Genomic DNA, 72,089 nt, shown 5'->3' on the forward strand with positions numbered 1-72,089 from the left:
TGGTCTAGTAACTCTGAAAACTCTGGTTTCCTGTTGAATAATGTCATAAAGGCTACTGCAATGAGCGCATAAGATCTGGCAGACTCAGTTCTTGTATTCCGAAAAACACAGCATGTTTGTGAGTGCACTTCAGACCAGCTGGTGAAAACAGGAAGTGATTGTGCAGAAGAGAAACTTTTGGCCAGAGCTGCAGATAGAAAGTATGAACCTGCTTCCCACCCTTCAACCCTGAACAGTCAGAGAACTATTTTCAACTGTGTTCCAGAAAAACCCCATCTATAAAAAAGGTACAGAATTTAACCTTTTGCCAGTTGTGTCTGACAAGAAGTGCAACTGCTTTGGATTGGAACTCAGACGTGAACCCCAATACTGTACTTTATACATAAAGGGTTACAGAGTTTAGGTTATTTCTGCTGGGATTTGAATGAACTGCAGGTATAACTCTAGTAATGAAAGCATAGCTAAAGGTTTAACTTGAAACAAGCTGCTTTTTTAAAAACCACACAGCAACATAGCCATCACCATAATCACTGACCACAGAAAACATACTTATACTTTGGTCATGTGACATTGAGATGTAGGACCTGTTTACTGTCTGCGGGCTTACCCGCAGTTGTGTGTGTGTGTGTGTGTGTGTGTGTGTGTGTGTGTGGGGGGGTCAAGAAGGGCGTCTTGTCTTCCTGGACAATTGTTATGTTTGTGCTTCTTTTTTTTGTTGTTGTGCTTTTTCTTCTTTTTAATGCATATTATTATTTCTGTTTTCCTGTCCCATCCTCTGGATTGTGTAACAATGGTCTTGTCATTATGACAAAAATTCTCAAGAAAAAGAGATACTGATCTCAAGGGGACGTCTGAGTTGAAAAGTAGAGTAAAAAAACAAAAAAAAAAAAAAAAGGTATGATTAACAAATAAAAACAATGGCAAAAGCTATGCTTGGAAATGATGCATGCAACAACAACAAAACACTCATAAGGGTAAATGAAAATTGCATCTTGTAATTTTTAAACTATGGTTTTGTATGGATTAAACAAACCAGATATAATTTGTTACTTAGTGAGTTTTAGATGCTAGCTGTTTCCCCATTTCCAGTCTTTAAGCTAAGGTAAGATAACCGGCTGCTGATTTCAGCTTCATATTGGACATATATGAGACCATGGAATTGATCTCACGTCTCTCTGCAAGACTCCAGCCAAGCTTATTTTCCAAAGTGTCCAACTATTCCTTTAAGCTTTGAATACGTTTCTTCAGATCATGATATAAAAGACTGAGATACTGATTTTGGTTTGAGAGGGAGATATAACAGCGTGACAGCAGTATTAACAGTCCAAAGAAATGCATGCTTTTCTTCTGAAAGATTTGACAAAGAGAAAGTGTACTGTAAAGAGAGAGAAGGATGGATGGGACTAAGATGGATCCTCGAGGGTTTACTTCCTTAAATCCACACTAAAATGTACCAAAAATATTACTATGACTTAAATAGAGTCCGGGTGAAAAGTCTTCAGAGAGACTTCCTCCAAAAAATTATTTAAAAACTGTCAGGTCAAAGGTGGCTTTTTGGCCATCCTACCAATGTGGCTCCAAGAATGACAATATAGGTAAATTAGTCCACCATTTCGGTCCAGAATTAAATATCTCAAATATCCTGGATGGATTGTCATGAAATTTTGTACTGAAATTAGTGTTTCTCAGAGAGACAGTCCTAATGACTTTGGTGATCCCCTGAGATTTCCTCAATTGCCAAGAGGAGGCTGACACTTTTGGTTCAGGGTGAAATATCTTGACAGCTTTTGGATGGATTGTCATGGAATTTGTCACAAACATTCATGTTGCCCTCAGGATGAACAACAACAACAACAATAATAGTAGTAGTAATACCACCAACTGTGGTGATCCAAAGTAACGTAACATAAAATGTAGTGACGTTCTTGTCAGCCTCAGCCGAACTTTGGGCTAGTTAGCAACTGTTAGTATGCTTACACACTAAAATAAGATGTTGACAATGGTAAACATTATACCCCCTAAACATCAGCATGTTAATGTCATTGTGAAAGTGTAAGCATGTCAGCATTTAGGTCAAACCACTGCTGTCCCTAAGTGCAGCATTACAGAGCCACTGGCATGGCTGGATGTCCAGTCTTGTTAAGTACTGGTGGCCCCACTAATTATTTTAGACCGAGTAAGAGTAGAATAACACAACACCTGTTGACAAGACCAAGTATACTGGAGACCACCATGTCCAAGGACTAAATAATGTGAAAGGCAAAATATCCAGAAAGCAAGTTTTCCGTTTAATAGAAATTAGTGCTAAAGACAGACACTGGTTTAGTGTTAAATTCCTCGTCTTTCACACGACAGTCAAGGACACAACCAAAATGATAATGCTAAAAAGGATCCCTGGTGTATGGTAGTTATATGAGATAACTACAGAAATTATTTAGTATTCCCTGGTAAATATCAAGTTTTATCATAAAAGATTTATAATTTATTCTCTTTTCCAGAATTACTCAGCTTTCCCACGTTCTTTTTGTACAGGCTTAGTGGTATTGAGCCAAGGTTGAATGTTAGGTTTGGGCTCTCTCCTTTTGAGAGGGGCAGTGTGGTTAAGACTGATGAAACAATTGGACTTGTACAGAGCAAAGATAACAGAAGGGGAGGCTCTAATCAAAAAAGCAAAAAGGGAAACAGCACAAGTAACTGAAAGTTGACGTAGAATGGAAGAGGAAACAAAGTGAGTGCATAAAAACCCAGATGTCAACTTAGGGTAAGGAACAGGACAAGGAATTAAACACAATTGACCTGTGATGATATAGAGAGGATAGCTTTTTCAGAATTAAGTTCAGAGTATGACCTTTTTCATGTATAGATCCATTAACAAAAGTCTGACTGATTTAGGTCAATTTGTAAACTCGTGAACAAGAAATTTAAAAAGGCAGAAGATATGACTGCCCTGAAGTCACCAAAAATTGAAATTCAGTCAGATCTAGGTATAACAACCGACGAAAAAACAGGAAGTGGTTAATGTTTTAGTTTTTCACCTACTTTATATAATGAATGAGATTGAAATCAAGGTATAGTTTGGACCACTTATAATTACTTTATGATAATGTACCTGTACACATACATCAGACTGCAGGGGTGTAAAATAATACTACTTCAAGATGCACTGCTGATAAGAGAATCAATTTATAACAATGAAAAAATTGGTTAAGTGGCTATGAGCAGTCACGTGACCACTCTCATAACCTGCACAGGGAATTGTGTTCAGTTAAAAAAAAAAAGTTATATATTTCATATTTAAAATTCTTTTTAGAGCAGCTAAACACAAACATTTCCCTCACCTCCTTACCTTGTTGAGAGTTTATAACAGCTGTGACTGTGTTGAGTTTGGAAACATCAGTGTTGTGGGGGAGTAAATTTGTGGACACAAACCTGAGAATAATTGTGTTTTCTTTGTCCTTGACTGCTTGGTCAGTAATGCACTTACAGTTGCTCCTTCATCAACTGTGTCAAATTCAGTCTCTCATCACTATGGCAACATTTTCAGTGATGAGTACATTCAGCTTACAAAGTCTGCCGTCGGACTGAAATGTTCAAAGAAAATCATCATCATCAGAATAAACACAGATCTAAAGAGGGAAAGAGGCTGCAGGTGAATTGAAGGTTCAACGAGCTGTAAGTGCCAGAAGGGGGCGAGTTTAGAAAAGCTTGCAAAGCATTATCTTTTTCCTATGTATCACCTAGAAATAACACATTTTTGTACCTGGACAGGGAGTAAACGCATTACCCAAAAAAGTTAGGAGGAAAAAAAAAAAAAAAAAAAAAAACCACAAACCCAAAACACTTTATTCAAAAAGTATTGGTCCAGATGAAACAAGCCAATGTTGTTCCATACAATCACAGACCAAACAGTTGTTTGCAGACAAACATTTGCATTGCTGAACACGGTAATATCAACCTTTCAAACCATTAGTGAAAATATTAACAGAGAACAAATTCATACATCTTGTCAAAGACTCTGAAATGGAAAACTGATTTAACATAATGGTGATGTGAAGAAGCATAATAGTTTATTACACTTTAAAATATAAATTTAAAAATAAATACAAATCCAAAAATAAATTAATTTTATCTTGAACTGAACAACGATAAGGTTTGTCTCATTCAGTAAAGTTCAGCATGGCTGAAAGAACATGTACATTTCAATATGTACATGATCTTTCAGCTACTGACATTTCTTCAGAGAAAAAATAAACATACGCCAGGTTACACATCACATACAAATGCACAATTTTTGTATCCAGTATGTTGAAAGTTTATAATAGCTTTCAAAAACTATTGTAAGGTTGTCTAATGATAGTTTTCTAGACAATTCCCAGTCATTTAGATGTCTTTCAGTAGCAAGCTTTAATTCTCAAACTTAAGTTGTATATTTGTTTCACTAATTATTACTTTGGCTCAAAATAGCAACGTCAAACAAACGGACAAGTGCACTTTAAAATTACCACAAATTACGATTAGCATTAAGTGAGAAAAACTACATACCCAGTAATCACTCAAGGAAAACATACGTATTACTCTCTAAATAATCAGGTGCATGGTCATTCAACAATAAAAAACTGAAAATAAACACCCAGAAGCCTAACAACATGATTTTTTTTACATGAGAAACAAGCTAAGTGTAACCTAATGTACCAAATGTACAACTTTCTGTAAATCATATGTTCAGCATTGACACAAACAATAAATCAAACATCTGTGCTCTTCATCTCTAATAGAACAGAATTAAAATCATATGATTATATTTATTAAAAATACAACAAAACCAAGCACAAAAAAAAATTGCAAACAAAATTCAGAAAAACTGCAAAAATCTTTCCAATTTAACGCATAAGTTTTAAAGTTACATGAAAAGTCTGTATAAATTTTACAGATCAGTTAACTTCTCTCTGAATCTCTGCCTTCTTTTATGCAAACGTCATGTAAATGTGAACACAATTTCTTTTTATAGATTAGAGATTAAATTTTTTTTATATTGCACTTGACATTAGGAGTTTTGCCCCTTACAAACTAGCCTGTGAATAGGACACTAATAAGAGATAACAGAAAATTAAATGGGTCTGTGCAAGAACTATGTCTGTAGTAACTGTGACGTGTCACTTTGGTATGAGATATAAATGACCATGATATTAAAAACACTGACTGTAAACTGTATAATAAATTAACATAACAGGATAGAGTTTGACACACCAATCTTTCCAAGCTGAATATACAGACAGGTGACAAATTCAAGGAAAAACCTGAATAAACGAGTGGAGAAACATAATGAACGCAGATGCTTCCACACAGGTTCACTGCATTGGTACAATTAAGCAGTTAATATTCAGTCATGCTCTGTGGCAGGTATAATAAATAAGCATAATAAAATGCTGAGCAAGCCCAGTAGATTCTGATTTTGTATCAAGATGGCAAGAGGAAAAGATCGAAGCCACTTCGTTGGGGCACGGAGCTTCACTCACTAAGACTGCTCAGTTGGCCTCTGTTTCAATATGAACAGTGACTAAAGTGACATCTGCAGTTGAATCTATGGGAAAGACGTCAGTGAATGAGGCTGAAAACTGGTCGACAGCGCACATTTGATGACCGTGATGCTGGTTCATTAGTGCAATATGTAAGAAAACCAGAGCAATGATGATGTTCATATCATATGCTATGGCACGCAAGGCCTCATTTATATATTAAAAAAAAAGCATAGGATCCATACTAAAAGAGTACACCAAGCACACAAAAGCCAAAAATGGCATATGCAAAAAAGTAATCAGACCTCTAAAACTGTGCGAACACATGCCTCCATGCAATTTCCCTTTATAAACTGTGGGCACATTTATTAGGCAAGTGGTTATTTTGACCAAATCATTTTATCCATAATTTCCAACTCCAAGCTGTATAAACTTGAATGCTTATTGGATTTAATGCATATCAGGTGATGTGTATTTGTGTAATGAGGGAGGGTGTGGCCGTAGGAGATCAACACCCTATATCAAGGTGTGCATAATTATTAGGCAGATTCTTCTCAGGAAAAATGGGACAAAAAAAAAAAAAAAAAAAAAAAAAAAAAAAAAAAAGATTTAACTGACTGAGAAGTCAAAACTTGTAAAAAAAAAAAAATTTTCTTCAAGCAGTGGTACAGGAAAAAGTCTGCATCTTTCAAGAAGACTTTGATTTTTATGCAAGACAACACTCCATCACATTCAACAAAGTACTCCACTGCGTGGCTGGCCAGTAAAAGCCTTAAATATGAAAAACTAATGACAAGGCCCACTTCTTAACCTGACTTAAACCCTATTGAGAACTTTTGGGCCCTTCTTAAGCAGGAAATTTACAGTGAAGGTAAACAGTACACCTCTCTGAACAGTGTCTGGGAGGCTGTGGTTGCAGCTGCACAAAAAGTTGATTCTGACCAGATCAAGAAACTGACTGACTCCGGGAATGGAAGGCTTGTGACTTATCAAAAAGAACGGTGACTATATTGGTCACGGAGGGTTTTTTTTTTAAATTTCAGAAACCTTTATTTGTAAATTTTGAGGTATTAGACTCACTTTAACAGGTGACAAAACAAACAAGTGAGATGGGAAAATCTTTGTTTTTCATTTAGTTGCATAATAATTCTGCACATATAGATATTCTCTTAAGAAAGCCAAAACTTAACTTTTACTACTTAAATGTTCAGGTTTGAGGGTTTGTTAACATTTTGGATTGACCAAGAGCACTAGTTGTACAATAACAAATTAATCCTCAAAAATACAACCTGCCTAATAATTGTGCGCGCAGTGCATATCTCAATCACTTGCGCAATTTTGTAAACCTCATGCTCTGCCCAAAACAATCCCACAATTAACTATAAATTGTCAATGCAAATCCCTCCTGAATATTAATTTACATATTGTTCCTGAGGAGAATGGAGGCACTGTTACAAACAAAACAAGTTCTGATGACTGATGGCTGCGGCAGCTTTTACTGCAACAAACAGGACAAAATTCTGAGATTAAAACCAAGTGATCAAACATGGAGGTGGGTGCCTTGAACGCTTTGTCATGCACCATCAGAGTATGGACCTACCAGCGGAGGCACAGTTATGCTCACCTCCTGGTATTTGTTAAGCATCTATGGGCTGTAGACACTTAATAGCTCATGAAATCACACATTAAACATCTAAAAAACACAACAGGAAATGCAATGTGTTTGAGGTTTACACTTGCTGCTGTCGTTTATCAAAAATGCATCTACAAAACAACACAATGGTAATTTTTGGCATTTTTGGACAGTGGATCTGTTTGAAATACTGCAGAGAGTAGTGGAACAAGAAGGAGCAGCCACAGTGAATTGTTACATGAAGAGCTGCATGTGACCGGCTGCACACCTCCAACTTCTCAGCAAGGTATCCAGCTCCTTTCACTGTTCCCTGCTGTTTGCAGATTCACAGAAGGTGCTTATGGAATAGTTATGGCAAACTAGCACAAGCCCAAATAACACTGCTAATTTGAATGTTTAAGAGAAAGTGGATCTATAAGCAACATGTGATATGAAGTGAAATAAGTGTGAGAGGCATCATTATAGGTATAATGATGCGTCTCACATTTAATTTCTAAAATCTGGCTTAAATTCACTGGCTTCAATCCCTCACCACGCCACCATCTACGCTGCCAATTTCCGGTCTCCAAAATGTTCATATGCATGGGTCAGAGTTTCTGTACAGGTGTGCACAGTCTCCCGTCAAGTTTGTTTTTATAGAACCCAACTTTTTTGTGTGAAGTGGCGTACGTCTCCTTCAGGCCCTCTTGTGTGCGTACGCAACAGTTATAAATGAGGCCCCAGATCTCAACCCAATTGAACACCTATGGGAGATTCTGGACTGACATGTTAGACAGCGCTCTCCTCACCACCATCATCATCACGAAAACAAATGAAGGAATATCCTTTGAAAGAATGGTGTTCCATCCCTCCAGTGGAGCTCCAGAGACTTGGAGAATCAATGCCAAGGCACATTGAAGCTGTACTGGCGGCTCAAATTGGCCCAACAACTTAGTAACACACTTTATGTTGGTTTTTCCTTTAATTTGTCACCCGTCTGTATGTAGCAAGGCAATGGTAAACACCAGTGCTGCGAAATTATGACATTACAAAGTGAAAATCTGTACATATTTTCAAAATGCAAAACCAACTACAACACAACAAATATAGCATGCTGCTTAATGCTTTCCAATTTTTGGCTAATGTAGAGTACTGGAAATTCATTTGGGAGAGGAAATGCACTCATCACAGTCAGTATACTGTAAATTCTCAAAATAGTGGCCAAAGCCTTTATTATTTACCTCCATTATTTGAGACAGACTTCTCTAATTTGCCCTTTTTCCCCAGTTAATGCAAACTCTAAACTTGTTCAATATGTGCCTGTTGTATTTAAAAAAATAAATAAATAAATAAATAAAAAAAAATCAAAAAAAAAAAATCAGTATAATGTTCATTTCCACAGGACTAATTCCATCATTACAGCAAGAGTCATGTGAGGCGTTCCACTTTGCCTTTTCATGTTAAGTTGGCTTTTAGTGTGAAAAAACATCAGGTGGTGTTGGTTTTGTTGACATCGATCAGTTGTATGCCAAAGAAGAAATTACTGGAATTAGAGTTAAAAATTACAAAAAACAAAAACAAAAAATAAATATGAATATGACATGATTATGTTTTTGTACTGATGAATTTCTGCTGTGGAAATTATACTGAATTTAACATGTGAGCTGTTTTAAGCTACAAATAACCCCCCCCCCAAAGCAAGTGCTCTTACACTTCGAGTACTTGCTCGCTGCTTTGCCATTATTTGAATACCAGATTTTATATATGAGAATTTACAGTAAGTAGGTAAGACATGACCCTCTGTGTCTGAGCAGCATCGACTGAACATTAAATGTTTATTGCACATTTCACAGCATGGTTTTTAAAAAGCCATCAAGCATCAGTTCCAGAACTGAGCGTTTTAAAATCAAATTACACATGCACCTGTGTTCAAGTAACAGAAGCAGTACATCAACCAATGGATGAAACAAGGCCAGATCACAAAAGCCAAAAATATTTTTAAGCAGTCATGAACCACAAATTTAAAAGCGTAATATCCGTTTTCAGCACAGTATTCTCGTAACTCCAATCAAAAGGGAGATATTGCTGTTGGAAATCCATCAGCTGACATCTGTATTTTTACTAAGCACCAACAAATAACAAGCAACTGCCAGAAAGGTGATGTTTTCTGGCTTTGCTTAATGACCTCCAGGTCTACAGACATGACAGGGTTGTCAATGGCCACAGGCCGACTCACTCTGTGCAGGTCACAAAAAACAACAGCAGAACCCATCGACAGTTCATCTCCAGTAGTGGTACACACAGAGGCAGACGAAGAACAGGTTGGCGGTCAGGCTCACTGTTAAAAGCACCGGCAAGATAAGACGCTTCACAAAACCTGGAGGTGTGACAGAGAAAGCAAATTAATTTCATGAGAATCATCAGCATCATTTTCAAATGTGGCATGAAAGTTTTCCAATTTCTGTACATTTTAGTTATGTTTACTGTCAACCAATATATTTTCCTTCAGAACTGATACAGATGTCAGCTAGTTTAGATTTAGGTACATGGGAATAGGACTATGACGGTGTATTCTGAGACCTGTGTATTTTGAGAATATACAGATTGCATAAAACTGCCTACAAAACTGACAATACTGACCTAATAAAGTAGACTGGGTAACAGACAAATGTAACTGATCTTTACCAAATACACTCACCAAGCACTTCATTAGGAACGCCTGCTTATTCATGCAATTATCGAGCCATTTAAGTGGCAGCAGTGCAATGCATAAAACACTTCAGATACAGGTCAGGAGCTTCAGTAAATGTTCACATCAGACATAAGACTGGGGGGAAAAAAATGTGATCTCAGTGACTTTGACCGTGGCAGATTGCTGGTGGCAGACGGGCTGATCTGAGTACTTCTGAAACTGCTGATGATCTCCTGGGATTTTCACAAGCAACAGTCTCTAGAGTTTTACTCAGATCCAATGAGCGGAAAATCTTCAGACAGAAACACCTTTTCACATGGGGCTGGAAGGACTGTATGAATTTATAAACATTCTCAGTCACTGAGCGTATCAATTTTTCAGCGTATAGAGAATTTGTATTCTCGGATAGTGTATTTTCATATACACTCCACTTTTCTTTGACATCTAATTTTTCTACCAACAACTTCAAATGTTTATTTAAATTTATATTTTCGGATTATTGCAACGGGGTCTCCTTTTGGTTTTCTGTAAAAAGATGTTATCCCTTAACCATCTATAAACCTCTTCTTCGTAGTCTGGTTTGATATAGATGTAGATCTCCTCCATCTGCATTTTTTAAGCAAGAACATAATCATTGGACAGAGCACGCAAGGCATCCCCTCTTGTTTAGATAAACTATTGAATACCTTATTTTTCAGTCTAACAGCTCCTGCATCTCTCTTTCCACTAAACTAATCAAAAGATTCTAAATGGGAGTTCCTACATTTAGGAGAAGCAAAATTTGATTTTCTTTTTAAAGACGGTCTGTTGAAATTTGCCACGGAGTTTACATTCTAACCAGGTCAATTTTTTTGTATCTCACAATCCACAGGGACCAGATGGACAAAAACACAGATAATGCTTTCAACGTATATATAAGCATGTAAGTATAGTTTAAAGACAGACTTGAAAAAATGTTAACCTATACTTTAAAAACTGTACACCAGACTAGGATTACAATTGTATTTCAGAATTCCCAGGACCAAGATGTGGTTATGACACCCATTCAGACAATAGCCATAAAAATCAAAACTGAATATGATTTTTGACTGACTGGACACAGTTTCCATCTCCCTGCCATGTTTGAATCAGATTGCTTACCTTTTGGAGGAGGAGTGCTCTCCAGCCCCTGGGTTGTAGTGCCAACCAGGCATGTGGAGGACCCTGAGGAGCTGCCGGTCTCACTTTTCTCTTCCTTATCAAGCACCATGCTGTCTCTCAAACTCAAATCTGCATCCAGGTAAACCATGAAGCCAAATATAAACCATCTGAGCATGAAGTTACTGAATTTGAATTCTTTCATGGTTACAAAATCTTCTCTCTCTTTAAAGCCACTATGTGTAGGATTTGTGAACGTTTTACTTTGCCATCTGGTGGTAGTATCATGAATGACACTCAGGTAGACAGTAATACATGCTGCTACAACCCCCCCTAAAACAAATATTTTACTTTTAACAGCTTAACCTCAGGTGTACTTACCATTTTGGCTTTGGAAGGGTAATATGTCAGGGGAAAAGCAGCCACTGTAAATGGGAGAGGCCGGCCCTACAGTGGAATATAATGGAGACACAGGTGGGGGTGAGAGCTTGGGTTCTGGGTCTGCTGAGAAAAGCCACAGTTTCTGGCTACAGATGTTGAGGCGAGCAGGGCTGATGAGGGGACGACGATGTCTGGCAGAACCTGAACTGGATGTACATGATCCAGCTATTGAAGGAGTTGGAGAGGGGCTCGGTGATGACGGGCGGCTCCCAGACTGCAGTGAAAAGTAGTCTGTGTGAAAAGAGCAGTGAAAAATGTCAATCAAGGGCTCTTAAAGGGTTAGGAATTGTTTAAGATACAGGGTTGAGCCGAGAACACAAAATCACCAGGAGTTTGAATACCTGAGGGCGGGGAGTCTTTGTATTGTGAGGCTGGTTTGCTTCCACTAAACAGGTAACCAGAATCTGAAAATACATTGAAATATACATCACACCATTCACCACAACCACAAACCGGGGCTTTCCTTAAACCTGCAGTAGCCAGTTGGTCAGTTAGTGTCGGTTGGTCAGAAACAACTCCAAATAAGAGGTTAATCTGTGTCTGATAAACCTATAAGTAGGCAACTTTATGATAACACATTGGGCCATAACAACTATAAACCTGAGTGATAATTAGTAGTGGTTTATCTGTTAGGTTATTTAGATGATTTTCTGTCCCCTAGTGCCCCTGATTTTCTGTCCCCTAATTTTAATTAAAATTAAAATTTAAAAAAAGAAAAATGCTGCTCACAATTTCTTAAAAAGAGAGTCCAAAATTCAGTTTCCTTTGCCATAAAGAAAAGTGGTAAATCCCCACAACTGAAAAGCTGGAATTCAGTATGGTTAAGTCATTTTTGCTTGAAAGATGAAAATCAATTATAAAAAAAGGTTGTTGATTAGCTTTCCGTTTATCAACTAATCATTTCAACTCTAAGTGGAGCTTTAAATTATGAAAGTGATGGGACCATCTATTGTAGAATCCTATTACTTCCATAATATATGTTAAATGCATATTTGTGTGCAGTTTCATCATAATATATACAAAATAAGATTTCAACTGATAAATAGGCCAGGCCGAAATTCTGGCCATTAGCTCAACGCAGATATATCGTTATCTGCGTGTATGTTGACCAATAGGTGAAGAAACTGCACTACAAAAATGCCAAAGATAGGTGTGACGATAGGTAGAAACAGCATCTCCATTACAAAGTTTGTCCTCCAGACAAGTAGTTTTTTTAATTTGTGTTTTAAAACTAAAAATATTAAGTTATGAATTCACTTACAACATGAAAACAAAAGCACCTCAGCATTGGATATAACTAATCTTTGCTATGAAATGCTGAATCCTTCACATATTTTTTTAGAAATCAGTGAGTCTTTCCCATGTTTGGAAACAGTGCCATGACCCAATTATACACCAAGCAGCAGAAACTGACAATATGGCTACTGAATTTTATCAATTATAAATCTTGCCTATGTGCAAGGCAGCACACATTGCAAGAAGCAACTCAAGCTCAAACATGGGAAACCACTGCAATTAGAACTGTAGGCAGAAGTGGGCTGAATATTCCCATCTCACCCCATTGAAGGTAGGGACCAGCTACCTGGAAAACACTACACACTAGTGCCTAAAAATATCTGCAGTGAGTTTTTGGAGTTATTAGACAACAAATAATTAACACTGGACTAAATCCAATAAAAACAAGTCATCTTCAGATTATTCCCAAAAGGCACGGAATAATCTGCCAGTATTAGATGATTTTTTTTTTTTTTGGTCTGTCAACTCAAACTTGGGGAAATAATTTTAATGTTACCTGTCCTTTTGAAGGAGGGGATGGTGCCAAGGGAGAGGGCTCTGCTAAGGCGCCCAGGCAGAGAGGAAGGGGAGTCGTTGCATGTTCGATGTCTCTTATGGCAGCTGATGAGCTTGGAGAGGTTCGGGGGCGGGGTGGGGATGAAGGAGTCTGTTAAGTCCGTAGAGAGCAAAGGAGGCTGGCTGCTGAAGAGGTGGACTGCAGAGCTGCCTGCAAGGTATCTGCAACACAAGAGCAACGTAATGGTCTACCAGACATCAAAATTCTAATGAAACTGTCAAAAAGGTTTCAATACCACAGAAAAAACTAAATATAATTTTGTGCAAAAAAACAGCAGTATGAGATGATAACTCCACAAAGAGCGTTAAAAATAGTGCTGTAAATTCACTGTAATTCAGTTTTTGTTTTTAAACATAAAATCACAAAGTTCAAATTTGATATTGGTTCCACATCAATCTCAATAAAGTGTGAATTACAAGGTACAAGAAGTGTTTGAAATCAAGTCAGTGCACACTTTGCACCAAGCAGCTCTGATATCCATTTAATGGGAGTGCTTTATTAAATGGCAGCAGTCTATGGCAAGGCTGTCATTGAAATGTTGCTGCAGCTGTTGGACACAGCAGCTGAAAGTGTCTAGAGAACAAAAGCTACAGGAGAAATGCTGCCCAGCACTACAGCTCAACTCTCACTCTTCCACAACACACAGTCCATGGCCCATACATGTCATGTCAAAAGTAGTTTCCTTTCAGTGGCAATCGAACTTTGTCTTTCTAGAAAAACAATCACAGCAGTGGCTTACGTTAAGCTGACATTTTACTTTAACTCTAATGCTGTGTAATAACGCTAGTATTTCAAACTACACAAAAACATGCAGAAGTGGACAAGACGGTTGGTTTGTGTTGACGAAAAACAAACAGAAGGCAAATCCTTTCACCAGTTGTTTATTACATTGTACAGCAAGCATTCCTACAAAGTCTTCAAATTGGAGCCTGACAATAAAAACCAAAACACTGGACTTCAGCATTTAAGCACCCAAAACACAATGTTTCTTTGGGCATGTTGCAGGAAGCCTTTCAGCATGGATTAAGCTCCATTTCTGAGGCTGATACAAAATGTATAAATACATAGAATCTCAATTTGATCAGTTACTATTTCATTATCTTATTTGTACTGTAGCTTGGACTTGCAAATTGCTTAATTGTAAAAAGTACTACGATTTGGCACAGTAACCTCAAAAGTTTTTTTTAAAGTATAGAGTCCTTTTGTGTTTCTGCAACACACACACACACACACACACACACACACACACACACACACACAATCACTAAAACATTTAGGTATAACAATCACATTTCCGTTACATAGTGGATCTCTAGAATAACACAGTGCAGTAAAAACATTAACATTCACGGTTCTATTATTGAAAAAAGGTAGTTCTATAGCTTTCACTGTTACAATACCATAAAATAGGTTTGTGGCAATGGTATAATGTAGCTGCATATAGCAACTTAAATTTATGATTAACGTACAAGTTAGAATGTAGTGCTTCTGGAGCTAAATACTTGAAACAAATGAAGGTGAAGTCATAGTTCATCAGGTAAATACAGGAATTGTCTTTTAAAAAACACCCCCACACACAAATAGCCATATACTCAGGCTATATATTATGATTACATCAAAACATGCACACTAGAGGTTTATGGCGATACAAACTTTTTTATAGCACGTAAAACATTGGCAAAGATAATATATTGTAAGTTGTATCTTACATACACAAACAAAAACGTAAAAATATATTATTGAAACATCTTTGAGAATGCACACAGCCAGGTGGCAGACCATTGAGCTGTCCACTGTCAATGTTAAGTCCATCAAAACTAAAACATCATACAACCCTTCTTCAGTACGTCATGCTATATTTTCAGCTATCTTGCCTACATAAGGGCATGTGCTTTAATTTTGAGGATTATCTTTGTCAAGTGTTTAAGATGCAGTTATTCACATGATGGAGAAAGAAGTGACTCTCGGTCATTACCAGTGCTGTATTATAGAGACTAGAGTATTTCAATCTTTGTATTTGATGATTTTTTTTTCTAAAGGCAAAAGTCAAATATAGCTTCCAAACTCAGAAATTACACTGTATGAATAGTTAATACTTTACTCATAACCTACAACTGCATCTGTAGCGTCTTAGATTTGGCAGCACTTTTGTTGCAAAAATTCACAATTTAAAGCTTTGAGACTACTGCACCAAAGGAGCTGGTTTAAGAAAATAAATCCATCTACAAGACAACATGCAATTTATGCCATATTCTACCCACCAAATACAATCTATAGGCACTCTACAGCTATTAGTTTGTAATACCTATTCACATTTTCTGATAAATATCCCCCATCACTCAATACATTCCAACAAAGTAGAAGAACAATGGGTTAATGAAAATACATTGGTGAAGTGAAATGCAACTGGATAAGTTTTGTCTGTCAGTTTTAAATACATCAACAGGTTAGAATGTTGGTAAAGGAAAGATCAGAATTATTTTCAGTTTTCAAAAATGAAACGATTGCAAATTCTTATTCAAACAAAATTTGAAAAAGATGACAACATCTCACTTCCGACTTACTTGAAACTGATAAAATCTTAGGATAAAAGATAACCCTTTCTGGACAAGCGTAAACCAAGCAATACCACTGAGTTTGTAGTGAATTATCTTGTATAAGCACAACATGTGAGATAAACCTTACTTCATACATCACGTCTTACAACTCTTATTGCTTGCTTGCAGATTTCCATGACACTTGAAAGATTCCCTGTCAGTGGCCCTATACAGTTGCAGAGATGAGCACTTCATAATGTTTGCGTGTTCAAGCACTGATACAACAAGGCCATCAGAAACTACTACTCTGACATGACTACCTCAAACAAATGCAAAAGTAAGTACCTGGCAGGTTGTCATCTAGAGGCAATATTTTTAAGAGACCATTTTCGGCACAGCAGGGAGTAAGAAAAACAATGTCCGAATTGAGGGTCTAAAGGACAGAGGGCGTTTGTATGCTATATAGAATGTAAAGCCCACTAAGGCGACTTTGTGATATTGGGCTACATAAATGAGATTGACTTGAATATACAGTAGGAGAAATGTACTAAACAAAAATTATTTGCAGGGATTATGGGCGTACAGTGAAGTTCATGCATCATTTAAATAAAGAAAAAAAAAAAACTGAAGCATAATCCAAATGGGAAATAACAGGGATACAAGAACACAACAACAGGGGCCAGAAAACAGCAGCAAACAGCAAGACGTGTTAACTATTAATGGAATTTAAAAAAAAAAATTGATGAACTAGTGACTGCTTTTCCCCAGCAGCTAAGTGTTTTTCAAAGATTTTCAAATGGCAATAAGCTCATCAACCATTCCTTGCACTACCATGTTAACATTCCCATCATAAGATGGGGAAAAAAAAAACAAAAACAAAAAAAAAACCAAAAGGGTGAAAATGCAATGGCAGTCAATTCACTACAAACATTACCACATATCATATGTGGCAAAACTTTCCAGCTCTGCCTTGAGAACTGATCAGTTGCATCAGCACGGATGTTGTATTCCTACGAAATTCTTTGCAGAGGCCACTAATAAATTATGACTTCAAAGGACTCAAGATGAACCCTTTTGGAAACATCCAAGGCATTCTTTGTTCAGAAATTGTAGATGTGAGGCAATACTGGAGGGATGTGATTATTAAAAAAAAAAATACACATCTTGAGTATGGCCTGCAGTGTCATTACAAATTAGTGTTTCATGCATTGAGCTGTAGTTAGTGAGCAATTTCAACCCACAGCTACACAGGATAGTTAATAAATAAGGACGTTCAAAATGCTTTTAAACATTACAGTACAGTTTAGAATACATAGTTTAGCACTAGTTGTGTACTTGTATGCTAAAATTCCACTGGTTTTAAAAATGAAATTTTTTATTAAAAATTGTTTTTAAAACTCTGAAGGTCAGTCCATCACCAATTTGTTGTAGTTGACAAGGAATTCGCAATGCAAGAAGTCAGATTAATAAACAGGATTAATCTGATAGAAATTGTGGCTCAATTTCCCACAAAACACATTCTGCATACTGTACTTGGTAAGTCTTGAGAGGTGGTATCTAATATTTTATTAGTTTTTGTTTATCAGTACCATTAACTGTAAAATGATTTTACCCTCCAAGATTTTACACAGATCAGGCAACATTAGAAGAACCTGTGTAGTTGAAGGTGAGGTTTTGATGTGATTAAGCAAGTAGCACTAGTCTTTTGTTCCTATCATGGGCCACACACACAATCCTATGCTTTAAGTTTGCCATTCACATATCATAACCTCACAGTCATTCACACACAGCAGAAAAAGAGGGGGGTTGTGGGTAATAAGTGGACAGTTAATTTAAAAAAAAAAACCAAAACACAGCATGTCCCAAACATATAACAAAAAGAATAAATAAAAAGGGAAATTGAAAACACTTCTAGATTAATGTATTTTGATCTGATTCTAAAGAACACAAACCTCTCATGGAAAGAAGATGCTTTACACAATCCCATGTTTCAAACACAATTTGAACGTTACTGCTCAGATTCTGACCTTCGATATTTGCCTCTTCGTAGACCCAGTGGTTTGCGAGTTGACACAGCAGCAGCAAAGCTGACTAGGCAACAGAGAGAGACGCTACTGTGCTTGGCTTTGTCCATCCAGCCCGAGGCACCAGTCAAGTAGCTCTCGGCAAGGTAGAGGCACAGGATGAAGAACCACAGGACAGAGCACGCGGCATCAATTCTCCTCAGCCTGAAAATGCAGATAAACATGAACTTGCAGAGTTGTTTTTTCTTAAATTAAACTTGTCTTGGATGACTTTTCCAAAAGCAAATAAAGAGGGGGCGACTGCTTACCTCACGGGTCCTGCTAAGAAGATAGCAGTGAGGCAAGTCAACAGGCCAACAGAGACTACAGCCAGCTGGTTGTCCCTTCCATATTGCCACACTAGCTTGGCATTTTCTAAGGTCTTGTTTGGGATTAGCTCCAGCAGACCCTGCCATACAGGCGCATCTCCGCTGCTTTCATTTTTGGGGGTGGATTCATTGAAGGTTTTAGGAGTAGTGACCCCACCACTTAATGTCTGTGGGCCACTAGGTGAAAGAGGCTGGTCCGGCAATTCACAGAAAGATGTAGCAACAAGGGAAGCACAAAGCAGGAAGGCAAGTGCCCTTAACAGTGTAACCCCCATGGGAGAAGAGAGAGAATGGGAGCTCTGTAGGAAAGAACATGTTTTCATTGTAAATCCTTACAGTCTTAACATAGTTAATTAATTTTCATTTGTTTTGAAACTAATTTTTTGGATATTATAATAAGAACAAGCAACAATACACAATAGATGGTGAAACTGATTCATGTTTTCACTTCAACCAAAGATTACACCATGTGTGAAAGCCGGGTGAATGAAATAAAACATACCCCTTCCTAACAGAAAGTCTTTTACTTAGTTAACGTCTTAGGCAAATGCAATGGAAATATAACATAAGCTAATTACCAGAATTGAGTTAAACAAAGTGAATGTTTCCAAATGTCGACAGCAAAGTGATTGTTACAAGCGGTGCTAAATGGCAGAGACTACTAATCCAGATCCTACAAATTTAACAGTTGCGTAGCCCATTCCATATGTTGCCATAATACCTGCACATTACACATTAATTACTCAGGGTGGGTGTCTACAGACGATGGTGTACTGAATTACCAACATCTGTAAGGAACACTTCCGAACATTGTTAAAAACATCACATCTCTGAGGTTGTGGCACCCCATGTGATCAGGATTTGAATAAAACCATTTCAAATTTGTTTGTATACACACACACACACACACACACACACACACACTTTTTTTGCTTGAGCCATTTGATGAATTAAGTACTACACTTTTTGCTGCAATCTCATTAATGCCCATATGATTCCAAAGTGGTCTCGTTCATTTTTTACATTTGTGCACATTTGTTCAAGCAAAACAAATATCTGTGCTTCATTATTTCCCAACTTATCAGTTTATTTATCTGACATGTAACGCTCATAACCTGAGAATAGCAAAAATGATGTGCAAACAAATGAGTTCCCACTCTGGAGTAATTTGGACATTAATGGGCTTCTGAGTTCTATGCTTAAGAATGAACAGTGCAAGCAGAAATTTTTATTTTGCATGCACAAACAAATCACGATGGTTTTATTAATATCCTGATCATGTAGGTTGCCAACTTCAAATATGAACAAATTTTATACTATATTTCTATCTATGTTCAATAAAAATATAGTTTCTGTGTTGAGGCATTTCATATAAATAAATAAAAATAACCCTATCTATAAAGATTCTACGGCCGTTTCAAGCTATTTCTTCAGCAACACGTGTAAATACATATCTGGCACCGTGCACTTGTGAAAGAAAGCACAAAAGCACCACTGCTGAAAAAAATATCCCAGGGCAAACACTGAAATGGCTATGTTAATCGCATTTTATCAGTTCAGCTCTGGGCCTGTGCATATAAAAGTAGATTTATTACAAATCTTGCTCATGTACAATAATAATGAAATGTATTATTTTGGTGTTGTAAAATAATTTCAGTAAAGTAATACCATTCAGTATAAATACAAAGCTAAAACAGAATAAGCATAAATCGTGTACATTTTATAATGACCAAATACTAAAAGTAACCACTTGTCAAGTATCTGGTTTTGGATTTGGCTTACACTGACCTTTACAAAGCTCTTGAATGAGTCTCTGGTGCATCGAAGCTGATGACTTAAGAGCACTGTACGTAGCTGGCGGTTTTGATATTTGATGTAGTACTCCACTGCTGTCTGACACGGCTTGCATAACTTATATGTCTGCTCCAAGTGGTGCTTGTAGGCTTCAATTTCCTCATCATAGTTTTCCTACAAAAGAAAAAAAAAACAACAAATTTAGCATCATCATTATAATAATAGGATGTGTTACAGTGAATGTAAAAGAACAGAGTACATACATCATCCCTTGCGATAAATGAGGCCAACTGTTTGATCTTTGCAGACTGGTTGTTATTGCACTTCTTGCACAGCAGCATCTGACAGTTGACCCACTGCTGTGTCTTGGGTGTCTCAGATGAGGGAAGGCTTCCAGATACTCCATGGTTTAGATGTGACTTGTACTGAGCTGGGATGATTTTGTTGTAATCCCCATTCTGACAACAAGACAGACCAACACAATGAAGAATAAAAACAACATCTCACAGCATTGGCAAAAAAAAAAAAAAAAATACTAATTCACAGCAGTTTATTGACATGCTAGGAAAATAATTCACAGGTGTTGTACTTTCCCAACTCACCTCCTGGAAGCCATTGTACTGATCACAATTGGGACAATCCCAGCAGTTCCTGTTCCCATAGGGCACCACTGTGTTCTCATTACAGAACCAGCAGTTCACATTTGAATGGGTCGGCTTCTTTCTGTATGGAACAAGTGGAGTTCTTACATGATCCAGCATGACTTTCTTAATCAAACCTGTTGATGCATTTCTGAGGTTCAAATGTTTCCCACAGTGGGATCCAGACAACACATGGATCGTATCACTTAAATATCACTATTATATACATGAAGTTTTTGCTCTTATATACATATATTTAATAACTGGAGTACGGAATCTAAGATCAATCTTTTTGGAGGTCCTTGGCGTGCAAAACTTTGGGAAGTCCATCATTGGTAATGAATACAAAAATGAAGAGTGAAAACAATCACGTTGAGTCAGTATTTTAAAAAATTATGCACTTAAGTTTTCAGACACCAAAAACTAGAAAATGTGTGCATTCAAATAGTTAAAATAGCCATTTATCTTAATGTTAGTGTCACAAAACTAGCTTATGTTGGTTAGCACAACAGCTAACAAAGTTTAGCGCATGGGCTAGCGTAGATAAATAGACCACTCTCGGGAAACAGTAGATACATTCACGCATCATCTGCAGCCAACATTATATTTGGATCATCGAAATTTTGAACAACCATTGCACATTAAACATGGTTTGCCGAGTTGTTCTAATGGTAACGTTCACCTAGCTAAAAACAAACGCGGCGGTGCAAAATCTTGAAGTTAACTTACCTGGTGGCAATTTTGTATATCAGCGCTCCACCGGCGACAAACGCTGTAATTCCAACTCCCCCATACATTAATTCGGGATATTCCAACATAAATTGGTTAAATGCCTCCATTTCAACTGAAATTAGCAATAAACAAGCCAACAAAACATGAGAAAATTTGTGTTAGAACGGTTTGGCGAAACACGGCGCCAGGGCGCACGCGGGAAGCGATACCCTTTTGTATCCGCCCTGCAACGGAAACGGAACGTGCGTAACCGCCGGGACGCATTCCAATAATTTTAGTCAATCTTTCCTTGTCGACGGTACCACTCACTACAAAACACCCAGATTAAAACTATAACGCAAAGCAAAATATTTTAGCCATAATTTGAGGTCTTTTGGGGTGAGGGTATTTACTGACTGAGATCAATCACACCTTTCTTTGACTGGGCAGTGCGTAGTGTAGTATACAGGGAGTATGATAGTGTTGGAATGAGGGTGGGGGGCACCGTCTTCCTTTCCCTTGCAGGGTTTATGCTGCATCCAGGGAATGTCGACAGAATCGGAAAAACTAGGTTTTAAAAAAATTCCAATGTGTGAGTGTTCATGCATTAGTGCCAACCTTGTAGTCCCACCAGATAAACAGCTTAAATTTGCTACTTTTGTTGTGTAACGTATTTTCAAGTAAAACCACATACAAAAAAATAGTGTATATGGAGATATGGTCATAGTCAGAAACTGCCGATATTTCCGACTCGGAATTACAGGTCAGAAGTTGGCGTGAAGGGTTTTTCCTAATGGGCTACTCGTAATTACGGTTTAAAGGGTATAACGTGAACGCACCAAACCCCGAAAAAGCACTGCACGACTTTTCTTTGATCATTGGAGTGGTGGAAGAGAAACAACGTATTTCTTTTTAAATAATAGCTACATTAATCGGCCTTTCAACTTGTATGCATGATTAATCTCGTAACCATCAGTTAGTGATGCAAGAAATAATCAAAGGAGTGAAAATCCTGCATTCAAAATGTTGCTTCAGTAGTATCATCAAAATATAGTGAAAGTACCGAGAGTAAAAGCACTCATTATGCAGAATGGACCATTTCGGATTAATATACACTGGATTATTGGTTTACAATAACTGATGCATTCATGTGTAGGCGTCACTAATATTGCCGCTGGTCAAGGTGGAGATAGTTTTACTTCATATATCGATGGGCAGTTTAGCCGTCATCATTTACAGTTTACAACAATACTACATACACCCTTGTGCACTATCACTAAATCGTTGAATGATTCAATATTGTACCAACTTACAATAATTGTATTATTTTTAAACTCAAGTGTATGGGACGAGAGCACCAGTACCTACCGGTGGGCTATTTACGACACCTTGCATTGAAAAACGGACGGTTGTGTGTTTCTGAATTGCACAGTGACCATCTATGGAGACTGGTATTTCAGTGACTATCACTCACAAAATGGCACAAACTGCAAGATTAAACTTTGTCTCCCAGTCTCAAGAAGCTTGGCAGGAGAGGAATTTCCCACCATCACAATGATTCCAAAGACACTGCATAAATCACACAAGGGTTTTTAAAAAGGAAAAATACAATAGAACACCTTTGGAGCATTTTATAGCGGGAGGTAGAGCAACAAAAGCCCTCCAGCAAAGAACAGCTGAAAGGGATCATCTGTGAAGAGTTAATAGAGCATCCCTCCACGGATTTGTGCAAGACTGGTCTCATCCAGGTTTTAAATATGGACCTTTCACTATAGTTGAATTGGTCAAATATCAATTTTTTTTCAAATTAGTAGTTTTCATTCTTCTGGGCTGAAAACAAATAAAATTGTATTAAATGGACAGGTTTTGTAATTACTTCATATTTTAGTGATACTGAGTGTACTCAGTTCAACATGTTTTGTATTAATTATTAATCTGAATATGTAAAATAACTAGTAACTAAAGTTATCAAATGTATGTGTAGTAATAAGTACAACAGTTGCCCCGAAAATGTAATGGAGTATTATTATTATTAAGATGGTACCATGAATAAGAATAAGAATAAGAATAAAATATTATTACTACTTTTTTCCGCCATAATAAATAGTAGAGGACTAAGTCAATCAATGAGACAATAAAATGCAAAAATAAAAATTTATTTGAACAAACATGATGTATTTTACATCAATTAACATTCTTAATCGAGTAAGAAAAACTGGCCGGTGCTTCAGTGTCAACAACTGTTGCATAGCAGCTCGAGGGAATTTGATAAAAGCAGAGAAAATAAATAAATAACATAGTTACACATGTATGGCCCGTTCAAAAATGAAAAATAAGAAAGTAATTAAAAAAAACAAGTTTATTGGGTTGCAAAATAAGGCATAAGCTGAGGCTCAGACTTAAATCAACTCTCTTCCTGCAGTTCACACTTGATCGGTGCCTTTCACGAAGCAAAAATGCAATGAGTTGATCGACGACAGTCATTCCTTGTCATTTGAAAGTGGATGCTACCAGAAAAAAAAAAGGTTAACCAAAAACCAAAAACTTATGAAACCGTTTCCCATAGTCAACAAATGTACATCTTGTCAAAGTACCAAACAACGGCGTTAACTTGACAAACGAGAGACAGCCGAACTGAAATGGTGAAACAGGTGAACGTCGAGTCTCTGAACTGGTTGTCAATTGCTAAAATAACTCACAAACCTACTGGTCAAATGAATGCGAAAGCTGCGCCTCCGCTTGCCGAGCATACGAGGTGAACTGCTGGTAGTTGCACGCCACGGAGACGGTGCCTCCGTCGGGGCTCATCGGCTGGGTCACTCCGCCGTAGGGACACCCGTTGTGGGGGACCAGCACGGGCAGGTGGCGGTGGTAAGAGCCGTAGGGAGGGTGGTGGAAGTGCGAGGGAGGGCAGTAGGAGCTCATCGGGCCGCCGGGGGACAAGCTGCGTGTGTGTCCGGTGATCACCTGGGGTGTCGGGTATGCGGTCGGCTGGGACGAGCCGGGCTGGCACAGACCCCAGGAGCCGCTCACGTACGGCGGCAGGTAGAGCGGCTCGGGACATTCCACGTGATTCGCGGTCAGGTAAGGCACGGTCGGGGGTCTGTAAGGTCTCCTCACCCTCCTCCGCCGGCGGTAGTTCCCCCTCTCAAACATGTCCTCAAAGGCGGGGTCCAGCATCCAATAGTTGCCCTTCCTGTCCCCTCGGCTCTCCCTGGGCACCTTGACAAAACACTCATTGAGAGACAAATTGTGCCTTATGCTGTTTTGCCACCCTTTTTTATTTTTCTCATAGTAGGGGAACTTGGAGATGATGAAATCATATATCCCACTCAGGGTTTGCCTCTTGTCGTGGCTGTCCTTAATGGCCATGGCGATGAGAGCCACGTATGAATACGGCGGCTTCTCCCGCTGACCGGGCTCCGCCGCACCTTCGAGCTCGGGAGGGGGCGAGTTGGAGCTGATGTCCAGGAACTGCGCTCCGTGGTCGGCGGGGGATTTCTCCTCCGCATCCATGGCTCAGGTGTCTGCTTCTGCGTCCGGCCGGGGCAAAAAAAGCTGCGACGATTGTGTCCGCAGGTGCACACACTCCTCCCACAGGTAGAGAGCTCAGCTATTATCGCCCTCTTTCATCTCTCCGAGTTTCTCACACTGTTTATGCGTGTATGGGACCACTGTGCAGCTGTTTAGGTTGAAACAGGGGTCACACGACTGTTTTCAAAGTAGCATTATCAAAATATTCACACTTTGGAGGGAGACGATCAAAGACTTGCGTGTCCCAAGTCTCTACGTAGGCTGGGCCTTAACCATCTTTTCGAGTCATTTGCAACAAATGGACACTGCAGTCTTTTGACCGATGGAAAGCTTTTTTTTTTTTTTCTTACACATTTATTTAACGATCATAACAGTGGAATCATTTACAGTGTAGAATAATGCATTTGATGGATAGTTTCATTTCGCAACAACATGAATGCACAGGCACACACACGTACACACTCATGCATTGAAATGTAACCTAGGACACACAGGTGCATTTATTCATCCATTTATTTTTTTTTTTTTTTTTTTACAGCTTTACACACACTGTATCAATTCAGAGGCACATGGAAGTTGGGTATTCCCAGCGCTTGCAGGTATCAGAGCCCAGCAGCATACCACCCACATACAGGGAGGCATGAACAGCAGGCCTGTCTGTCCGCTGAGGATGGCAGATAATGATCACCTGTTCTCACCAGACAGTCTGTCGCCCATGAACTGATAGGGAAACACAGATCTCAGAAATTGAGCAACCAAAGCAACTGCGTCTTTGGCAAGGACTAGAGGGCATTTTGGATTGGCCCAGGGTTACCGCTGGAACTGTATCAATTGGAGTTGCACTGAATAATTTTTTAAAGCAGTACATAGGCGTAGGCAGTTATTCAGATCCAGAGATAATGCCTTTATCATTCATTTTCCGAATAAAGTTAAGTACAATACAAAATGAAGGAGACCATGATTCCATCCAACTCGGTCCCCACAGTAGTCCATCAACTACTCAGACTCAGACCCTCAGAATGAATTTAAACTCCATGAACTCATGGTTTGCAGTGATATGAAACTTATCATGCTGACAGGACAAAGAAATGCGTATAAATTGATGCACAAGGCACCATTTGCTGTTTTCTGTTTCTGCTACTGTTCATATATATGTCAACACATCACTCAACAGTCGTGTCCCCCTCCAATTACATCTGTATACTACTAAATTGTTTTCCCAATCAATTCCTAGGGGTTGCACATCAAACAGATCATAAGACTGATACGGCTACAGTGAAGTGCTAGACTAAGGAGGATAATGCTGTCGGATGGAAAAAAATCTCAAGTTGATGGGACATATAACAATACTTAATTCTTGGACATCAAGGATCAGGGGGTCAAAAATATTATCAACCGATTAGAGTCGATATTAAAAACAAAGGAAAGGAAAGTTTCAGGCCACCCGGAGAGGATTTTCATCCTGATGTTCAGGATTTTGTTTTTAGAAAATTCAGGCTTCCTGTCTAGGGAAAGTCAAAGAGTCACTTGTCCCGACTCTGGAGCAAATTATGTTCACACACTGGGCAAGAACGACTCCTGATAGACTCATACGTTTCATCTTCTCCACCAAACTTCCTTCTCTGAGTTCTCAGTTTTTAAATAACTAATAAAAATGTAAACAGGAAAATGGAGAGGCCAAAGCCCCTTTTTATCACAGAGGAAGCTAGATTTACCTCCTGATGTCATATGAGCGATGCAAGGCGCCAGGCTAAATACAATCTGTGCAGTTTGAGCTATCCGAGACCAAAGAAGAATGCAGCAAAACCGCCAAAAAACAAAGAGCATGAATGCTGGGCTTAGATAGCAGAAAATAAAGAGTTTTCAAATGATAGACAGCCTTCACATCTAAAGTGACTATACTGACTATAAAATGACATTGGTGCGTTCTGTTCAGAACATACTTACATACATGAGATCATTTGCTTTCTTGTTTGGTGTTTGAAAAAAGCTCCGTCTCTGCTGTTTCCTGGCAGAGACGGAAAGGTACTAAGTACATTTACTTGAGTACATTTTCTTTAATATTATGTCACGTCCTGCTCCATTAACTTTAGAAAGAAATACTTCTCTCTCTACATTTATCTGACAGCTTGACTTGAAAAACATATGGTATTATGAGTTTAAAAATGCTGTGTATAAAGTAGCTTACAGCACCACCTAAACTAGCAGTGTAATGCCAGTTATATTTCTGCAGCAATAATTTAACAAATCTGATAGGGGTCATTCTTTTTAATATATACTTTATTGTGTATTTTTAAGTTCAGTTTACTGCTAATATGTCAACACTTTTGTGTCAAGTGAGTCGAACTTTAAGTGTTTTTACTGTAATGGATTATTTTTACATTTTAGTGTTGCTACTTTCCAGAAAACTGCTGCCTGCATGGGTTTTTGTCATGTTTTCATGTTAGTCTGTAGGAGCACTCGAAAGAAAAAAAAACAACTGACTTTTCACCTTGCTACAATCAGGAACTTCCCTGCAGTCATTCCAGGAATACCTTTTATGCACAGATGGTGACTACACAGCCGCACCACTCCAGAACATCAACTCTTCTTAACAGATCAGGTGGTTCAACACCTTTAGTTCTCGTCTTACTGCATGCTGACATGGGTGGCGAGGTTGAAAAGTGTGTGTGTCCAAATGGTCCGATTCTGTTGAGGTTGAGGCAATAGGATACCATGATGTTTGTAAATGAGATGAGTGATGCACAGCTGCAGAGACAGGCTTTAAGATTTTGGCCTCTTAAGACTCTCACTACACAGATCACTGGACTGATTACCGTCCTGGCAGCTCATTGCTTAAAAATTAAGTTGTTTGTTACTCATGCCTGCTTACACGCTTTTACAAATCAATTCTGTGTCAGTATGGCGAAGCAAAAAGCACAGGTGCTTTTAATAACATCAACAATGACCTTGTTGAATTCAATTGTCCCTGCAAGTCATGACAGTGTGACAGTGAGTCGGCATGCACAATACAAGGACCCTGAAACTGAAGCAACTAAATGAAATTCAGTCTTGATTGATTTTTAATATTTACACCTGTGCTTTTTCTACTGTGATGTGTCAAAATCTCTTCAGTGAAAAGGGCTGATTAGCTTGCATCCTCCCTCCAAAAAGACAAAGAATACAAATGAAACTGGGTAAATGATATTCTTCAGAGTTGGCAGGTTACCGGTGAAGAGTGATTTCATTGTGAGGATATGATGTTTAATTACGAGGAAAACTAACAGAAGTATGAGGTAATTTGTCGTCAGTAACTGTAATATTACAGCTCAGAACTACGATTTAAATAGTCATATGTTCCTATTTACTTTGGCATTAATGTAACATGTTACTATTCAGTGTCATGTAAAAATTCATGGATTATAATTTGACTTGACAGAGCAGGAAATGTTACTTTGTTTTTATTCTATGGAATTCAGGTTAGTCTGGTGTCTTTTAAATTGTTTCATCAGGGACTGATAAAGTCTATACGCAGAGAATAGCCATGTGTAGCTTGAATGCAGTGGATGGAGCATGTATGAAATTTGACTCACCACCAGGGCACCTGCAAAGCTGCGATCGGTGATAAAAGGAAATGACAGTATGTGTTGTGGCTTCTGGCTGAACACAAGTGCACGCAGCAGAACACAGCCAACTCCTTGATTTACAGTAGTCATTTTAGGCACCACTCCCACACCTGCCTAATCCATGGATTACAAGACTGACTTCCTTCTGTAAGTGACAGACCAGACAACAAACTTCATCTTATGTGACGGGCACTCACACAGACAAAAAGCCAACATCAGAGTCAAAACAAGAAGGGCTGAGTGAAAAGTTTTGGGACACAAATGTTGCTTGCCACATTTTGCATGTTCTCCGACCACCCTGAACATGACACTCAGTTTAGAAAATGGTTGTAGGTACGCACATTACACATGATAAATGTGACAAATTTCTTTCACCCTTCTGACGTTGCGTGTTGGCCGACCTCCCATGCTAGGTGTGGCTCTCTTTCAGGTTATGAGATACTTGAGTTCCCTGTTCGGTTTCTGATGCCACTGACCCATGCCTCCTCTCACAATGCTTCCTTTTGTAGCATTCTACATGTTCATTTGTCTGTCAGCCTTCTGCACAGTCTGGCCAAGCAGCCCACATCTTAAGTTAACTACTCCTAACTCCCACGTCCACTCCTCTATTGTTTGCATAGTCTGCCTAAACTGAGATTATCGCACTCCCAACTCACCGAAGACGATAAATGTTAGTGTACGTGATTGCCATTTTCTCTGAATCGGTCTCTTAGAAATAGCCATTATCAGTCATGCACTGATTCTTGCCTTCATGGTGACAGCTTCAAAGTAAAAAATAACATTGCTGCACTCTGTTGTCAATTACCAAAAAAAGCTCTGTGCCAAGATAGAGTCAACAGGGATTCCTCAGAGATAAATTGCTCGCTGACAGCTTCTCTAATACTGGAATGACCCTCACTATCCACACAGCCTCATCGTATTGTTTAACAGCCTCACAATGACACAGACAGTTTTATCATCAACTGTTTTTCAGTTTACGCTTTCAGTTTTAGGTAAGTTGTGCTCCTCTATCGAGACTTTTCAGTGTCTTGTCGAATAATTACTGGACAGAATCAAACTGTCAGGCTTCCTGTCTGACTTGTTTCCTCACTCCAGATCTACCTGCTGCCACATGTGCCCTCTGTTTGAAGCTGTCATTCAAAGCTTTGCTACAGTGCACTCTTGCCTCTTTCCACAGAACAGCTGGGAATACAGAAACTGATCCCAGATAGCAGTGAGGTTTGTGACATCTCACTGACAAATGATGTATATCTTACTCAACTGAGCCTCTCCCAGCCGGCATGAGTTATGTGACTGAGTTCAGATCACATTTGTATGATAAAGACACTGCCAAATTCCAACCTTGCCTGAATAACCTCTGTTTCGTGTTCCCACATGAAAATATTTTTTTTATTTTTCACCTTGTATAGCAATCTTTTCAGCACCCTCACGCACATTTACTGAACTATTACAAACAGATGGCTTTTGGTAAAAGGAATTAGGATATTATTTTTCTTACTTGGTTTCCCAGTAGGTAAAACTTCCAGTATTCGAAGGAAAGGGAAATGTTGTCCACACGCAGAAATTTTCAATTTTCCAAAATTTCAGGTCTTTGTCAGGCATGTGAACAAAAGCAGGCTATATACTGTATATACCCGCAAAACTGCCAGCTCGGAGATCACATGATGCAAGATAACACCCATTATCCCCAAACAATTTACTAAACACATAATGTCCTAAAGAAAAAACTGTAGCTCATGCAGGACAGGATGTGATACACCTTTTTCTTATACCATTTTTACATTTTATTATTATTATTATTATTATTATTATTATTATTATTATTATTTGCTATATACATTTTTTCAAAAAGAGAAATATGGCCTACACTTCTTTCTTTATCCAGTTGGGGTTGGACATTATCCACCTTCTTTGCTTTGAAAACATCTTGTTTTTGTCATGTGCTTACAGTATACAGGAAGTAATTGTCCATTTGCTACCCTTCTTTGCCATCTGGTGGAAGTCGAATGAAAAAGACAAATATCATTCAGTTGAAGTAGATTGTCTCTATACTATGGATGAATGGCTGAGGTGGACATTTGATGAGTGATACATCCAATTAGGATCTTTGAATAAATAAAACTGCATCATAAAAATCACATTTGATCGCAATCAAAAAGAAGCAAGTATAGATAAGTAGAAAAAAGTAAGAAAAAAAGAAACTAATGATAATAATAATAATAATAATAATAATAATAATAATAATAGGATGAACTATATAACAGAAATTCAAGTCAAAATTACAAAGAAAACAATATCCATGCAAGACCCATGACCAGCGTTGCACATAAAATTAATAGTGCAGTAAGCAAAGTGACATAGTTATGTGATTAGTAGCAGCAAAGCGTAGCATACGCCATCGTGTGTAGATAAAGAATCACATAGGAGATATTATATTGCATCTATTATACACCTTGATGTAAAAAAAATTTCACTCCAAAATTGAATGCAAAAAGGTCTTAACTCTATACACTGACAACTTAATTTAAATTGATTTAATGTTAATTCAAGGTTAACAAAGGAGTCAGTCTCTGCTTCTGTTGTATTTCTAAATTCTGGCAGCAGAGGGCAGCAGAGTGACGTGCTTCAAGGCTGCTGCATGAACGCATGAATTTTCTCAATTTTTGTAAAATCTGCTGACATTGAATGCGAAAACGTTTTGACACAGCCCTGTTCATATATTTGAGCTATAGAGTAAAATACCTGTTGTACTGTAATAAATTAAGTTCGTTCCTGACCACAGTGTACTCTACCTCCAAAAACATCAAAAAAGATTATCATGAGCAGCAAACTAAAACATTCAGGAGCCTGTTAATAATGCTCATCATAATGCATTTTATTTTTGCAGGTTTGTTCTATCTTGAGGTGTCATACCAGTGAATGCAGCACAACAAACTTACTGCACACAGTGCAGATTTTCATGTGTTTGAAAATTAACTTCTGTACAGAATAGCAGGTTTACGCCAATGTTAACCCCATACCGTGGCCTCAGACATCAAAAACAAGGACTCAAGATGTAGGCAGGATGATCCTTTATGAGTTTATACACTGTGGGGTGTAACCCATGAATTAGATCATCGAAACAAAAGGGGTCTTCTTTTAACTAAAGCAAACGTAGGAAGAATGTTTTGCACATTAAATGGACTCAGGCCTCAATGCTTGAAAAATGTTTTGTGTTATGCCCCGCGGTGACTTCATAGTTTTACCGCTCCTTGACTTGGTGAGAAGGTTGGTAAACAACATCCAGCGTTGGACCTGGTGACCCCTCAGTTTCTTCATTCCGACACGTCCCGTTCCAGATAACTTTGAACTCAAAGACAAAAAGTGGAAAATGTATCCCCGGGGTCTTTGGAATTCATGTGAGGGACCACAAAAACAACACTTCATCAGGGGCACCATTCAGAATGGTGATCAGCAATATATGGGGGAATTCAAATGAGAAGCATTGTGTGAGGGAAAAGCTAAAGAGATTTGTCTCGTCCCTGGCCCCTTCCTCCTTTTTACCATCCTCTCATGAGTGACTTTGATGTGGACAAGATGATTGAAAAACAAAGCGGCGTGGCTCGATTTAATTCCAGTGGAGAATAGATTAGTGGGATGAGTGGGTGGGAAGGGGAGGCGAGGGGCAGAATGCAGTTTCATAAGAGAGACACAAGAAAATCACATTTCAGCCAGTGTATCAATCTGCCAATGAAAGAAGGGGAGGGTGGGGGTGGGGGTGGGGGGATACTGAGTGGGCTAAAGTGAGCGGGGTGTGAGAAAGGAGCTCCAGTTGATCTCTCTTTAGAAAAGGCCCCCCACTCTCCTGCTGGGTTCTGCTCAGCTCTTGTCCTCCTGGTACAATGCTGGTGGAGCAGCTGACCCCCACCACGACCGCCATCACCACCACCACCACCACCACCACCCCAGAACCCACCCCATGTGCCCCCCAACTGCCCTCCATGAGCTGGACCTACGCTGACAGCCTGGACCACAGACCCCAGCATATGGAGCCCAGACCAAGGGGCCTGCTCTCCACTGTGCTCCACAGCTGGGGCTCTGCTGGAGTGGGCAGCGGAGTTTCATGCTACCACATGCTCTCTGCTGCCTCTCTTCAACCACACTGTTAAACTTCTCGACTGGTGTAGGCAAGCTGAAAATTGGAAGACTCATAAGGTCAGTTCACCCAAATTCTCAAAGGAAAAACATATTTTCTCACTTAACTCTCATGATATCAGGCAATGCAGACACTGTTGGTTTCACTTAAACAGGTTTTGAGATATCTGTCTTTCTGGCACCTCCCCCACACAAAAGATCTTTTTTTGTAACAGACATTTCAACTTCTCATAGTGGATCACTGGATGGATTACAGTCCTGGTACTTTCTTTGCTTTCAGTTACTTTAATATAACTTATCATTTCAGTTAAACCTGTACAAAAGCCTCTTTTCGCCGCAGACATTTTGACTTGTCATAGCAGGAAAAGCATTTTACAGTTTGCATTACCAGTATGATGGCTCTGTCTTATCCAAGTGACCCCGTAAGCCACGACAGTGTGACAGTGAACCAGCATGCACAGTACCAGGACCCTGAAAGTGAAGCACCTAAATGTAATTCAGCCATCATTCCTTTTTTTTATTTACACCGGTGCTTTTCCTACTGTGTTAAAATGTCTTCCATAAGAAAGACCTATGGAGGTGAATGGAAGTTCGTTTGTGGTGCCCAAAGCATGGAAAAATTATATTTAAAAGTTCAACATCTACTTCCTGTTACTGTCTACGGAACAATATATTCTTTGACTGAAAGTTGACCTCCATCATAGAGTAATCTGACCTCCGAATAGAGGTTTATTGTTGATAGCACAGTATCATTTGAACCTCTTCCATTCTCAAACTCCAGTTCTCTGTAGCTTTCAATATAGGAACAGAGGAACATTTTTGCAGGACAATACCAAAATAGACGTACAGCTAAACAAGTAGAACAAGCTAAACAAACATTTACTTATTATATAGAACAAGAAATGGACAGCTATACTGTATGCAAATGGATTGCGGTATAGGTAGAGCAAGAATGCATGGGAATGCAACAATTCTGGAGAAAATAGTGCTCCAAGCAACTCAGCAGCTAGGTTTTCAGGTCTCATTGAAATGACAGTATTTTTTCTTTTCAAAGCTGTATGAATAGTGCTTTTTACTTAGCTGAAAACAATTTGTTTCAATGTATAGGCCTTCTTATTAAACATGAACCATGTGTGGCTATGCAAGACCTGCCTGTCACCATCTTATTGCGTCAGGACTTTGTCCGGACAGAACCTGAGACTTGAATGTTCTTGTTTTCAAATCTAATATAAACTTTTTTTTTTTTTCTTATGTCTGATTCGATTCCAAATCTCAAGTCTACAGTTCTGGGGCCCATTTCACAATAGTTTGCAAATTGTAGATCAATTTCTTAAAAAGAGTCCCGCAGGTGAGTCCAAATTTTAGCTTAATACGGCTTTAATAAATGCCTCAATTAGGGACCAGAACAAGCAGAGGCAGAAGAATACACTACAGCATGTGATATGCCCAAAAATGTTAAATTTCCTAATATTAAGTCATATTTGTGTTCAAGAAGTTAAATATGAACAAATACAGATCCATATCTGCCCAAATGGATAATAGTTTTCATGTCAACTTCACTGATACAACCACAAGATCAACCTGTAAACTGAGCTCCAGTTACTACCTTAATTACACGCAACACATTTACCAATCATCTAGCCCCCACAAATCAGACTATGAACCGAGTACACTTGTCAGCAGCTAATAAGTTTGCTCTTACTGCAGCAGTAAGAGCTTTAGTTTTGGGCCTGTCCTTAATTCCGACCTGTACTAATGTTGACTCATGGCAGGAATATGTGGCCATTCTGATGCTAATAGCAGCTTTAACCACCCATTTAACCACATAGCCCTCGCTCTCTATACAGCTCCACTCAACGTGGTCCCAGTGTGTGTGTGTGTGTGTGTGTGTGTGTGTGTGTGTCAGAGAGAGAGAGAGAAGAAGAGAGGGAGATGGATAGAGAGAGAGTAAATGGCAAAGACAAAAAAAGGGAAAAGCGACAACATGAGTATGCCAGGAGGAAGCACTTGTCAACTTTTACTGGGTCACACACAGGATTTTGGGCAGGTTCGAGGCGATTAACGATCAGAGCGATTCTGCTTGTTACCTGTCTGGGTGGCTTTGGTTGTCAGGCTTGTGTTGGTGGAGACAAGGGTCACCAGTTAGCGCTATGACCCTGTAATATCGGGGGGGGGGGGTGTTTGCTGCTTGGCCTGGCATGGCACAATACAGTGCTGGTGCAAGGACAGGTGGTCATTAAAACTGCTGTAATCCCCTCCATGAATAGCTCATGGGCAGGAAGACAGAGAGAGAAAGGGAATGAGAGAGCGATGGGGAGAGGAAGACAAAGAGAAAGAGACAGACAGGGCAACAGGGAGAGAGAGAGAGAGGTGAGGGTGGGGAGCGTTTGATGCTTGGACCGTGGGGCTCTTTAGCACAGTCTGCGGGCCGTGCTTCAGAGCGGATGTGTTAACAGTTTCAGGCTCAATGGAGGGAGAAATCCCCACAAAGGGAGGTGTACAAATATTGTGGGAAATCCGTCCGCTCTTTAATATTTCATGAAGGCCCACAATCTATTCATGGGACTCCATTCCTTTGGAGGGGCCCACATTCAGGCTCACTCCGCAGGCTCAATGGGCAGCCCTTAATTGAGTGCCCGCTCATTCTTCGTCTCCCTGGCAGATTGTTCGCCATGAAAGCCCCTGCCTCTTCATCCTCCTCTTCTTCTCCCTGAGAGTGGCTAAAGAAAAGGGGGCATGCCTTGCTGGTGGTGCATGTGGGAGGGTGAAATAAGTAAGGGGGTGGGGGATGAGGGGGTAGTTGTGGATCAAATATGATAATAGGGCAAGAGGGGATGGTAGTGCTCATAGGGGTGGGGGTAGGGGGCTAATCCTTGGGGTGGGTGATGGAGAGAGGGGGGCTGCATTCCCCTAGATGGCAGGAGTGCGCGTGGTGGTGTCTGTGTTGAGAGGCTATGGGGAACGGTTGAGTGTGTGTTGGGCAGGGCCTGGTTAGGTTAATACAGCTTGGCACAGAAAGGGCAAGTGTGTGTGAATCTACTTGTAATTTTTTTGCCTCTATTTGATCAAAAGATTGGGAGAGACTGTAACCATGAGAGGAAGTAATGATATGTTTGAGCCGAAGCACAAAAGGAGAGTGTGCAGGTAGAGCACAACGTAGATAAACAAAGTTTCTTAACCAGGGGCAACCAGTCACGAACAGAGATCCATAGCATTCACAAATAAGTAGGGTCACACTTACAAAATTTCATCCTTCATTTTCTTTATTAGATTAACAGCACTTGGACACAAAGGTGTCCGGGGAGAGTTCAGTTTACTCAACAGGATGAGTATGACTCAGCCTGTGTAAACAGTTGTATAATGTCCTCTATAGCTCTGGAGGGAGCTCTCCCATGTTTTAGAAACTAATGCCTCTGCTGCTCGACTTTTTTTTTTTTCAACTTTATGGAAGTATAATACCAAATCTCCAGAGTATCCCGGTAAGTGGACTGTTGTTATTAATTTGATAAAATAAAAATGCAGCAACAAAATGTGTGAATGTCTGAGTGCTCACCCCAAGCGTTTGTGATTTCAGGTAATATTTCAAAGCCCAAAATAGTGGAGCTTTCAGCAACTCATGGTCTTCAGTTTAATATCTCATCACTCCAATGCATCCAACTGTCTTGGCACTACCTTCAGGCATGATATCAACAAAAACAAGTTCATCCAAAAGTTTTTCACCAAATCTTGGCCAGAATGTTTGATTTATTGCTGTTGATCTTCCATTTTTCACATTCAAAGGGTAAGTTGAGTTTGGGGCGAAGAAAAACCAATAAAATCCTCATGTGAAAAAGGGTATTTTGGATGTAACACAGAAAAATCAGATCTCTCGTATATCAAATCCCATGTCTATTATTCAGACTGTGTGGATGAAGATCTTCGAGATGAATGTTAAGACTCCATCATAAATGTACACCTCATGCCTGCTCTGAGCGCTTCATCCGGCCTAAGGCTGCCTCACTGTCCTGGCTCAAGGTGGATGGCCAGCTGGGAGGTTGACCTGGGGGCTCGAGCATAATCAAGACTCCTGTGGGCCTCCAGCTGCAGCCCGGGCTCCTGATCCCTGATTAAAGGTCATCCTGTTCCTTCTAAGGGCCTGTAAGACCCTGGGAGCCTGGCTGACTCCCAGTGACTCCCCTTCACCGCTCCGATGTGTGTCCAACAGGCTTATGCTGGCTCATGAGGAACGGAGAAGACCTGCAGAGAGGAGTCCCAGAGAGAGGAAAATCCTCTACATCCACAACACAGACTCACAGTCACACACACAGAAAACACAAGCAAGGGTATACACACACAAACACTAGATGCATAATTTATCCCTGTGGTACTACGCTTGGTATCCAGCCCAAGAACCCCCCTGGTGGAGTGTGGCAGAGCCATGTTAAATGGATTCTGCAGTGGAAGAGATTTAAAGCTTTTATAGCCCTCCGCGGGTTCCAGACGGCCGCACCTCAGGGCTTTGATGGATTGTCCTCAGGTTCATTTCTGGATTTTCTGAGAGATTTTGTAGAGGTGACCTGGTTATGGCTCAGTGCTGCCAGAGTTTACTGGGATTTGTGGGAACATGGGATTCTTCTTTTTTTTTTAAAGTGAACGTCCTGTATGTATTTCTTAAAGGGTCAAAACTAGAGCAACACTTTTAGTTCTGGAGTGCTGATGAGTTTTGGCCCTTTAAGCCTGTTTTCCTTTCTGCATTTACCTTACATGAGGTGTATGGACAAATGTGAGATGAAGTTCTGCCAGAAACAACCACTCTACTGCATGTAATTTTTTAATCAAAATAATGGCAAAATTAATGGCAAGTGGTTGATACGGTCTGTTAAACATACAATTAATCATGAGTCTGAGAAGTTCAGCTCAAATGTGAGTGTCCTGCAAGTCTACCTTCAAAATACGAAGCAAAACATATATTGCTGGTGATCCTGAACCAGAAAGTATAATACCGTGAATTCAGGACAAAGTCTGAAATTCAGTATCGTGCAAATCCCCGGAAAAAAAGAGAGGACTTTGGCTGAATCTTGTTATATGATTGTACTTTGCTTGTTAACCTAACAAGTGCAGATGATTAAATTCACAGACTTAATCCCTGGCGGCACATGGGCTCAGGAGGAAGTGGTTCAGGAACAGTCTAATCCAGCCATCTCCGGATATGGGACACTCTCACCATGCCGCTCCACTGGGCCTTTGTATCAGCAGGTATTAACACCACAAGTGCCGCCTGAGACAGAGATGGGCACATGATTAGGAGAACTACTGACCCGCTTGGTTGAATGCTCAAAGGGGGGAGTTGACCGCGGGCTTCATTCATCAACACATAACTTTGCAAAACTTCTATTTTTGATGACTGCATCTCTAAATACATTAGAACTGATTAAAGTTTTCAGATGATGAATAATTTTATTAATTTTGCCTTTGAAAGACACTATGAATGCTCAGCCTTTTCAATAAAGGCTCCTGTATGTATCCAAATGTTACGTTTAAAAGCTCGACCTGCCGCAGCCCTGGTCTATAAATTAATTCTACCAAGTGGCATACAACCCCAGAATTATTTATATTTTTACTATTGGTCAGGGTGTCACTTAGATAAACACGGTGGAGGTTCATCTCAGCTAGTCCACAAAAAGCCAGAGTGTGCCGTTACCAATAGCTCTGCTGAACTTTGACCCTGATGGGTCACAGAGAGCGTTTGTCCCTTGGTAATTGGACAGAAGGGCCCTTTCGCTCTTCATTTAACCTTTGGGGTCCAAATCTTTCTTCCTCGACTACCATAAAGCCCCTGGTCCTGACCCAGTGTTTTCAGGCCTATCTTTCCACCCCCATCATGGGCCTTTGAAAGCTGGAGAAAAGCTGGAGTGTGCTTGCCCTGTCAGAGACAATACCAGAGTTAGTGACCCCTGACCCTGCAGGCCGATGCCTTTCTTCCTGGATCAGGCACTGCCTTTCGCTACGGTAGGTTATTACTCCACAGCTTGGCAACAGAAAGAGGGTAAACACTTGTTAAGATTCTTCTTCTTTAGGCTCTCCCCCAACTTCTTTTCTCTCTTGGTCGCTCGGCTTATATTTTTTTCTCTTTTGGGGGGTTTTTGGGTCTGTTTAAGGACGGACAGGAGAGAAGGCCGGCCCTTTGTTTGAAATTCAGGCAGCAGCTTCTTAATCCATCATTCTGACAGCTCTTTGTCACTGGTCCAAAGGGGACAGGAGTCACAGTAGTTATGAGCACGGAGGAAAATACACTAGGTAAAGTACTGTAAATGGTTTAGACATGCATCTGCTTGTGTTTAGAAACATTTGGATGTTTCTTGAAAAATGCAGCTTTTTGGACGAAAGCTTTTAGAAAAGTATTTGTGTTGCAGACTATCCACTTTTGAAATGTATGCAAAAATCTTTCAAGGGCAAACCTCCATGAAAAGGCAAAGATCTCTGGAAAGATGTAAAGGCTATTACTAGTTAGTTCGGAGTGTATCTGTCCACAACGTGGAAATTGTCTTTAATTATCAAATATTACAGTGTTATCCTCACATGATATTTCCAGACAGCTTAAATAACAGCAATTTTGTCTCTACTGTTAAAAAACAAACAAACAAACAAACAAACCAACCAACAAAAAACAACCTAAACCTGCATGGAACAAATTCTGGTTTTGGTTCTTAGTGTTCCCAGTTTTCAGTCCTGTGGGGGCATTTATTGTCTGATTTCTGTGACTCTAAAGCCAACAAAATTGGAATTTCATTCCATCCAAAAGTACTTCCTTTTCTTAATCCCTTGAGTGCTGCCCGGAATCCTTGTGTATCACTATAGTGTTGGCAGGGAGACCCTGTTGCCCTCCCCAGTGCTGCAATGGTCACCGAAGAGAGATGGTGGACCTCATGTGTCCAGATGCTGAGCATGCGGCCGCGGTCAGAAGAGCATCCTGTGAGGCGGCCACAACCATATGGGGTGAAAGGGAGGACTCCTCTGGAGCTGCTGGCCTTCTCCTTGGGGACAGAAGCCCATTGTCCTGGCCCTGCCCTCCATGCCACTTAATGGTGCAGAACAGCATTGTACAGTATTGTAAACTGCTCTCTGCTCCTTTTGCCCTGACGGGCCCTCAATAGCAGGGCCCTCTCCCTCTTTCCCTCTCACTCCCTCTAACTCAGTGGGTGTTTTAGTGCCCTCTTCTTTCATCCCTTTCTTCAGCCACCTCCTCCCTTTGCTACTTTTGCTGGGATGCTCAGTGTTCTCTTGAGTGATGGTCTAATTGTCAAGGAACAATTAAGCCATCTGATTTGTCCCCTCTCCTCTTGTCATGTCCACTTTGTTTTAGAATGGGGCCGCCTGAGTACAGGAAAGGGCTGGAGGTCACTTCAATATCTGTCTGGGATTTAATCTAAAGCCCCACTATGTGGTCTTAAATGAGAGAAAACGTCCCAGAAAGAGGTTCATTCATAACATGAGATATTACCACTTAAAAATGTTTCTTGTTATTAACAATTTGCTTATGAATCAGCTACAATTATGATAAGCTTACAACTCATATTCATATCTCTTCTGACCTATCAAGAAGCTTATGGAGAGTCAGACCTCACAAAATAAAGGGAAAAGTGATTTATTGCCCCTTCTCTAATAATCAATCCAATTTAAAGCCGCCTCCTTGTAGGCCCAATAAACCTGTCTCTCCTTCTGTAGATACCAAGAAATATGTTCCCTTTTAATAGACAGGTGAACCAAACAGCTGGGAGACAGCTTTGCCCAAGATGGAATGTCTGCACACTTTTACCCCAGCCACTTCTATTGTTAGTGTAATGTCACATCTGTGACCCTGTCTGCTCCCTTCTCCCGTTTTGTCTTTCATCCTCTTCTCTGCTCATACCTTACGCTCCATTTCATACTGTCTGGGTTCCTCCCTACGTGTGGAGGCAAGGCTCAACAGCGTAGTGCTGCAGTAAGAGGACCATACCCTCATGTCTAATCCTGTTTTAATTTGACCCTCCTCCACAGATGAGGGGCTATTTCCCACATTGAAAAACAGGGAATGTAAACTAAACTGCATGTGCGCGGTCTGGACGACATTTTCGTACCATGTTTTGATCCTTCATTTTCAGTTACACTCAAAGTCACACACTCAAAGTCATAGATTATTTGGGATAGACCGCAGGACTATTGCTTAGACTGAAGTAGGCACAGAAAACACTTTCTGCCAACTTTGCTACTTGACCTCCACACTTCCATTTTGTCTCATATCTTCAGAGCAGTCATTGATAAAAGGCAGCTGAAAAAATTAAAGGAAAAACATTCACACAATTGCTGGAATCATATGTTATAGCCTCTGTGGTCATGAGATCTCAGCTTGATTTAATACCTATTGGACAGCTTGGACTGACGTGTAAGGAAGCGCTCTACACCACCAAGGGAATAACTTTTGGAAGAATGGTGTTCAACTCTCCACTAGAGACCTCCAGAAACTTGATGAATCTATGCCAAGAAGAACTGAGGTTGTTGTGGAAGTTCAGATATCTTACTAAAACTTTTGTGGTGTTTTTTACTTTATATATCACAAAATATGCAAAAAAAAAAACTGTAGCATTAGGAGTTTGGTCCTTGTTGTTCCTGAGTGTAATACTGCATAAAAATTGTACAATTTCTGGTTAACATCACATCTTTAGGCTCAGCTCTATGAATGTTTTATTAGACTTTTGGTTTAGTCTCTTGTGAAAGAACAGCGACCCTTTCCTTATCCACAATATGCTTAACTTACAGTTGACACGTACTGTAGACAACTGTCTATATCTTGGACCTTGAAATTGAGATCAGGAAGGGAATGTATTTAACTTGTCTTTTGGTTCAGACCGGTTGGTAGCCACCTGGTTAGTGAGTCTTTACTTTCACTGAAATGCAGCGGGTGTAGTTTGTTAAAATATCAGCGTATTTGTACCTGCTCAATCTTAATAAAAGTTCTCTGGGTTAGAGCATTAGCTAATTACCTAAAAACATGTTTGTTCTCTGCACAACTTTATTGTTTTAATGGTCAGTATATATATACTAGTCTCAAGTTATTAAAGCAGTCTTGAAACAGCGTCCTAAAACGTGCAGCAGGTAGTAACTTTTTTTGTGTATTATGATGGAATGTAATTCACTGTATGCAAAATACCTACAACCACTACAGACAAATTGTGCAGTTGTAAATAAATGAAGTGAACTTTACTGCCAAAGCAGTTGAGGTGTGTCTTTTATGTTTTATTTCGCATTTTTTAATGTCTCTCTAGTTAAACATATGCATGCATTTCTTCAGCCGCAGTGCAGAATGCTAGTAGCAGCCTTGGGAGGTCAATGCCTTGCTCAGGGGCATTTGAGAAAGACAGAGAGTGATGTGGATGTAATATTGGCCAGGAAGCTAAAGCAAATTCTGTTTCTTATTTCCTTTCCTGCTTGCTTTCCTTTGTATTCGTTGTTTATCACGTATGAAGGCTGTCATCACTCTAAAGGAACATACTTCATGCGCAGTTTGTCACGGTTAAGAAAAAGTCAACCCAACCCTGCTCTACCTTATGTATGTTGTTTCTGAACAGGATACGCAGCACGTCACACTAAAGCCTGATCTTAGTAAAAGTGGCTCAGTCTTAAAATCTTGTTGTGCCCGGTAGCTGATAATACCCATTTTTTTTTATTTGTCAGGCTGAGTATTTTTCACATCCCAGCTAGTGGTTAATGATCTGTCTGTGAGGGCTCGCTGTGTGACAGCAGTGCAGCACACTGTGGTGCTAATGAGAGAAGAGGGCGGCCAGGCCTCCCCTCCCACACATACAGCCCTTTGTCTTTCCCTCTGCCCCCCATCATTACCTTAATGTGGCCCTCTCCCTCAACTAAAAAGACCACTGCCAGTTTGGCAATGTGTTCACAGATGCAAATCCCTGCCCAGTGCTAATGGAGGTAAATGAAAATTAATTGATTCTCATTCAAAGGCCTTTTCAGTTGCCCGTTCTCTCTCCGTGTTTTCTTAATATGCAGACCTTGCCTCTTCAACAATACATGCCTGCCCCGCCACCTCAACAGTTCAAACATATTGCAATGTACTTGCCATTGCTATGCAGAGTGGACGGCACAAAAGCAAGCAAGGGAGCGCATCGTCCGGACACCTAAGGTATGTATGAGATGTGTACCTTTGCTATCTGACCCAAACCATTAGGGGTGTGGCCTGCTTGTTAAACAGTTAGAGGCAGCCATTACTCGGCATTCATGGTACCGTTACTGAAGTTCAGACTTAACTTTTTCATTTACTTTGAAAAGGGAAAGTAAAAAAAACCCTCACAGATCAATCCCCCCTGCCAAATTGAATATAATGTACTGTATGTGGTCCTACCAACTGCAGAGCTACCGGGTAGGTATTATACTGTGTGTTCATTTCAAACGTACTTGCTCACACATTAACAGGGTCATGTTTGTAATCCATCTTAAAATCCATCTGATGAAGCCAAGGCTTTGAAATGTCATTTTCTCAAAAGAGGCAACTTTTACTAAAATTCAGCAAATGAAAAATGTTAAATTCATCTTATAGCTTTTAACATCTTTCAACTTTCATAATGTAGTGTTGAACAATACATGTGACCAAAGAGCATTCAATTCTCTGACTCTTGAACAGGTTGAACAGAGCTTCACACTTGTAGCCACAGGTTTACTTAGATGACTCAAAACACCTGCTACCACGTGACCAAGGAACAGGAATAAATTGAAGGGTCCTTGAGCAAGACATCAAAGGGACACTCCACCGATTTTCACATGTAGTTCAGTTTACAAGTTATGACAAGTACCAAATAGCCTGTGAAAAAAGTTCTTTAATGTCGTTTCCTGGAGATTTCCAAAGTTTGAGAAAATACCCCTGAAGAGATCATCATTTATATCAGCTCAGGCTCAAGAATTTACATTTTAACAGAAAGCCTGAAATTCAAACTAGAGCTGTGGGGTTTGAAAGAAGTGGCTATTTTTGCAAGGATGGCCTAATTAATGATACTATCCAGTTGCATTATGTGAAATGTAGGATCCAGCTTTTTTGGAGCCCTATTATTCCATATTAGAGACTCAACGTCAAGATAATTTGGCTTCTGCTGCTGCACTTTTGACCATTTAAAAAAAAAAAAAAAAAAAAAAAAGAAACTACATGGAAGTACAACACTAAATTGGTGACTACAAAAAACAAAACAGGAAACATAATTCCTCTTGGACCATCCTCTATTTTTGCTGACAAAATTTGTTCTGCAACCCACCGTTGTGACAGGCTAAAAACTTCCTCCTTGTTTTGTAACAGTTTGAGATTTGATAGCAGGCAGGTAATCAGCCCCATCAACACCTCTTGATACAGCCATGATAATAAGCTATGATGGATGGAATTGTCACATGTGGAAGATAAGGAGGCTCCGCTCCTTTTGGTCCCTTCTGCTCTGCCGCTGCCTGTCCAGCCTGTTTGTTTACCAATCAATTGATCACCCTCTGTTCTTCTTTTGTCATTAACCAAACCTCCTCTCCTCCATTTCCTTTCCCCCCATCTCTTGCAGGCTGAGGAGCAAAAAAATAGAGGACGAGTGAAACATTAACCAGACGGAGGACAAGTGACAGTGATGAAATGAGCCCGGAGGGATGATGCTGTTGTTATCTACCAATGGGACGATTGTTCCTGAGCCTGTAAACTGCTACCCAGGGTCAGATGAGGGGTCACAGTGGACTTTCAACCAGGCTTTATCCTATGGATGAGACAGAGGCTCATTATGCTGATATACGAGACCATATTAGACAAATATACGACTTCAGAATTAAAAAGGCAAAAGTAAATGCACGGATTTTGTGCCTATTCTGAACAAACAGGTTTGTATTTGCAGCAGTGACACAGTTTGAGGAATTCTTAAGGATCCTCCAAGTTGAAAAGAATGGATATATAGCCGTGAAAGTCTCATTGCTGTGTATCTGGTTGAATTTATGGAAAGCTGTGAAAATTGCACACAATTTTTTATAGCACTGAGTGAAAAACATCACGACCTCCCAGGAAGTACTATTCATATAAAACTGAATCACATTCACCGTCTTTTGCCAATGACATAGCTTTACATCATTCCAGAGACCATACCGTGAGACCACAGTGCCCATCAATTTAACAAGCAAAAATGTCCAAAAATACCAACCCCCCCACAAACACCACCACCAACACACACACACACACACACTCCCCCACCTATTCCAAAGTTCACACATACAAAATCACACAAAAACCAACACGTTTCAGAATCTCAAACCAATCAAACCCAATAAAACCAACAAAGCTGGGCAAGTTTTTTGAGTAGGGTATGAAAGGAAACGAGAGATGGCTCTACAATGAAAGCCAGTGAAAGGAGGGCCATTTGCTAAGCTATCATTCATGAGGTATGGGTCCCATGCCTGTACAAGCTTGCTCCCAGCTCTACACACTTGTTGCCATTGTGACACACTGGCAGAGAGAAGCCTCTGTAGTCCCGGGGATCAATTCAAACCCTGACAACACCACACTAAACCAGGGTGCCATTTGTTCAGAGTAACCCCCCGAAACCCCTCTCCCCATCTGTCAGGGGGCCTCTGAGGCACTTTGTGCCTATGTGTATGTGTGAATGTGAGTGGGTGGGAAAGGGGGAGTGAGAGAGGAGGTTAATCAAGATTTTGATGCGGACAGGAGTGGGAGGAGGGCCTGTATGGAGAAGGAGTGTGTGTGTGCGTGAGAGAGTGAATGTGTGGTAGGGGAGCACGTCATTATGCTGATTTTCCTTTTTCTTTCAAGACGTTAGAAGAATACTTTCTTTTACGTTCCTTTTCCCTTCAGCCAGGCAGTCTTCTGCCACCTATACTGCCCACTTTTATGCTACGGCAAGGGTGGTCAGAGGAACAGAAATCTGGGAATCAGGTCAATTATAGATGGTGGCTTGCTGATAAGAGTGAAAGAAAGCGAGCGAGAGAAAGAAGGAGCACCCGGGGAAGGGAGCGAGACTGCTGTTTTTTTATACCGCTAGGTCACTGCAGCAAGCCTGGCCTGACCTGACCGCCTGTTTTGTCAGATCTGTTGTGACGCTCCTAACTAGATCTGTTCTCATACAGACCTCCCCCTTGAGTGCCACATACACTTTTTTTTTTTTTTTTGTATGGAGGTGTTTCTTCCAGTAGCTTCACACAAATCCATGCACACCTGCAAATTCTCAAACTACAGCTTTGTTTTCTATTTGTGTTCATGCCATTGATGATGCAGAAAAGACGCGACAAAGCAGCACAACTATTTGTTCTTTACTTAATTAAGAAACCTGAAGAGTCCCTTTCAAATGCTTCCGTGCGGCAAGTCGCCTCAAAGCACAACTCCTGTTCAGTTCACACATCCGTGGCCCTAAAAACCAACCGGCCAGTGTTTCCCGCTGACCGCAGTGTTCGATTGGGGTTCATGTTGGTTCTAGCTCACAATGGGACAAGTGCTGACCTCTGGCCTTGGTACTGACCCCCTCTCTTCCAGGGGTTAGGTGCTGAGACAGATGTGGGTAAACTTCCCCATGTGAACATAAGAATGGGGCCCACTTGTTAAAGGACTCTGTTTTCTCCCTCGTCTTGGAGCAAGTAAACCTCAAAGTGGAAGGTGGGTCTAATTGGGAAAGGTCTGGATACCGGGTTCAAATAGCAGCAGACCAGCTGAAGAGTACAATAGATATCAGTGAGGAAATGGGAGGCTCATGAAAAGGTTTCGATGTGTCCATGCTCCTAATTGGCAGTATGAAAGCAGTTTATGAAGTAATCAGCATCAGAAGAGGTCTTAACTAATTGGTGAAAATAATTACACACCTTTCTAATGAGCAGAAAAGGAGCAACTGAAATTTTCAACTGTAACAAGTATGGAAGCATATAATGTACATACGAGGCGTTCAAAACAATATTTCAAAGAAATGTATATTATAGAATTTTACATTGGTCCAAGAAGTCAAAGAATAAAACTTTAAATTCAAATGAAAGTTAGAATCTTATGTTTAATAGACTAAAATCAAATGCATCTCTTGGATGACCCCACAATTCACAGTTTCCCCCTGCTTTTCTGATGTGCCACCAGTAGGTGGCACTCCAGGTCTGAAGCCTGTAAGATGATTTGCAGGATGAAAGAGCCCAATCAAACGATCCGCTCCGAAGTCAGATAATGAGACTTGTCCACTAGCAAAAACAAATAATAGAAAATAGAAACAATGAAGTACTAAATATCGTTTCTTTCTTGTGTATATATAACATTAGTTTGTAACGCAGTCCATAGACTTCCAAACATCTTTTTGTCAGTCAGTCAGTCTGGTGCCTACTTGATGCATGATTCTCAATATATTTAATAATTTATTGGCATTGATTTGCATGTAACAGTAGACTCAGGAGTTTGAAAGTATGACCTGCAACATATTAATCTCTCCCAAGACTGAGGGAAATGTTCGTGAATGCTGGAACACATCAGTGAATAAAGATACAGTAAAGCCCCAATTGAGCTGTGAGGAGGTCAAAATCTCTAGCAGCTCCCCTGTCTCTATTTTATTTTACACAGCTAGAGTTCAGATGACAAATCTGACAAATTGTATGAGAAACCCTCAGTTAGTTAGTCAAGTTACATATATCTGACCACATGCAGTAGACTATTAAAATCCTATTTATCAAGTTAAATTATCAATGAACACACTGTCATTGACCATTCTTTACTAACCTTTTAGTTTTGATGCACACTTTCATACTAAAAACGCTATGCTTTTAAAAGTTAGTACATTCACTATTACTGTTCATTGCTTAACACCCTTAAAATGTTGACGATTTAGTCTGAAAAGATGTGAACAATATGACAACTACTGAATAATGTAAACAACTTTCCTTAAAATATGTTTCATATTTGTGATCTGTCTGATCCTTAGCTGTCATTCATTTAAATAGTCAGTCATTTATTTTGGAGTAAAACTATAAATTAATGCAAATCAGTGGGAAAAAAAATTCACTCATACACTGATGAGCCCTCTTATTACATCTTTCATCTCCACTTACCAGATTTTATAACAATTTTGTTGCAGTTTATACACAGAATGTGTGACTAAATTTGCATAGCTGAGTACAAGTGAGACCAGATTTCTCATTTTGGTTGCCTGGGTTTTCACTAGTAATTTTTACATGCCAGTGAAATACCAAGCCAGAATTCTGCTGGCTCCTGTCTGGTGAGTGCTGGTGAAACTAATAATTAAAAGCATCATAAGACTCGGATACCAGTAGAGAGACAATGGCTAAGAAAGGTAATAACAGGCCATTTAAATCATCCCAAATGGGACAGCCTGGTTGGTTTCAGGGGAGACCTTTTCTTCAGCCTTTCAGACACGGCCCAAAAATGTCCGGGGTGTCAGCCCAGAGAGGCATCTCTCCCAGTGTGTCAGTGGGAGTACGAGAGCCCCAAGTGTCCTGAGTGTGAACCTCTCATTTTTTCCGTGGCCGAAGAGCCATAAATGTCTTGTTGCTATTGTGTGGGAACTCATCTTGGACATTGTCCCCGTGGCTCTGCCCACCAGTAGCCAATAAGTGGAACATGGTCTCCTATTGAGCAGCAGTCTAGCATTCCTGGCATTTCCAGTCGGCTGTCTGGCATAAGGTCGGAAGAGACACCGTCAAGCCGAGAAACCTTGTTTTGGTCCCTTTTCCTGGTGAGGAGGCTTTGGTTGTCTCCAGATTGGAATGCCATTGTCTTCAGCGTGTTTTTCAGAACAAATACAGATTTGTTTTGATCTGATGCAGAGGCCAAACCTTTGACACAACCAATATCTGAAGAACTTTAACAACCATTGATATGACCACAAAGACTAGTTTGGCATAACCTACTGCTTTATGACAAACTAGTGACTAGTAACAGAAATTAAAAAATTGCATTTGGGGTGTTTGTTTAAATGCCTCTAACACTGTAAAACCCACAGATGCATTCTTGATAACTGTATGTATTGTATAGATTGCATAAGTTACAGGATTTATTAAAGGAATACTTCAACAAATTTGGGGAAATACACTAAAAATACACTAAATGAGTTAAATGAGGAGATCGATACCACTCTCATGTCTGTAAGCTTAATATATAGCTAAAGTCAGGAGACCTTAGTTTAGCATAAAGACTACAAATGGAGAAAAAGCAAGCCTGGCTCCATCCCCAAGTTCGAAAATATGCCTATACCAGCAGCTCTAGAGTTTGTTTAGACCTTAATTTTGCCTCTGGCAAGAGTCAGGCTTGCTGTTTTCCCTTGCTAAGCTAAACTAAAGGCCTCTTGGCTGTAGCTTCATATTTTATGTACAGATGTTTGTATAATGACACCATAACACAGCTTCAATCTCCTCATGTAACTTTCTACAAGAAAGCTAATATGCATTCCTGAAAATGTAATTCTTTTCCTTTAAGAACTAGGGTGAAAGTTAAATCCCTCTCTAAGTCAGTGTTTCCCAAGCTGAGGAAGGGGACCCCACAAAAGGATTGCAAAATGACTGGTTGTGAGATTATTAACAGGTGGGAATCATTTCTTTTACATAAAACTGTTTCTTATAATTCCTTTTCTGTATAAAAAACAGGATAGATAGATAAAAATTATTCAAATTGAACTATTTGAAAGGGGAAACTCACTCTAGTTGACCTGCTCATAATTCACAAACATATTAAACCTGTGACAAGGGATTGTACAAAGACCTTCCTTACTCTTAAGGGGACATGTGCCAAAAAGGTTGGAAACCTGTATGCTAAGTCCAGATGCTACCAGTTCATTCCACATGAAGCAGCTTCAGAAAGGCCTTGATGATTACAAGAAGGCTCAAGACTGATTTTTTACCCTCAGGAGAAACTTGTTTATGTTCAGAACCACTGACAAAACTGCCCATGCGCGATCATATTACATGATCAAATAATGTGCGAGTTCTGTTTTCCGGGTGGATTTCCTATTCAAGGCCGCCCCTCACAGTCTAATATCTTCCATCGCTGGGGTTCCTTCCTGCCTCCACTGCTTCTGCTCCAAATTAAATGAGTAGGGAGAAGAGAGGGTGCAGCATCCCGGGCTGTGTCGGGGTCAGCCATGAATTACAGTGAATGAATGAATTGAGTCCCTGGAGGGCAGGAGACAGGCCTGACGCTTGGTCCTGTAGCTCAGTGAAGGCATCTGCCTAATCAACACTCCAGTGGGAGTCCGTGCTTCATTATGAACTCAACAGTAATTCCCAAGGAAGGTAACCAGGGTCATTCTTGTCCTTATGTCAGTATGAGTTAGGGAATGATAACTTTTACAGTGGTGCCATTTTGCCTTTCACTTCGGATATAAAAGTTACCAAAACTACTTAAGTTAAATGAAAGTTTTTCTATTAGAGTTTATTGGTTTTTTTAAATCAATTTGATTTCCGTCACATGAATAATAGTACATTTTATTTTCTTTTTCTTGGATCATGAAACCAGGAGTACACAAGAGGATACAGGAAAAATATACTGAGATATAGTCTATGTTCTTATTTTAGAAGTGGAGCTTAAAAGCCTAACCTGGAGCTATCTTGTTCATGCTCTATCGTCCATTTATATTTATCGTATTTATGTTTACATTTATGCAAGCAACATAGAGAGAATTCAGTCCAGAAAACTTCTCTGTCAGAGTTAATGAGAGAAGCTTATATTACCATTATACTATATTACCATTTATACGTTCAGTCTTGAGCAATGCAAAGGTACATTGCAAAGATTTTCTCAATCTCAAAGAATGACTCTAGGGTCATATATTCTTAGTTTTGGCCATCAGTCCTACAGATAAAAACGACACGTTTTTAAAAACGACACGTTTTTAACTACTTTACCATCTTTACCATCATGCTTGCAGCTCTGTGAGGCTGTACTTAGGGACAGAGGTCCTTTGAGCTAAATGCTAACATCAGCGTGCTAACATGCTCATAGTGACTATGTTAACATGCTGATATTTAGCAGGTTCACCAACGTAGTCCAGTGTAGTGGCATGCTAACAATTGTAATTACCACTGGTCCAAAAGTACAGCTGAGGCTGATGAGAAAGTCATTACTTTTGCAGATTTTTGGTAATAAACCAAAACGATTGATAAATTAAAAATCTGACTTGATGATGGCGATAGATTAAAAATTGAACGATTAACAAAGTTACCACAGTTCATCCTCCAGGGAACATGAATATCTGAACGAAACTTCATGGCAATCCATGCAGTAGTTATCAAGATACTTCACTCCAAATATGTCAGCCTGTCCAGCCTTTTCAATAACATGGCTATTAACATTAATTGCTGAGGTCTGGGAACACAGTGCGATTGTTAAAGACAATTCAGTTTACAGAGTAACTTTGTGGTTTCACTTACAGTACCTGCCGTAGCTGTATATGCACAATTTTCCTTTGCAACAAGGGGTTGTTACTGACATTTCAGGTGCAACAGCTTTCATTTTTCCTCCAAATTAAGCGGTACAGAAAATGTGGCTAACCTATAGGCTGTTTAATACATATCTGATTGTGTGACCACTAATTTCTTGTCATGTCATAATTTTTTGTAGTGATTTTCCCAAGTCTCAGCAATTACTTGTAAGTGAAATCTTATTGTACCCATCATCAGAAATGAGGGGTAAAACTACAACTTAAATTGCAATATCCTAGAATTTTCTTTTAGTCTCAGACTCTTCTTATTCTGTCATCAGTGTTTTGGTCTTCTAACACGAACATTGAAATGGACTTTCTTGGGATGTCCCACAGATTCAATCCAGGAAACTTGCTTTTGGGGAATCTCTGCCTCCGATCAACAAATCTCCATCTTTGCGCACAGATGAAGAGAAAGTTGATGACTCCCAGTCATAAAATAAAGTGTTAAAGTAAAAACAGCATGCACAGTGTGTTAGTGAACCCCCGGGCCCAATGTTTTACCACTCTGGATTTAAAGTCTCGTTACTGGGAGATTATTAGACTTAATCTAGTAAAGAGGAGCATGAAGTTCTGATCACCCTGAAGGCTTCTGAGAGCCTTTTGAAACAGTGGGGGAATTCATCCGAGCCGGCCATATGCTACCTCCCTCATGCCCCCTCTCTGAGGGGGGAGAGGTGTGGCTAATTCTGAAGTCAAGCCCATTCAATCATCACCTGAGGCACTTAGCTGGCAGGTAGCGCCTCCGCCAGTGTTCAGAGTAGTTCCATGTGTTGTGAATGGGCTGGGACGTTGTTGATGGAGCACCGGGTCACCCACGGTGTGGAGGAGGGTGAGCTTTGCCTCAGGGTAAGTGGTGGCTGGATATAGGGGAGCAGTGAGGTGAAGATTGTGACCATCCTGGGAGCCCTTTGAACTGCAGGCTGCAGGTGGAATGTGCTTAGTCAGCATGTCACTTTTTTTCATCCTGCTTAAGGGGTGAGCCCGGAGAGTCAAGCTAATGCTAATTGTCCTTGATGTGGTGGTCCGTGACTGAGACTTACCAGTCATTATGACCAATCCATTGTCCATATTCACCATCAGCCAGCCAAACTCTTCCTCTTTGATCTCACCAACCCAAAGGCTCACCCTTACCCAGGATATTTTTAGAAGGTTTTCAGTTATCAGAAAGATTGATTGCAGAGAAGAAGAAACATTTAAAGGTGGACAAAGGTCTTAATTACGATTCAAACTCCACAACCAGAATGACCTGGCTCTGTATATCTCTACTCTAGTATTGGATATAATGTGTATGTCCCAGTGATGACCCTCTGGGTTTCTTTCACCTGACACTGTACATGCTCAGGTCCAAAGGTCTGGAGGAGGAGAGCCTTGGGGCCACTGCTGATTTTACTAGCTGAATAAAACCATGATGTCTTCCCCACTGTTTCATTCAGCACAAATTTCAGGGCATGTGATCCTCAGATTTTGCAAAGCAAATGGATAATAGATTTTTGAACAAAACCACCTTGCTTTCATGCATATTTACTATACAGAACCATATATTATAGAGCATAATTAGAAAAAAGAGAAGGCTTCTTGCTCCCATGTAAAGGTATTCTCGAAAAGCAGTGTTTATGTGTTTTCTAGGATCTTGGCATTGTTGAGGACAAAACTCATTGCCTAAAGTGTCTGCTATTTGTTTTGGTTGTTCATAATATGTTGAAGTGACTGTTTAATAAGAAAATTTTTGTTTTGGCAAAAGAGTAAATTTTATCCTTATTTATACGACATTTTTCCTATTTCAAACAGGATCTTTTGAAATTTTTGTAGATGTGGCGTGGACATCATAAACTATTTTGTGACCATCTTGGTGGTTATTCAGTGTCCTGTAAGCCCATAAAAGCTGGGCAATCAAAAATAAATTATAGCTGAGTAAATGTTATACGACGACTGATAATTTACCACGCAATAAAAATGGCTTGAGAAAATACCTTTACAAACAGAAATTTTTGGCTCTCACTTAGAAGGAGTTTGATAATGAATCAGGTAGAGTGTGGCTGTACAGGGCAAGATTGAAAGAAGATTTCTTCTGGATATCTTTTAAAGAAATATTTTCCTGATTAATATGATTTTAAAAATCCTGTCACGTGCTTTGGTTGGATGGTTTTGGAGGTTACTTGTTACATTTGTGCAAATGTTTTCTTTTCAATTAATTGATTCTGTCAATTACATTGTTTAAAAAAACAGAGGTATACAATAAATCAGATCAGGTGGTCCTCAGTAGATTAGCAGAATTCAATTTTCCAATATCGAACAGCATCATGTGACACTATATAAAAAATATATGTACGTAATTCCAAAGCCAAATTCCACTGAAAAGGCTTTCGTTTAGATACTACAATGTCAAACAGCAACGTGAATCCCTGGATTCAGTCTGCATGACTGGAGCCACATGACTCCGGGGACTTGCTACTCCTCCAGTGGAATGCTGGAGGCATCTCACCACAGGGGCTCCAGACCATCTGAGTATTACACATATACGCACCAGCACACCTCAGCATCACCCCCATACCAGCAGCTGACAAGACCATATACTGATTCCCAGCAAACAACTCCCCCCGAACAAAAGGTGAGATATGTTAGTCAGAATGATGAGGGAGAAGCTCCAGTCAGTGGCTGATGAGATGCTGAATTTGCATAAGGTGGCTAGACTTCAAAGAAAGCGTACACAAAAGTTACTTGTTTCCACAATTGTTTTACAGACTGTTTCTACTGCAGTGATACCATCAAAACAAAGAGTTATAACCTTTCTGTCTGACTTTTATGAGAGGGAATTGGAGAAAGGGTTTCTGGTGGGTTGACAGAGAGAGGTGTGCCTCCGCTAAGGAAACAATTAAACAGATTAAGCTTGATCATCTCAGGGCTGTTGGAGCATATACTGTATATCTGATGGTGCTCTGTGCTGTATATTATGCTGCAGCAGCCCTGCCCCTGCTGTGTGTCACACCGCTGCTCGCAGCCATCAGATAAAGGCCTTGGTCCCCATGGTCCCCTGTCAGACCCCAGCCAGCCTCCAGGTGGGCGCTGCTAATGAGCCCCAGTCGTAGCTCCGGCGTGGGCCTCTTCTTCCCAGGGTTGAAGGGGGCCACAGAGGGGGCAGAGGGGGTCTGCTGGCTGGGTCAGCACCAGGCAGGGGGCTGGCGGTGGGACAAGAAAAAGAAATACAAGAGGGAGAGCTGAAAATCACACTTTTCAGACCCTATTAATGGTGAGTTTGTATATGAGTGTGGGAAGATCGAGTGTGTGGGCCTTGTAAGGAAAAAGGTTGTGCCACATGGTGCATCAAGAAACAGAAGTCCATTTTGTGCTCTTTGATCTGTGTATTTTGTAATTGAGTACACAGTAGTCCACTTGTTTCCGTGCTTGTTGAATGGGCCAGGCGGTAGGTTCTCTTTGCCTTTACAGTGTGAGATATTCCAGAGTAATCAGCCCCTCCTTCACGATGTGATACACGTGAAAAGAGAACACAGTGACTAATGGGAGTGTTTGTCTGATGCTGCCAACCTCCGCTTTTGTTTCCTGGGCTTTTGATGTGATTGATACATAGTGTTTTCAAAGACACAAATCGTCTCCTCTGCAATGTTTGGCTCAAAATAAAAGTTAAAGGGAGGGTACGTGCTGTGAAGTGTGTGAATCTCCACATCAGAGGGAAAAGGAAGGGCGGTGGTGTTTGGGGTTTACGGAGGACTTTGATGATGGGATGATGTTCGAGGTGACCACAAGCATGGAAACGCTGTTAGCCCTTGGCCCGTGGTTCAACCATTGTGTATGCAGGTTATTGCTATTATTAGATGATTTTAGCAATGACCAGTATCAACAGTGGTTTTCTTTGCTATTTTACTCTGGATATCAAAAAATCCCAGCACCTTGTCCTGCTAGTCCTTTGTTTTACCTCTGGCCTTGTGCAGGAATGTGCTGAGTTCAGCTTCAACAAGAAAACTGTGGAATAAAGGACCGAGTCAAGGATTGGTATTCCACCAGCGTCTTGCAAAGTTAGCATCTCTTGCTCTCAGAGTGGTGGAACGTGATTTGTCTGATAGTCACGGTCCTGTCTTTTTCATGGTAACGTCTGTTCTTATGTTAATGAGGAAAAGTGGGTTTTAAGACAAGATCTAAATTGACCTGATGCTAAGTGGAGGGCTGTTCCAGAGCACAAGAGCCAGAAGAGTCAAAGCGCCATCACCCTTCATTTTTAACATGGCCTCAGAGGACAGTGTGGTTTTTGAATTTCAATAATTCAAAGACTTTATTTGTCAAATACACAACAATTACAGCCAAGGCAGTCACTGCTGATTATGAATGCCTCAAGCTCTCTCAACAGTGCAAAAGATTTAACAAAATAATATCTAAGAAAGTAACTACTAAAAAATATAAATAAATAATACAATATAGTATAGTGAATAAAATTGTGAAATAAGTTCAGTTTTATACTCTGATGCCAAACCATGGAAGGTGTTAGATTTAAATAATTGTACTTAAAAATGTATTCCAAAAGACATTTGGCAGCTAGGACAAAGACACAAAGATTGGTGTGATCAAACCTAGTATATGGCTGGACTGCCCTTTAGCTTTTTGCTTCTCTCCTACTGTCTGCACTCAAACATACAGTATTTTAATACAGCCGAATTTCCAATAAAACTGCTTCAGTTACACGTTTTTTCTGTTTCTGTTGTCAGACAACGGAACAAGTATGAAAAAGTGACTGAAACGCAGACCATTAGGACTACATGTTAACCAGCAGTCACTTCCGAGCCATTTCCAAGCTGCTGCTCTGCACTGCTGAAATACTGATTTTCTAACCGTGACGTCGTCTGACAAAATCATCATAAGCTAAAGCCGACGGCTGTGCTGTGGGCTACATCACTCAGAGAGAAAGTTAGAAGCTCACTCATGTCTGTGTCAGTCTCCTCGTGGTCAATTGAATGAGACGCATAGAGAGGTGGGCCTAAGGAGGGAAAGCCCAACCTCGCGCTCACAGGGCAAAATTGGTGACTCTCTTCAACAGAAAGTAGCTGTTTGTCCAATAAGTCGCTAGATTTGTTGCTAGGTGCTTTTCTGAAGAAAAGTCGCTAAACGGGTGTGAAAAGTCTGTAAATCCAGCGACAAAGGCGCTAAGTTGGCAACACTGCCTGTAAACACCTCCTGATGGAGGAATAGAAACAGTTTGCGCCGGTTCATTTTGGAAGAGCAGCGGCCAATGGTGAAACTTCGGCATTTAGTCACGTGGCATTTGGCTGACCTATGGTGTCAGTCACAGACATTTGTGTTTATAGGTCTGGCCCCACTGTTGCGGTCCAGCCAAAAATGCTTTGCTTTGGTCAGTAGTCGGGCTGCTGAGTTCTGCACAATTTGAAGCTGAGCAATTGCTTGACTGCTAAAATAACACTTTACTGATTTAACATTGCACTCTTATAACATCATTAGACTCATTGTGGCACTTTTTTTTCTTTAAAAAAAGGATCAAAACTGCTGCGGCAGAACCAGAGATATCGTCTTTTTTATTCCACACATTCTTCTTCCTTGTCAAAACCTGGTGCCTATATTACCCACAATGGGACTTGACTGCAAAATGGCTGGTTCAGAGGTTCAGGTGTGTTAGCAGTAAATATAAGCCACGACCCTCAAGCAGAGATGATGCTAGTGGCTGTGGTAACCGTTTTTGTTTCGAACTCCAAACCCCCACATTTTTTAATTTTCAAACTTGTCTTTAGCTCTGACCATTTGCCAGACTTGGTGCAGCTCCCTCTGGAGCCACAAAAGGCTTTGCGCAACTTTTTTCACATATTCAGTGGTACTCCTCAAGACCTTTAAACAGACTTTGATTCGTAAACCCTGTGAGCTCCCCTTGAAGGGGAGTTAATCATACATTACACTGACCAAGGGACAAGTATATAAATAATGAAAGAATTTACCCACTTTTGGAAATTTTCCTCAGTTACATAAAGTTTATAATGAATCTGTCCGTGTCACCGACAGTCTGCCACACGGCTTGCAGCCTGGCCTCTTCTGCCTGTCACCTTGTCCCTGAGAATATGCCATAAAGAATGAGAAAAGATTATGTTTTTTTTTTTTGGTTCCCTAACCTCCTTTATGAGGGTAAAAAGAGTTGGTTTTACTGGGGCACCACTTTTGCGTGTGTTGGATCTCCCGTGGTGCTGGTCAGTCAGAGTGGAATACCCCTGCTTCATGGGTTCACATCAGCGCCATAAAGGAGTCTTTGTCACCAATGAGTGGGGTCATCTCTCTCTTCCACTGGCCAATAAATGTTCACATTCTCCACCTTTCTTATGATTTTGTTTAGCTCATGGGCCCCAAACAAAAGTGTAAAGACTGAATGAATGAATAAAGGATTAATTTGCATTGATTTTGCTCCTCCACAAAAGGAGTCATTTTTTTGTCCAGACGAACTAGAAAGCAAAGCATTTTTTCAACCAACGAAATTGAACAAAAAGATCATCTACACCTTTTAATATGGTTATCAAGGAGGGAAATCTCAAAATTGGTGCTTTGTGTTATATTAGTTTGAGGGATTTTCCACTTGGTCTGTAGGCATGGATTGACTGTGACTTTTGTGTTGAATTTACGCTTTTAGCCACAAATTGAGAAAAGCATCAGTCTAAATTTGAATAATTTGGCCTGTGAGGGTTTGGAGAGCTTCTTTACAAATCAAAACTGATTGAGGAGCCGGTATGTTAATTCAGCGACAAATGTGTCTTTTTCTGCTCTGTGTTTGTCTGTTTGACTTATTCAAGCTGCATTCACCACAGCCTGTGAAAAATCCTGTTCTGCTTTTACATGTGTTTGGTTTGGCTGGAATGGATTAGACACGAGCTCAATTTAAACCAAAAGAGGAAAAAAAGCTGATTTTCTGCCTGTTTTTGTGTGTGTATGTTGGTTATTTGCAAACACACTGAACCTGGATATGAAGGAAAAACTTGAATAAAGTAAGAAAACCTTATTTAGAAAAACTTTTTTTTTTTTTTTACCTGTTTTTGACAGTTAGTTGTTGTTTTAAGCAATAAAGTTGCAAAGAAAACAATTTAAAAAAAGTTGATTTCAGAAAAATAAAAAGCAAACCATAAAAGATGGACGCAGCATTAATGTCTATGACATATTAGCAATTGTCTTTGTGAGCTTGACTGAAGAAAAAACAGTTAAATCATCAAAAACACTTTGTTAGCTAACATTAGTCTTTATTAAGACTACCTTTTAACAGAAACGGTGAAGTCTGTTGTATGTCATGTGTAAAGTATGCCAGTAAGAAAAATGAACAGGACAAATCAAGGTTAACAGGAAAATATGCATATTGTTGCACTCAAGCAGCATTTCTTTGACACTAAGTCGATTTTTAAATTTTCTTTGCCATGCACGTTTGATCCTTTGTCTTTGCAGTGCCCACCCTCTGCTTTAAATCCAAGAACTTCTATGCAGAGGGATGAGGGGGCTGCCAGTCCCATGGAGTGCAACCTTGTTCAAGAGTGCCCAAAAGGGCCATATCTGTCATAGCACATTCCACTGTGGAGCTATGATATGAATGAAGTGCTGTGGTGTGCCCAAGCTGCAAGTGTGGAGCTCAAAGGGCTGCTGAAATGCTGTAATGTAATTATGTGGACAGTCTCTCAGATCCATTAGCTTGAAATGGTTCTACAGCCCCCATTCAGTCGGTGTGCTGCCATGTCTTTTCTCAGGGGGGGGCTCTGAAGTCATCTGAAAGGACCTCCTCTGTACTCATTGTGCTCATTGTCTTTGTTAGCTTGTTATTAGTGGGGGAATCAAATTACGACACAGCACTGATGAGAACTTCAGAGATTTTACAGTTACAGGTGGGGGGTATGTTCTTAACTGGGCATCTGCGCGTATTAATCAAATCAGATTTGAAGAAAAAGAATTGATTTCACTGTGGGATCAAGAACTTCCCAAACTTTTGCCTCCTTTAATGACTACCTCCAATTACTCATTTTGAGTTCTTTCTCAACAAGTACAAAGTTTTAATTGATAGTGTAATTACAAATGTGGGTCACTACTGTCACCACATCATTTTTGATGATCTGAATTATCTTCTTGCCTCCATGACTATTTATTTTCATTATGTAGGAATACTCCGTGACTTGAATAGTTCAAAACAACAAAATCAAACTCTCAGAAAACAAGTGTACTCATATCTTGCAAAATGTTATGGGCATTAGTTTCTCCGTAAGTAATTAAAATACATTTTTGTATTTTAATGCTAAAGTTTCCAGACATTCTTACCAAAACATATTTTGAGGAGAGAAAATATACTCACAGCAACATATCTTTCCATTCAGAGATTTTTTGACATTTTTTTTTCAAGAAAAACAACAAAATGGAAATAATGATTTAAATGGTTAAATATTGTCTTGTGTGTGTGTTTTTTTTGTTTTTTTGAAACACTTTGGATAACAGGCACATCTGGTTAAATCGAAACAATAAAATCACATTTATTTCACTTAAAAACTATTTAACAAGTTGGCCGTGAAAACACTTCTCTCACCCAAGTGTCTAGAGAAAAGTATAGATTGCATTAGCCTTGTAGTTTACAAAACGTCACTTAAACATTTATTTAGGAATCAAATTAAAGGTTCCAGCAATTTCCAAAATTTGATTTAGTGCATTGTGTTTACCTAATCTCTGGCATTCACACAGACACCGGTGGAAATGTCCAAATGCGTCACTGCACAACTTTAAAGGCCTTTCCCATGTATTGCAGTCAAGTGACCCATTCTAAATAACCTATATCATTGGGAAACTGCGGTTTATAAAGGAGTCCATTGGGACCTCTGCTGAAAAGGTTTTTTTGGGTGGAAGCCTGGATGAAAAGTGCAAAGAGGAGGATAAAGAAAAAGTATAGGAGATGTCAGGACGCCTTTGGAAGGAAAACAAACTGCAGAGACCAATGTGAGTTGACTTAATCTGATTAGACTAACCTCATCAACAGTCCACTTAAAAGGGAGAAGAAAGCCCTGAATTGGGGCGAGAAGCAAGAGAAAAGAGTCTCTCTCTGTTCAGAAAGCCAAAGAGGCTCTGTGAATACACCACATTGTACTGGACATGCTGGTCTGCAGATGGCAAAATGACAACAAGCCGCTTGAAAAGTGAGGCAAATATAATTGATCTCAGGGTTTTTTATTTTTGCTTTTTTTTTTTTTTGCTGATATGAAAACAACCAAGGGAGTAATGAGATTAAAGAAGACTGAAGTGAAAGTCCATGTAAAATACCACTTTCCCTCACGTTTGACGTGCTTTGAAGCCTTTGACTGAATGCACCCACCCCTGTAATGCCATGAGAAATATTTCCAAATTCATATTAATTTATTCAAATTCTGACCTCTTATAAAGCACCCTGCAGACCTCGTAATACATCAAACAGGGAATAGTTGAACAGGAAAATAGCTGTTTTAATGCCAGCCCAATTGATGGGTGTAAAAAAAACCAAAACTTTAATACATCTGGCCACTCCTGGCATCCTGGCAGGAGAAAATCCCTTCAGATCTTTTGCCAATGTCTGTGAGGAAAAGAGCACATATTTTTACACAAGTATTTGTTAACCTTAATTATTCAATATTTAGTTTAATTAGATTCCATAATGAACCATCGGCCCTGTGTTTTTGGTATTCTGCAAATCCCTCTGCTTAAAGTGGGAGGTGAATGCAGCAGCCACAGGTGTCCTTTCACTCAGAAGCTTAGATCTGCTGGTGTTGGGATCCAGGCTTTGCTTGTTTCAGAAACCTCACAGCACTAACTGGTACTAACAGGACCTTTGAAATCCTGCTGTCATCTCTGATGTGGAAACACAACATCAAATGGTTGTGTCCTGATCGTCATCATGTATCCGGATTCACTTTGTTTCACCAGTGGTGGAGGAAGTATTCAGATCCTTTACTTAAGTAAAACTTGTATTAGCACACTGTAAAAATACTCCATTATGAGTAAAAGTTCTGTACTACATAAATATTATGTATACATAAAAGGTAAAAGTACTAAAGTTATCCTATCATTATGGCTTTAGCTACCACTGAGAACACAGAGGTTATGTCCTCTGTGTATTCTCTGGGACTTTGGGGAAAGAAACCTGAGGGAGTTAACACTCCAAAATTAAAAACTTACAGATGAAGGGTATTTCCCAGGCTTAATCGGCATTTTTAAATTTGACTTAGTTTCAGGCCAATGAATACATTTTTTAAAAGATGGTCAGTATTTCTCCACCATAATCTTAGGCTTTGAAATTGCATTTAGACTTAATTGTTGGAAAATAAAAGTTATGCAGAATATGGAGCACGAAATAATAATTGAACTTAATGGATAAAAGTGCAAAAGAATCCAAATAATCAAAAGCATTTACACATGGGGAGGGGGTTCTTTGATTTGTTACCTCAGTATTCCTATGATCCATGTCCCCAGCCCTGACTATTACATATTATATAATTGGAATATTATCAATGATGCATTGATATGTTTTAATACATGAGCAGCATTTTAGTGTTGTACTTGGTTGAGGTTGAGCTAGCTTAAATATTTTGTAGCTACAGTCTTAATCTGTAAAGTAACAAGTAACTAAGGCCGTGGTGCAGTGACAAGTAGAGTATTTCCCTCTGAAATGTGGTGGAGAAGAAGTGTAAGGTGGCACAAAATGGAAATGCTCACGTAAAGTATAAGAACCACATTTGTACATAAGTATAGTACTTGACCAAAAAAAAAAGGACCAAATTTTACAGCTTTTCAATGAGATTTATGCACCAAAGTGAAGTTTCCACAGGTTTAGTAGCATCCCGTGTTGTTGCTTTTCTGCTTTTCCTTTATAAAATGGGTACAGCATCTGAAACAAAGCAAAAGCCAACCAAACAGGCAGTGTGACTGCTCAGTGTTGGGGAGTCATCGTGGTAAACACATCTACTAGCACTTGATTAGGGAGTGTGTATAAAGGGATTGCCCTGCCAACACCACCTAATACAGATATAATTGACTCTCCTTCTGCATTCTGCACATGGATTTGGAGAAGTGCACAGGCTCATTGTACAACAACAAATTAAGCAGGCGGCAGTCAAAAGGAGCTGCTGAGCATTCACCGGATCTGGACAACAGAGTACTGAACTCTGCTAAATCTGCAAACACAGCTTGTCCCTCCTTCTGGGCCCTTTCATCTCCCCCGACATCTCCTTCTGCAGACCTCTACCTCATAAAGCTAAGTCAAAAAGCAAGTACTTTTGGCTCTCGTCAGCTGAATGTTGATCGTCTCTTAAAAACAGCAGTGATTTCTGTTCTCTACATTCCTCAGGTCAGCCACATCGGCATCAGCTTTAATGATGCTCTAATGATGGAGTCACTCAATAAGTTTCTTTCAGTTGAAGGGGAATTCTTGCTCTCCTTGTAGTCTGAGCCCAGATCTTTGAAATGCAGGAATGACGAGGGGGAATTATCGATGGATAGAATTTGAAATAACAAGAGTTGTCAGACTTTGTTGTTCTGACTTTAGATCCGGTTCAACAGGTGCTGCTCCACCTACACAGAATTATTAAACCAAAATCCCATTAACTCCACTGCTGCAGGGAGCAGTTGTGTAATCTGCAATGGAGCTCTGTAGAATTAGACCTGCATCATTTGGGCCAATCCAAAAGCAAATAAAAGCGATGTGAGCCCAAGCACACACAGCTGGCTCTTGAGACTCAGGATCCTGGGTAAACAAGTGTCCAGCATGCCTCAGCACAGCTCACCCATGGGGGGACATGAGCCATTGAACAATGACTGATGCTCCATGAGAGTCTGGACTGAAGCAGGGCTTAGCAAAATTTTATTACATTTGGCCTGTTTCAATAGACTGCTGGCCAAAAGAGGATCACAGACTTTGTCATCAGTTTTACTATTACTATGACATCTACGCCTCCTTAGAGTTTGTAATGCTCCTATTGTTGGAGTACACCCACTGATTTAACATGGAAATCTGCTGTTCACTCACACAAAGTTTTAATTTGTGTCACAGTTGCAGATTTATGGAGAGTGACCAGCAACTTGGTACACCGCCTGTGCTTTTGGACTGGTTTTAGCAACTTAAAATTTGACTTTTTGTTTTTTTTTAATTAGTTTTAGTGTATATATTAACGTTTGTGTATGTCGTTTAGCATTTTTTTTCTGCTTTACATGAAGTCATTGGTTTTCAATAATCGCACTACTTTATGAGCGTCATCTCTCACTTGACACTGGCATAGGTTAAATCATAATTCACACTAAATATCATGTCTGCTTTCATTTTTGCCACAGTTACGTTATTGTCGTGTGGTAATGCAGTTATAAGAGTTGCAAAAAGTCTGTGCTGCGTTACAATTAACTCTGGCAAAAAAAAGCCACACGTACACACATTAGAAACGTTAAAATACATATAACATACGACTAAAGTCACATGCAACATTGCACACTTTGCATGCATGTTTGTGAGACAGTTTGTAATGTAATTTATAAAGTACACAAACATATAAATATTAATAAATTGCACATATATAGGCAGTTGCGATGCATGCATATACGAATCCTACTGTGTATGTACACAGTGTATGCATGTTTGTATTTGTATGTAATAAATGTAAATGTTATAATGTAATAATATAAATAATACATGTATATATAAACACATACTTTAAGTGTAACTTATCTAACTGCAACTGTTTTCCTCTGTGGTTTCTTTTGCACTTGTCCTTATTTTCACCTGTTTCATGTCCACCTGTTTTACTTTCCTTTTCTATTTTCTTTTGTTAACTTTATGTTTGGGGATAATATAAGAAATGTGACAGATCTTTGATTTGTGTCTGACTTAATAACCATTAGAAAGATATGAGTAGAAAAAAAAGTTCACAAGATAATAACATATAAAATATATTTGATAAAAATAGCTTTTGCATTTTGCTCCATTTTATTATTGTTTTATTACATGAATTTGGACACGGATATGCCACCTTGTGGTCATCTAAACACAATGTGCATTTTAAAAAAAAAAAGGCTTGTCCTTGTCTGCCTACAACTGATTAATGAGGGTCTTCTTGTGCCTCATTTATATACCAAATCAAAAAAAGATTGGAAAGTCAGAGCAAATGCTTGGGAATTCTTCAGAATTTGAAGAAAATCAAATCAGGAAAGTAACTGCAGAGCACAGATGACCACTGGAGAAAATCATTATATCTCATGCAAAGCGGTCATAAAACCCATAACTCTATGACAACTGATGCTCACATTGCACTCGACATATAGGCTATATTTAAATAACTTGATAAAAAGCTAAGACCTTGAGTATATGCGCTGGTTCACTTCGTTAAATGACCCGAGATCCATCCCGTCCCGTTGGTTAACTTTTGCAGACGAGTCGCTAGATGGCGCTCTTCTCCTTCAAACATGGTCACGCCTCGTTTCAAACGTACACAAAAATCTGATGGAGAGGACGTGTCGACAATCGGAAGTTAGGGGAAATATCGTTGTGGGTTTTGACGGTTGCACATGCATCGACTACCTCTTTTCTTAAAAAGAGATCCCAGGAGACGCACTGACACGAAAGCCTAATCAGTGCGTGGTATTTAATGTTGACATTGTTGTAGCCTAAATTTATCTACGCTGATACCCATACCTCGATTTTTCTGACGAACTTGAATGATTTTATGTAAATAGGGTATAGGATTATTATAGGATTACACTACTGTTGCCTCTTTTTCATAAAAAAAAGAAAGAAATACTGCAGTCCAAGTATATTTATAGTGCAGCCTAGATGTCACGATGTGCCTATTCTATTCTATGCTTTTCTATTCTATTCTTTTCTATTCTTTTCTATTCTACTCTAGTTAAATTTAATGTTTCCAGATTCTGCAGGCTTGACATTACACGGTGCTTGGTCTCCAGGCTGTAATCTCCAAGTTTTGGCACGTGCTCCGCGTAGACCGGAGAAGACTGTGCGCGAGTGGCACGCGGACAGATGTGCCTGCCTCCTCCTCCTCCTCCTCCTCCACTCCTTTGAGCGGCTCCCGCGCCGGGATGATTGACACGGAGCTATTCACCCAGCCAATCGGAGAGCGCTCGGCTCATTTGCATAAAGTGGCCGCATGCCATTGGCTTGGTGAGTGCTGCTGCAAACCGCCTCGCGTGCCATTACAGATGTCTTCTCCTTGGAGGCGCAAGAGGAGCCTTAAAAATAGATGAAATGTGTATTTGCTTTCATGTTAGGCCAAGAAAATGTTCATGCTTTAAATAAGTAAACATTGTAGGTTATTAGTCAACGGCAGGCAGTTCCAACTACCGAGAAGTGGGCACACAAGTTTGGAGAGTAAATAATTATAAATATTCTGGGTTCGTTCTCTGTATTGGCATTTGTAATGCCCCAGAGGCACATTAAAAACCAAAATAACCACACGACTGTTTCTCTCCTCGGAAGCACGGATCCATTTGCTGCCGGAAAAAAAACGGTTGAATCGTTTAAGTTAGTAAATACCCAGATTTCTATAGTTCTTCACATACATAGCGCACCCCGTCAAATAGCAGGCTACTGGCTGCACCTTGAAAGACTTTGTCATTGCCACATTCTTCCCGTAGCCTACGCGCACGCACACACACCAAGCAGTGTAACATTTTTAACGAGCACCGAGCGAAGTTGGAAGCAAACATCGAGCCCCCGCCTCACCCACCCACTGCAGTCCCCCCCCTCTCCCTCCCTCCCGCCTTATCACTTCACAGCCCGGCCCGGCCGCCGCTGCTCGCTCCGCTTTGTTGTTTGTCCCTGCAGGGCTGATTGAGCAGCGCGTGACTGACGGCCCGCGGGGGTGTTGTCCAATCAGCGCTCTGCCCCGCGTCCAATGGGTGAGTCCTCTCTGCCATTGGCTGAGGCGAGTGTGGGAAAGAATGCAGAGAGGGTTTCACACGAACTGGGAGCACGCGAGCCGTCTATAAGTACCGCCGCGGCGTGTGTCGGAGGCAGAAGCGGAGAGTGGTCCCGCGCGGTGCATCGCACGCTCCTGTGCTCAGGTGACGGCTCGGCGATAACAAACGCAAACCGATCGGTGGACCCCACTGTCAGGCGTCTCTCGCACCTCCTGCAGTGGCTCAGAGTGAATTTCTGAAACTTTTTTTTCTTCTTCTTCTTCTTTTTGAAGTTTTAATTTTTCCAGCGCTTCCAAAAAAAAAAGGGATTTACTTCTTTACGCCTCCCCCCTGGTTTGAGCAACAATGCCCGCTGACACTATGGAAAAGCAGACGGCATCCCCTATTGCCGGTGCCCCTGCAAACGGATCGCACACACCGGACAAACCCAAAAACGCCAGCGAGCACAGAAAAGTAAGGACTTTAATTTTCCACACGCAAACATGTTGAGTCTTCCTAAGTAAGGAGCTTTCAGTTCGGTCCAGCTTGTTAATTCGGTGAAACGGGTCGGTTGTAATAACGCGACCGGACATCCAGTTTGCAAGTTGACTTATCTGATTGGTGAACAAGAAGTTTACGTAGAACTGTTTATTCTTTGCAGTCATCCAAACCGATCATGGAAAAACGCCGGAGAGCAAGAATTAACGAAAGCCTTGGGCAGCTCAAGACACTCATCCTGGACGCACTTAAAAAAGATGTAAGTTAAGACGAGTGTTGATGACTTCAGCAAGTCTCCTTCGGGGATAATGATTTCTGATTAAACGTGTCCTGAATGCAGGCTCAACTTTTTCGTGTTGTCTCCCACAGAGCTCCAGACACTCCAAGCTGGAAAAGGCAGACATCTTAGAGATGACAGTGAAGCACTTGAGGAACCTGCAGCGCGTACAGATGAGCGGTAAGTTCATTTAGACATATAAGTGCGTAGAAAGACACTATGGAGTCGTTACGAAGCTGCTGAGAGAGTCACGGAGCCTTAAACGCGTCGCTAATATCCGTCCTTTCTCTTCCCCCCAGCAGCGCTCGCTGCAGATGCCACCGTCCTGAGTAAATACAGAGCCGGATTCAACGAGTGCATGAACGAGGTCACCCGCTTCCTGTCCACCTCAGAGGGGGTGAACGCGGAGGTGAGGTCGAGGCTCCTCAACCACCTGTCCAGCTGCATGAGCCAGATGATGTCCCTGAACTACCCGCAGCAGGCCCCGTCCCAGCAGGCGCACCTGGCTCAGCCTCTCCACGTGCAGCTCCCCTCCACGCTGCCCATCAGCGGCGCTGCCATGGGCTCCAAACTCAGCCCCGCCGAAGCCGTCTCCCCCAAGGTCTTCGGTGGCTTTCAGCTGGTGCCCGCCACCGATGGACAGTTCGCCTTTTTGATCCCTAACCCGGCCTTCGCCTCCGCCACCGCCCCCGTCATCCCCCTCTACGGCAACGCAGGGGTGCCCGTCGCGGTTAACGCCAGCCCGGTGCACGGCAGCTCGGCACCGACTGCAGCGTCGCCGGTTCACGGGATGACGTCCTTCTCCGGGGGTTCGCAGGCGGTCAGCCCGGTCGGGGTCGGCGCCGGCTCGGAGAGCAGCGAGCCCGTGTGGCGGCCTTGGTAGTTGAAGGGACGAGAGGCTCGCCTGAAAGCAGTCTGCATTACTTTTCCAGTTTAGACATTTGACTGGCTGCACGCACAGCTGTTGCGGGGGTTGAATCTCTGACTTTTCCGCCATGGAATGGTAACTCTAACCACTTAATACACCCTCCCCCCCAGTAGTTCTCGTTGTTTCGTTTTATGGAACAGGGGTGGCCGTATATAGCACATATTTTTTTATAATTTATTGTCTGATTCCAACATTTGGATGTCGGTGATAAACGTGCTGTACATGCAGAAGAATTATAGGAAATTTTTGTTATGAAGTACTTTTTATGAAAAGGTTTTAGTTTTGTACAGAGTTGTTATGGATTGTTATACCAAAGCCGTGTTTTATATTCTCTGTTGTTTTGTGTTGGAAAGAAGAACTGAAGTTGGGTGACGGCCCATTGTTTTAATAAATTACTTTTCAGAAACGAATGTCTTGTCCGCAGCCTCTTTCTATCACGCCCTTGGTGCTTTGTTGTACTTTAAGAGAATAAAGGGTCACTCTGTCGTCTTCGGGGCCGCGCAGAAAAAGTTACTTTTCGTGTCTAAAAGTCACATCGATGAATCGATGATAAGTTTGGGAGCAGAACTCTTAAACAGACTCACAGCGGCTTGAGCCAAAGCAAGAAAACGAAGCCCCATCCCATCGATCATGTTCCTAATCTGAACTCCAGTATCAATTCATCTACTAAATTCTAAGTGGCCACCTTGTCACCAGTTTGGCGGGAGCTCTTTACATCTGGCTCGCTGGAGAATGGTCCAGGGGACAATGGGGGTGTATTTTTTTTCTTCTATTGCTATAAAGGTAATTAAAAGTTTGAAAAGAATCTCATCCTGTATGCAGCGGGAGCTTTAAGAAGTCTTAAACCCTATTCATGAGCCTGGGAAATGCGCTCAGGGGTTAATGTCACTAACAGATTGCTTCGGTGAAAGGAGAATATGGAAGGATCCTCGCTTCCTTTTGTGCACCGATTGTTCAAATTCCACTCCCGGTGGGCCTGCACATCAGTAAAGGAGAAAACGAGGGAACTTGGTTGGTCTTTGGTTCGATGGCGGGGAAAACCTGCCCGGGGAAAGTCGGGGCAGTTGATAGAACTGCTGCAGGTTATAGAACATTTTGGAGTTTGTTTGTGACTGACTCTCCAAAACGACTGCCTGTCTCTCTCTCTCTCACACACACACACACACACACACACACACACACACACACACACACACACACACACTCACTGACATGATCATTTGAACTGGCCTGTTTTATTTATGTATATACAATCTGTGGCCTACATCTGGTCATGTGCCTTTCGCCCCACAGCGCCTCGCACTTTTTCCTGTGTATTAAAGATCTCCCTCTCTCTCTCCCCCCCCCTGTCTCTGTTTATCCCTGGGTGTAAACTTATCTTCCCCCGGTGAGTGGGGCTCGGAACTGAGGGCAGTGTCTCCGTGTCGGGCGGCGTGGCGCTAGCCATGTGTCAGCCACTTGCAGCCGGTGGGCCCCTTTACTTTGGATCAGGTTACAGCCCTGATGACCGCCGGTCGAATCCCCCTCAACATTTCATGCTCCTCCGGCGCGTCTTGGGTGCGCACGGCTGGCACAGGCCGAGAGTGAGTTGGTTTTAAAGTGTTCCTTGGCCCCGGCCACCAGCACATGCAAGATAAACAATCTGAGTGTTTTCTTCAATTCAAAATATTTAGGTTGCAAAGTTAAAGCTATGTGCACGTCTCCTGTTTAAATATATATCCGTGTTTAGAAGTTTCACATTCAGCCTTGAAATCGTGTCACGCTTGTAAACCGTGAAAAATACAACAGTAGTATTGTGTCAATACCTACAAGCAAGAAAAGTTTATTACAAAACACACACACACACACGCGCGTATATAATGATCACAGTATTAAAGAAACTTTCTAAACATGTTTATTTGGGAATTGGGAACATTGTGAATAAATACAAGACATTTGCTCTCTTTGAACAAAATAAAAAGTGAAATTAGCGTGAAAAATAAATCTAAAAAAGGTACTTTTTTTCCCCTGTGGTCCTTGGTCTACGTGACTTGTGATGTGTGTTTTGCACTGATAACTTGTACAACTCTTGATTTTCATCTCTCCCTAACAGTTGGACTGACTTGTTAATTCGTGTAGTTGCGTTCTCACTTTCACCCTGCTGTGTGCCAGTGCCCTGCAGATGACACTGTCGGTAAATGGCACACCGAAAACCCCACTGCCTGTGACGCTTAGGCAGCTTCCTTCTGCACGCAGGCATACTGAAACACCAGTTGGCACCGCCTGTGGGTTCCGTGGTCGCCCCTACTGCCTTTAGCGTCTGAGTTAATAGTTCAGAGATGCCTTCGCGGAGCTGAGGTCGTGAGAACCGAGCGAACGGGTCGGCCTGCGGCCGGGCACGGCGCCAGCCATTAAATCCCCGTTGGCCTGGCCAGGTCGTGCAGCCGCTCAGCGGAGGTGAGGAGGCAAACACACCAACGCGTGGCCGCCCCGAAGCAGGGCCTGGTCCGGCGTGGACACGAGGGACTGTGGGGGGACTCGTATCCAGCAGTATGCCCTCCCGAGAGGAGCTGACTGAGTCCATCCTATTTTTATATTGCAACATGTAGGCTGTAAGCAAATTAGGTTGAGGCTGCTGCGTCTGCTCTGTGGTCTGCTTGGTTTGAGAAATGTGGAGATGAAGAAATCTCATTTTCAAAGTGTTTTCACTGAAAAATCAGGTCGACAAGCAAAAGCATTACGTTTAACGGGAGAGACATTAAAGAAGCGCTTAAAGAAGCTGTTGAAGGAAGAGAGATACAATTCAAGATAAATGTAACAATGCACATCCATTAGAAAACAATAAGAACATATAGATGTGTAGCAGAACATCGGTATCTGTCATTTTACAGATATCTGTTGCTGAATGTAGTGTATATCCATATGTGGGCTCGTTGAATCCTCAATTCTGCATTTCTTGTTTTGCCCAACGCAGTGGGGTGCAGGTCCAACAACATAGGCTACAGTACTGAGGAAATCTGGATTATCATCAGTACCTACATAAAACGAAACGGGCGGGAATCCGTCTCCGGTGAAGAAAAGGATTCCTGCAGAGGGCTGGATGTCCCTCGGGGAGCTGCGCCATCACGTCCCTTGGGAGAAGTCGCTATTGAAGGGGGTAGGGGTCATCGGAGGAGCCACAAAGTGTCGTTCTCATTAGCGACTGAATGGAGGAACGCGCGCACAAGGTTGCCGCCAAACTTTTGACATCAAATCTCCCTCCAAATTCACAGTCGCTATTGTTGCATTAGGACTTCTTTAGCCAGCACGTAGTTCTTTTTGTATGCAACCACTTACAGGGAGTGTTGCATCTCGCATGCAGGACTGCAACACTCTGAGGACGGGGGTGGTGGGGGTGGTGGGGGTCTTTACTCAGTCCACCTCATCCATTTAACTACTAAAAAGGACATCAGCTAAGCTCCTTACATTAATAAATGTGAAAAAATAAATAGATATATGCTTCCTGCCCTTTCCATTCTAACTTGAAATAAGGAAGTCAGGCAAGAGTAAACCAAAGGTTTTATTTTGTCAGTCTCACTCGTCTTGAGGTAGCTATATTGTTTTTTAAAGGGTTTCTCTTAAACCTGTGCTAGGCAACCATGTGCCATTAAGTACCAAGAATGTTTTCGCTGCAACCAAAGACATAATCAGGTGTCAGTTAATCCTCACTGGTTGGAGGCTGGACACCCCCCCCCCTCTTCATTTTGAAGATTACTTTTGTCAGGAGATATATACAGGCTACATTAATTTATGTCTATTCTCAATATCTCAGGCAGCAGATCATCTCAAGGACAAATAGCCTTTTTGCTTGGAGCTCTGACAGTTGTTTTCTGAATGAATGGGCCACTCTGTTTGCCCCTGGTAGTGGATTGTTTGAGAGCTCCACTGCTCTGACTTTCACATGGATGACAGGCTATATTTGCTCCTCAAATTGAAGACGCTGCAGCTACAAGGACAGAAGGAAATGTTCTGCATGCTTTGGCCACAGGTTCTGGTAAAGGGAGAGGCGGGGCTGGAGAAGGCGTCGGGCATGGAGTGTGTAAGAGTGTCAGTCTATGTGTGCACTGAACACTCCTCCTTGCACCTGTTTACTTGAGAATCAGAGAGGGTGATAGGGAGAGGCGGATAAGGACGAAGAGAGAGAGACAGGCCAAGAGGGGCGGGAACCTGATAAAAAGAAGGTGTTGAAACTCAAGAAAGTACAAAATGGCTCCCTAAAGTGTGAGATCCAACAGGGACACATCTGCACTTGCTTGTTTTGAAGGGCACTGGGGCAAATGATATAATTAGCAACAATGGAGATTGAACTTGACAGATTATAAACTGATTTTTTTAGTGTCACCTCATATTTGACTCCTTGACATATTGTTGTATTCACTTTTTATATTTTAGCCATACGTGCCTTCCTCCTCCCACCACCCACTCTTTTTTG

The 72,089-nt window shown here is 40.6% G+C and overlaps 3 protein-coding genes across 4 annotated transcripts; 1 reads left to right on the forward strand and 2 right to left on the reverse strand.

Moving 5' to 3' along the window:
- Positions 1 to 8,491: 8,491 nt before the first annotated feature.
- On the reverse strand, positions 8,492 to 21,528 carry tmem201 (transmembrane protein 201). The gene is given in 12 exon segments (XM_040152669.1): positions 8,492 to 9,505; positions 10,961 to 11,089; positions 11,339 to 11,629; positions 11,740 to 11,802; positions 13,191 to 13,411; positions 17,815 to 18,015; positions 18,120 to 18,476; positions 19,974 to 20,003; positions 20,005 to 20,147; positions 20,237 to 20,431; positions 20,576 to 20,696; positions 21,344 to 21,528. Coding segments are annotated over 12 exon segments (1,959 nt in total). The 5' UTR covers positions 21,454 to 21,528; the 3' UTR covers positions 8,492 to 9,407.
- A 2,022-nt stretch (positions 21,529 to 23,550) lies between these two features.
- On the reverse strand, positions 23,551 to 24,857 carry foxl2l (forkhead box L2-like). The gene has a single exon (XM_040153322.1). It carries the CDS (start codon positions 24,839 to 24,841, stop codon positions 24,029 to 24,031), a length of 813 nt encoding a protein of 270 aa, XP_040009256.1. The 5' UTR covers positions 24,842 to 24,857; the 3' UTR covers positions 23,551 to 24,028.
- A 40,255-nt stretch (positions 24,858 to 65,112) lies between these two features.
- her9 (hairy-related 9) lies at positions 65,113 to 68,326 on the forward strand. Of its 2 annotated transcripts, XM_040151732.1 has the most exons (5): positions 65,113 to 65,199; positions 66,230 to 66,410; positions 66,598 to 66,693; positions 66,804 to 66,891; positions 67,011 to 68,326. In XM_040151732.1, the coding sequence occupies exons 2-5, from the start codon at positions 66,303 to 66,305 to the stop codon at positions 67,592 to 67,594; spliced, it is 876 nt and encodes a 291-aa protein (XP_040007666.1). In that variant the 5' UTR covers positions 65,113 to 65,199; positions 66,230 to 66,302; the 3' UTR covers positions 67,595 to 68,326. The 2 variants fall into 2 exon arrangements, with proteins under 2 accessions (XP_040007666.1, XP_040007667.1); XM_040151733.1 differs by lacking the exon at positions 65,113 to 65,199 and having other exon boundaries at positions 66,062 to 66,410; positions 67,014 to 68,324.
- The last annotated feature ends 3,763 nt before the right edge of the window (positions 68,327 to 72,089 follow it).

The sequence above is a fragment of the Xiphias gladius genome, chromosome 18, assembly GCF_016859285.1.
Source record: "Xiphias gladius isolate SHS-SW01 ecotype Sanya breed wild chromosome 18, ASM1685928v1, whole genome shotgun sequence".
NCBI classification, from domain to species: Eukaryota; Metazoa; Chordata; class Actinopteri; order Istiophoriformes; family Xiphiidae; genus Xiphias; species Xiphias gladius.

Excerpts from the sequence above, each read along its gene's own strand:
- foxl2l (XM_040153322.1), bottom strand. The coding sequence starts at position 24,841 with ATGGATGCGGAGGAGAAATCCCCCGCCGACCACGGAGCGCAGTTCCTG.
- her9 (XM_040151732.1), top strand. The coding sequence starts at position 66,303 with ATGCCCGCTGACACTATGGAAAAGCAGACGGCATCCCCTATTGCCGGT. Across the intron at positions 66,411-66,597 it reads ACGCCAGCGAGCACAGAAAA|TCATCCAAACCGATCATGGA; the intron begins GTAAGGACTTTA and ends TATTCTTTGCAG. Across the intron at positions 66,694-66,803 it reads TGGACGCACTTAAAAAAGAT|AGCTCCAGACACTCCAAGCT; the intron begins GTAAGTTAAGAC and ends TGTCTCCCACAG.